Source organism: Anastrepha ludens, chromosome 2 (assembly GCF_028408465.1).
Source record: "Anastrepha ludens isolate Willacy chromosome 2, idAnaLude1.1, whole genome shotgun sequence".
NCBI lineage: Eukaryota > Metazoa > Arthropoda > Insecta > Diptera > Tephritidae > Anastrepha > Anastrepha ludens.
The window spans coordinates 131025336-131097424 of NC_071498.1; the positions used below are offsets into that span (position 1 = coordinate 131025336).

The 72089-nt window shown below is 37.7% G+C and overlaps 1 protein-coding gene across 1 annotated transcript; it reads right to left on the reverse strand.

The window, feature by feature from the left end:
- Positions 1-32523: 32523 nt before the first annotated feature.
- LOC128854940 (pickpocket protein 19) lies at positions 32524-40096 on the reverse strand. Its single transcript, XM_054089456.1, has 7 exons — positions 39900-40096; positions 39270-39795; positions 39093-39215; positions 33241-33390; positions 32988-33123; positions 32793-32846; positions 32524-32690 (listed from the first exon to the last, which is right to left on the reverse strand). Exons 1-7 carry the CDS (start codon positions 40094-40096, stop codon positions 32524-32526), a joined length of 1353 nt encoding a protein of 450 aa, XP_053945431.1.
- Positions 40097-72089: the final 31993 nt, after the last annotated feature.

A 72089-nucleotide genomic window follows, 5' to 3' on the forward strand; every position in this document is an offset into this window, starting at 1 on the left:
TCGAACTCGTGGAAGCTGAGCCAGATTTGACAGTCGATATGATAGCTCAGAGGTTAAATTAATCGCATAGAACAGTTCACAGGCACCTGGTTCAATTGGGAAAGGCTTCAAGGCTGGGAAAATGGGTTTCGCTTAGACTTTCCGTTGCCAACCTTCATCAGAGATTGAATGTGTGCTCTCAGCTGCTGCAATGGCTTGAAAATGAAAAGTTTTTTAACCGTATCGTTACTGACGATGAATGAAAATGGGTCCTTTTCAATAATCCTGTCCGCAAACGCCAATGGTTAGATAAAGATGAAACACCAGAACCGACCCCTAGAGATGACCTGCCCCCCAAGAAGATTCTCCTGTCTATTTGGTGGGATATGGCCGGTATTGTTTATTATGGACTTCTGGAACCAAACCAGACGATAACTGCTGATTATTATTCTCATCAGCTATCAAACCTGAATGAGGCACTTAACAAAAATCGACCGTCTTTAGTGAATAGACGCAAAGTTTTGTTTCACCACGGCAACGTAAGACCTCATACCGCAAGGTGCGCAACGAGCTCGGATGGGAGCTAATGCCGCATCCACCATACTCTCCGGATATTGCACCTTGTGATTATCACCTTTTCAATGGGCTTCAATCCCATATGCGTAACAAGAACTACTCCTCAAAAGAAGCTATAAAAAGGGATATCGAAGCGTATTTTGGCTCCAAGGACAAACAATTTTTTGAGTAGGGAATTAAAAATTTGCCTAGACGTTGGGAAGACATTGTAAATAATGAAGGAAAATATATTATTGATTAATAAATACTTTAAACATCTTTTTTATTAATTTTAAAACCACCTTTAAAAAACGCACGAACTTATGGACTGACCTGATACATAACAACAACAACATTTGCAAAATATTTTACTAAAATTTCATGGACTATAAAACTGCATACCCAGCATTTTTCCAAAAACTAAAAAAATGAGCACCACCTGTTGATTTTTTTTTTAATTTTGTAAAAACTTTTAAATTTTAAGTAGATAGTTTTTGTTGTCGCATAAGCTAAGTTTTTGTTAAAAAATAATTATTATTAGTCGACCATGACTCGATAAAACCCGATTCGAACTATTTTTATTTATTTAAGTCATGATCTTCAAGAGCAGTTAGCAATAATTTATTGTAGAATACATAATACGGCTATGATAGATGAAAAGTTTATAGCAAATTTACTGCTTCCCATTTTTAAAAAAGGGGACAACAAAGAAGTAAGAAAGCACCGCGGATCCTCTGAATTGTGTAGCTAAAATCTTAATGGGTATTTTAAACACAAGGCTGGCTGACTGCGTAGAAGAAACTGGAATTCTAAAAGAACTCCAATCAGGATTTAGAAAGAATTACTCGACGTTTGACAATATTTACAATCTGACGTCAATAGTTCACTTAAGGGGTCCCGGTGGTCTAGAGCTCGAAAATGTAGGGCATTTTTAGGAATTTTTTTAAGATAAAAAAATGGAAAAACTATATTTATATTGTATTTTTAAGCTTTTTATTTAACTTCTTTTACATACAAAAATAAATTTTTTTTTTTAATTTTAGAATTTTAAAAATGCCGCTGAAGTTGGCTGGCCCGAAAAATTTGAACAGTGTTGTCCATTTTGACTCTTCCATTTATCTGAACACAAAAATCACTAAAATTCTTAATCAGTACATTCAAGTTGTGAACAAACAAATTAAAATTTCTGACGATTCGGTTGAATAGGTTTTTTTTTTTTGACAACACTAGATCGAAAAAAGTAGTTTCGAGGTAAATGAGTTCAAAGTTTGAAAGTAGATATTTTTCATTGATGCCGCCGCGTGACGAATCTGACTCTACCTGCTAAAACGGCTGTAGAATCGAAAGTACTGGGAACATCCTTCCAAAAATTTTACAGTATATTCTTAAAAGCCTATACTTTTGAAATATTGAGAAAACAAGAAATCGATATTTTGAAAATTCTAGACCACCGGGACCCCTAAAAGTTGAATGAGAGAAAAATTGTTTGCGTTTTTTGCTGACCTTAAAGCCGCTTTTGACAAGGTATACAGGAAGCTACTAATTAACAAATTACCCGAAATGAGAATTTCAATAAAATTTGTTAACTTTATTGAGAAAATATATCAGAAATCTATCTCAACCATTTGGTCGGGCAATAATACATCTGAGCATTGTGAAACAACTTCTGGGGTTAAACAAGGTTGTCTATTGTCTCCATTGATTTTAGCCTTATACTTCAATGACCTGCATGAAGAATTAGGGTGTTTTTTATTAATTGATAATTACCATATACGACTTTTGCTATATGCGGATAATATAGTACTGCTTTCGGACGATATACAAAAAATTATACAAAATTTAGAAAGATATTGCGAAAAATGGAGGTGAATCGTGCAATCGGCAATAGTGGTTTTCAGGGATGGGAAGTTAGGAAAATAAAAAAAATGGCTGCACCTAGGAAAATAAATAATAATCGTAAATAAGTATTGCTACCTAGGGATGTTATTTGCACCAAAAATGTCCTTTAAAAACATTACGAAAATAAAAAGAACGCGCAATAGCAAGTACAAATAGGTTTTTTGGGAAAAATAAAATACTTGTATGTACTAAGCGCTAAGTCGAAGATACTCCAGGCTGACTATCGAGTCATTCAAAGTTATGCATCTGTATTTTATAAAGAAGATTTTCTAATTACCGGACTGCGCACCTTCTTACGCTATCTATCTTGACACAGGATTAGAACAAGGACACATTAAACTCACTACACTTCAAGTATATACATAAGACAATATTCAAATACAAGAATGACAGACAGCCTCATATTCTGTCAAAAGCGGTTTTAAAATGAAAAATTTTCTGGGTTAGAGAACTCAACAAAGTAGGAAATGTTTATGACCTAAGATGGGATAACATGGAAAATGCCACAAGAAATTGGAATGACAAATGCGAAATAATGCTGAATAGCATTAAAACACCCAACATATGTAGAAAAAAGTCCAATGAACAGTACTGATAGGATATATAAGCTTTTACATCATAATTTAGGACATAATTACCTTAGGGACGATTTGAATAGATACAGAATTTCGTTGATTTTTAAAGCGAGGAGTGGGTGCACTATGCTTAACGGGCTGTATAAGAAAAACTGCTCCATGTAACTGTAACTTAAATGAAATTGAAACAATTCAGCATTTTCTAGGAAGATGCCCCATATTAAAATAATATCGATACGCAGATTTTGGGAAACATTCTCTAGTACAATTTGAAATTGTACAAATTCTGAACGGTATCGATTATCCAAATTATAGAAATCTTACGAGCTTTGTTATTGGTGCTTTACGATGTAGGTAATTTAGCGAGTAGAGAGCGGTCCTGCACCTCAATTCTCAACGCATTTATCGCGAAACGGCTTTTTTCGTCCTGGTGTTGTAAAAAAAACTATTCAATCGAATCGTCTGAAAGTTTAATATGTTGTTCACAACATCAGTGGCTATTGCCTGTACTAGAATCATATTATTATTTCAATTATTTCGTTTTTTTTATTAAAAAACTGAACCGATTTTTAGAGTGTCAAATTCAAAACCGCGCCATTTTGTCAATTTTTTTTTGTATTCTAGTACAGGACATAGCTACAGTCATACTGATTAATAATTTTATTGGCCACGAAAATAAATTACTTCCCCAGAATCTTTTTTTCTAAAATTTCTAAACAAAAAATGTTTCCCTAAATTATATATTCGGTGTCAAAATGTACGCACGTCTTTCAGAACTTTGTGCACTTATGGCTCATTTATATTATAGCGCAATTTTGCTATCTAGATTTCCGCATCAGATATGCCACGATCTGCCGCTTTTCGTTCACGTCAAGTATAAAGCTTGCAAGCATGCCTGCAAAAAGCTGTCAGTGAAAGTTCAACGAGATTTTGTTTGATGTAAATTCTCACATTTCGTATTTCCTCTTTCCATTTACGTGACTGCTTGCTGACTGTTTATGTGTGGGAGTCGCACTGCTGGATGCAGGTGGGGGTCGGCAACATATGTTGCATGTTTTGAACTGCATGTTGGGAACACACATTAAAATGCTGATGGAGCGCAAAACTTTTCGGAAAATGCAAAATTTCAAAGGAAGTAGATTTGCATTATGCAAAAGTTACGTTTGGGTATATGCACACATTTGAATAGACATATTCCTTACGCACAAGGCGAGAATCAATGCTAAGAGAGCGTAAGAAAGTATATGCTTGTGTATATACATATGTACACATACTGTAATTTTCAAATATGTGGAAAATGCATTTAATCCTTCTTATTCTTACATATATTAGAGGTGTCCTTATTTTCACGAGATCTAGAATCATATACCATATTTCAAATATATATGAAAGTATGTATCCTTGAATTGCGCTGTCAGTAGATGTACCTGTGGGTCGGATACAGAGAGCTTCAATCCTCATTTTATCCTAGTAATAATCCATTGTAAGCGGTTATCGCGCCAATTAAGAAGAAGAAGAATAATCCATTGTCATGAAGTAGATTTTTTCAGTTTGGAAACCGCATAACATCGCATGAACCCAAAAAGGACCCGTGTCGATTGGTGCAAAAAAATGTTGAAGAAATCCGGGCACGGAGGCACATCATAACAAGTGGCAAATCTTAGATATATACTTATGGGCCTGAAGTAAAACAGCAATCGACAGTATGGGTGTTCCAAGACCAGCTTAAGCCAACAAAATTTGTTAGCGGGAAAATCACCTCAAAGCAAATGGTCGCTTGATTTTTCGGAAAATATGGTCATCATCATCATAAATTCCTAGAGTTCCAGTGTGGAACTCGGGGCCACATCGAATTTCTTCCATTCGAGTCTGTTTTGCGCCTATTTCTTTTCTTCCTTCCAGCTAAGCTGCATGGCACGGGTTTCTGACTCCAGCAGTCGTCTCCAGTCGTCGCTGTTCTTTACGTCTGTGGCTTCCTTAGGGTTCCATTTAAGGGCGGCCATTGTTAAGTCACCATTTTCTCTGTGTAGAACATGGCCAATTCAGCCCTATTTCCTCTTTCGGATCTTTAATAGTATAAGTCAGCATTGTGTCAGCTGACGTCGCATTTCACGTTTCAAAACCATAAAGTAAAGTAAAGTAAAATTTTACGTTGGAGTTAAAAATTCGCAGTTTTGTGCGCCGTGAAATGTGTGATTCGTTCCAAACTGCTTGCAGAGAGCCAACAGCTTTCGTATCATCCCTCGAATCTTCTAAAGACCAATATAACGCGGCCTAAATAGCGGAAAGATGGTACATCTTCGAGATCGATTCCATTGAATTGAGAAATTTTGCGTATTTCCTGGATATTGATCTTCAGGCTGGCTTTCTCAGCTGCTTCTTGCACTGCTTGAATCTTCGCTGCCATGTCAAAATAGTTGTGGGACAGAAGACAGACGTCACCTGCATAGTCAAGGCGCCCTTGCAGTCCCCAGGTAATACCGCCTCCAGAAGACGAAACACTTTTCATGACAACGTCCAAACCGATGTTAAAGAGAAATGGTGAGAACATATCCTTGTCGTTCACCTGCTAATATTTTCATTTTGCCACCCAGAAGTTCCTCATACATTATCCGATAGTTTGTGTCCGTCTAAAGTGCCTCGATGAGTTTAATCGATTTCGATGGAACCGCTTTGCACTCGAGGGCGTTACTTGAACGCTTTTTGAAAGTCTATAAAGACGAGATGGAGCGGGGTCCTCCACTCAACTAAATGTTCAACGATAACTCGGAGACTGTTGATGTGGTCGCTGCATGAACGGTTCACTCTGAAGCCCGCCTGTTCCTGTCTGAGTTCTGGTTGCAGCATCGCTGAAAGTCTTTTCAAATCTGCAACTGTACTACCAGAGAAACTTTTTTTTTTTTTTTTTGTTTTTTTGGATAGGAGGTTAAAATCAAAATGTCAGAAACATCATCAAATGCGCCGTCACACCAGTGGTATGTGGGGCATGCTCCCACAATACAGACGAGCCGAATGCTTCACCAAAATAATGCGAGCTCTCACGAATCGAATCACAGAAGAGAGTTTTTAAGCATTCAAAAGAGAGAATTAATGGGTCATCCGCCATCCTGAACATTAAAAATAAATTGTAGGGTAAACGTTTTTAAACTCCTGTAGGTGTGAGAGCCTGAGTGACAAAAGTGCGGGAGTGTACTAACTTTTATGGATAATATTTTGTATAACAATTAAGCCATTTTTGTTAACCCAACCACAATTCCGGGCGTTTTTTCGTATTGCTTCACGCAAACGGCGCATAACTTCAAGATAATACTCCTTATCTACCGTACGACTTTGTGGTAAGAACTCCTGATGCACTACGCCATGAAAATCGAAGGAAACAGTAAGCAAAACCTTGACATTTAATCGAACTTGGCGTGCTTTTTGTGGCCTTAGCTCTCCTAGACTCTTCCATTGGGACGGTTGGGCTTTGGTTTTCGATATCATAGCCATATACCCATTATTCGTCACCAGTTATGACCCTTTTAAGCAAATCTGGATCATCGTTGACGTCATTCAACAATTCCTGCCGTGAGCCAACCGATATGCCGACATCCTCAGCAACTTCTCTAATTGTGATTCGACGAGTCTTCATAACAATTTTCATCGGTTGTTGATGTGCTTGGGCGTCTAGAGCGAGCGCCGTCCTTAACATCTTCTCGAACTTCTTGTAATAATTTTTTTAACTCAGAGTACTCTCAGCATATGCCAGTGTCAACATTTCAAGTGTGCGCATTTAATGCCATTTTTTACACAAAATTTGATGCAACTTCTTTGATCCAATTTTTTTGATAGCAGTGAATCGCCGAACACGCAAAACACCTGTCTTATTTCTGCCTCTCACAAACAAACTAAACATATCTCCGAGGCGAGTGCACCAACATAAAAAAAAAAAATAATAATCAAAAGTCGAATGTATACGTAGCCCGCGAAATTTTAAAATTCACCTTATTTTTTTAACACACCTCGTATGCTAATCGACTGCACTGTCAGTCTGAATACACAATCCAACTCAAAATGCTTCGAACAAAATAGGAGAGTAGAAGCTATCAAGTATTCAGGAAAAATAAGTATGTATAAGGAGAATAGAATAATGTTGCCACTTTGCCTACAATAAAAAATTCAATACAATAGGACTATCTAGGCCCATGATTCAATAATAAAAGGTTTGCTCAGTAAGCAGCTTTCTCATTTCCTCTTGGCAAATCGGCTCCCTTAGCAAGACACTGGGTTGCTAACTCTAGAAATTTTTATCAAAAGTGGAAGTAAAGTAAAATTTGTAGTAAAAAAATTGTGCTTTGAAAAGGGTTTTTAAACACAAGAACTTGCTAGGTATGTCCATAACCAAAACGATATGGAAAACATCCTGACATACAGCTTAAATCAGATATGATAGCGCATCTTTTTGGGGGGTAATGAACGTGAAAGATGGACATTTTGACAATTTGAGCCAGATGCCTTTCAAATATAGGTTGGGAAAGTACCTACTAGGTTACTTTAAAAATACATAAGCTACCAACAAGAGCTCATTTAGCAATATGTAATTAATCACAGATTACGGATGGTAGATGATTTTTATGAGGAGCTTTTTTATGGCAGAAATACACTCGGAGGTTTGCCATTGTCCGCCGAAGAGCGACCACTATTACAAACAACATTTCCTATCGTTTGGTGTTTCATGCCCGGGGCTTTGAATCCTTGCGCTTCCAAATGGTAGTCACGCAGCAAGCTATTCGGCAGTTGCCGTCGATATAATAATAATTAGTTTAAATAAGTACAGGTAGTTTATTAAGTATTTATGAATGTAAGAATATTCTTGACTGGGTGGTCAAAACTCCAAACTTACGTGGGCAAGGCATGGTAAAGTAAAGCGCCGTGAGTATGTTCAAAGTTTGTTTTTAGTCAACCAAATTCATAATGGACTCGCTTCTTCTATGATAGAATTAAAGGTCATAATACTTAGGTAATCACGAAGTATCAGTTTTTGAATTTAAAAATTAATTCACAAAATATAATTTTGGCATTAAGCTAAACCATTTTTTTTTAATACCATACTTGCCAATTTCCGTTTATACTTTATATTTTTTTTATATATTAACTTAACTAAAAAAGGACTATTTTACTACCATTTTAAGCAAAAAGTTAATTAATATTTCCATTTTCTTTCTCCTTTTTAAATGCGACCTTTTGTAAGGGAGTGTCAGAATTCTAAACAGAGCTGAGCAAACCTTTAATAATTGAATCATGATCTAGGCCTAGTTTATGCAGGTTCTGCTGTGATAAAGAGGAGTGCATGGAACACTTAATCACCAATTGCTATCACAGAGACGCAGGATACACAGAGTCCTGGGCCCATACTCACTCGAGGGTGAATACTTACAAATGCTCCCTCCTGGGTAAAAGGATGATGGAATATTTGGTATTGGCTTGAGCAAAAGGTTTCGAACGGACATGCACGAAAAAATGTGCACGAAGTATGTGCGAAATACACAAAAACTGGCTCTAAATAGAAAGGCATAATAAAATCTGTACGAACGTAGAATGAGAAGAAAACCCAAAATAAAGAGAAGATAAAAAATAAACGAAAAAATTAGGGCCTCAAATTTAAATAGCAGCATAAAGCATAAACTCACACTCTCTCACACATGCCATGGCGTGATGATAGAGAGGATGGTCGCCGCAGGTATGTAAATACGTAGACACGATGCTTTGCATAAAATGTACTTTTTCTACTAAAAACAACAACAACAAAGCATACTTATAAATGGGTTGCTATTGACCTTTTTTGTGGTGTGTAACTGGTATTGAAAAACAAACGAGAGGAGTCTATAGATTATTGTTATTTAGATGGGAAGATGTCGTCCGGTTGAGGTATAATTAAACGTTCAATAACGATTATTGTGAACTTCGGTAAGCTATTACTATTTTTAGTTACAGTTTGTGATTTGCTGTAAGGTTCTACATTCAAGATCTATCTATCTATCGAAAAATCCCAGTTTGACCCATTTAGAGTGCTCCAATCGAGTCCAAATGTATGACCGACCCCCACTAACTTTGGACGGCCGATCCACCCATGCCAGTGGTACACCCCCTGGAACTCCCCTGGGGGGTTCCCCATACAATCATTTCAAAATATCACCATTTTTGGCCTTTACATGAGAAAAGAAACTAACAAGTTCGACCCAAATTGGGGGACATCAGAATTCCCCTAGGTTCCTTCGGCAAAGTTTCTTATTTTGATCCCTAGAATATGATTTTCCAAGAGCAATGGGCGATTTTTTTGCCTCCCCACAAAAGACACTAAAACTTCGACTCAAATTGAAGGGCATCAGAATTCGTTTTAGAGGTATGGTTCCTTCGGCAAAGTTTCTAATATGTACATATATAATTGGCGCGTACACTATCTTTGGGTGTTTGGCCGAGCTCCTCGTCCTATTTGTGGTGTTCCACAAATGGAGGGACCTACAGTTTTAAGCCGCTTCCGAATGGCAGATATTTTTATGAGGAGCTTTTTCATGACAGAAATACACTCGGAGGTTAGCCACTGCCTGCCGAGGGGCGACCGCTATTAGAAAAATGTTTTTCTTTTTCTTCTAATTTTGGTGTTTCACCGAGATTCGAACCTAAGTTCTCTCTGTGAATTCCGTATGGTAGTCACGCACCAACCCATTCGGCTACGGCAGCCGTACTTAGAAGCCAGAAATACTTCAGCAAAAGCTAGTATTAATTGCACATGGAACGATTTTTTAGCGAAACCATTGACTTGATTAAAATCAAGCGGCATGCAGAGCGATACAAACCTACGCAGCGCAAGTTTGGGGGTATGCCTTATTCGTTGAAGTAAATAAACGTCAACCTTACTTCATTAAAAAAATCCTCAAACTACCTTAGTTCACTCCGAATTATACAATAACACTAGAAACTAATTTAGAAGATAGCCAAATTTATTCTTTAGAGCTACACATGAAGTATATCTGGAAAACCATTTACAAATACAATTGCAACAGACTCCCACACAAACTAACACAAAACATCTTAAGTAAAAATGTGTTTTGGCTTAAGTATCTGAACGACATGGAAATGGAGTTCAGTATAAAGTTTGAAGAAAACATCACCGTAATAGACTGGCAAGATCGCTGTGTACAACTTCTTAGCAAAATGAAAATAAAAGATCTCAACATGGCAAGGCAAAAAACACAGTCAAGCGCGATGAGAATTTATAAACATTTAGACTACTCAAAAGGGGAATGATATATTAAAGAAGATATGCGATAAGATAAGATAAGATATATCAAAGAAGATATTTTCAAAACAAGATGTGGTTTACTGAAATGCAACTACGTATGGCAATGCTCAGAAAATATGCACCCTCAACAATTTAAACTACATAGAAAGAAGTTATGCAGCACTTCTTAGGAAGATGTCCGGTACTGAAGGAGATCAGAACAAGATACCTAAACGCAGCGAAGCTAAATGAAGCAGAAGTAATAGATATATTTAATGACAACAATTGGAAAATATTAACTAGCTTTATATACTCAGCTGCAGAGATTTTCTTATTGCAGAGTTTAATTTTGACGTGATAACGTCTTATAATTCGATTTAACAGGCTGCATGCACGAAAAAATGTGTCGTTACCTTGCTCATTAGTGTTACCTTGCTTATTGTCGTTACCTTGAATGAACTGCAAGCGAAAGCGCGGAACGAACGACAAAGCAAACAAAGCAAACGAAAGGCAACGTTCGACATCTTGCTCTCTCCTACTTAAGTGAGCGTATATATGTATGTATATGCGCAAATGTACATATATAAATTCCCGTATTTGTATTTGCATATGCCTTCTTATTGATTATTATTAATTTGATTTACTTGAAGTATTTAAAATAAAACCAAGTTTGTTAATAATACCTGTTGTTTTAATGTTATTATTATTAATTTTTTTATTACATATGAAGGAAAAAATGTATGGTAATATTTACCATATACCTTATAAGATATGTTGTATACTAATATATGTATATAAACATGCATATACACATACAATTTCGCGCAATTTTCAAAAAGAATAAATCTATATGTAAAGATGCATACAAATCATATGGACATATCAAATATACGAATCTATTCGGTACGCAAGCAAATGTAAGCTGATGTGCTTGAACTGCAAGCGAGAGCGCGGAACAAACGACAAAGAGCACAATCGGTCCCCGCGTTCGGCAACGTTCGACATTTGGCTCTGTCCTACTTGAGTGAGCACATATATGTATGTATATGTATGTACATATATGCGCATTTGTATATAAATTCACATACTTGTATTTGCATATGCCTTCTTCCTGTGTGCATGGTAATGAACCAATTCTCTGTTGAGAATAAACGATGATAGGAAAAATAGGAAATGAAAGGGAGTGTTTCAAGTGTAATGTGTCTTGAGAAAGTCAAATCGATGATGATGCCTCTAAGTGTTGTTGACTTATTAACGTCTGATGCACAATCGAAATTGAAGATATCTTTCATGAATTTGATAAATGTTTCGTCATTTTTCAAGTTTGTGTAAATGTAACTTGACCTATTCCATTGCAATTCCATTTACCTCCTCCTCTATATCCATACCAAATATCTATCAAACAAATAAAATTAAAATTTTGTTTTGAAAATTGCAACCATTCCATCAATATTTTCTTATGACGTTGTCACGTTAAACTATCGTCAGTAAACCGACTTTACAGACAACCTCTTTTTGATTAAGTTTTGAGCTGTGACATGCAACATTTATTATTTCTTTCTTTATGTATTTACATATTTAAATGAATTATTGTATAAATTGAAATGTAAGATGCAATATTTATAAGTAAATAAATGACTACTACTTACTTACATTCAAGACGCACCCAACAATTTAGAGTGGTAATTTCTATTCCTATTTCTGTGTTGAGGAGTAACCAGACATGACACAGTGAAACGAAGGTGAGGTTAGAGTTCAGCTGTTCAAAATAGGAAAATGCGAACACTCCACATGCATAGATGGGGATGCCTCCGATGATGACGCTGAATACACATTCCTCCAATGCATGCGTTGGCAACAATAACGTCGAACGCTGGAGGATACGCTCGATCACATGATAATTGAAAATATAATCGACAAGATGCTAAGTAGCTAGGAAACGTGGGAGATCATCAGTCGTTTCGCTGAAAGAGTTCCCCGAATAAAAAAGCGGCACCTGCGCAGCCTCATTGGTATAGACCTTTGTAGTGAGGAAGGTGGAACGCTACTCTGAAGGAATGCGAAAGTGGTTCCAGAGTGGGCGGCGGTTACAAACGAGGGGGAGTGTTTTAGTCTCCGCACATGCCCTTGCTGCGACGATAGCTTTGATGTTGCATTCGGCATTTGCCTCCCCTTACCCGCAAACAAAAAAAAAGCAACGGCTGAAGAAATAATAAGACATACATATTAGGTTGGGGAATAAGTTCGAAGCGTTTTTACCGAAGACTTTTATTAAACAAAAACAATAATTATATCAGTAAGTTATTGAATTATACTTGCATATTCGTCGATGCTGTTAACAACCTCTCCCCACCTCTCCCCTCATCTTGACCATTTTAGTTGATGCCGTTCCGTCAAAAATCGCCTGGTCTGGTGTCAAAGAAGTTGTAGAGCCAGTTTTTAAGGACCTCTTTGTTATCGACGGTAACGTCCTTCATATGGTTTGGCAGGGAGCGGAAAAGATGGTAATCGATCGGTGCAAGGTCCGAAGAGTACGGCCGATGCTGAAGGACCTCCCATTCGGGCTCTTGGAGTGTAGCTTTGCCGACTTGTGCAACAAGTGGCCGGAGTTGTCGTGAACGAGTATGTTTTGACCGTGTCGATAAGATCTTTTCTGCCGAATAGCCTCATTCACGCGGTGTAGCTGGGCAATGTAGAGCACCTTGTAGACCCTGACATTCTTTTCGATCATTTCCCGGTGCACCATGGCCTCCTAGTCCTACCAAACACATTTCGTGATCTTCTTTGGTCGACTTGGCCGGCTTAACTATCGGCTTTGACGTATCTTCTGGAGTGCCCTCTCCTTTGTTTGCTTCATATTGATGTATAGGCACCATTTCTCATCTTCCGTGACGATTCGGTACAAAAAGCGCTGTTTATGATTGCATGTTGCTCGATGGCGGGCGCAATGCTAAGAAGCAATTTGAAGGCTACTTTCTTTGCTTTTTACGTTGAGCTCGTCAGACCCCCAGGCCCCCAATTTGTCGGTAAATCCCATTGAATGAAGGTGATTGGGAACCGTTTTATGATCGCAGTTAATTTTTCCGTCGATTCACGAGTGGTTTGGCGATCGTTCTCCTTCAAAAGTGATTTGAGACGTTTTTCATATAATTCAGAGGCCTTCCGCTGCGAAACGTGTCATCGACGTCAAAGTCGTAATTTTTGAACTCTACAAACCTTTCCGTACTCGTCTATGAGACTTTCTTCATACACATTGCAAATGTTCCGGGCTGCTTCGGCAGATTTTTGACCTCGATGAAAAGCAAAGTAGACTAGGTGTCGAAAATGTAGATTTTTTCCTCCTGGGTATTAGATTTCTAAGCCTTAAAACTAATAAAAAATTAAATGGCTGTGTTCTATTGAATTAATACTTACTCTTTGCCAAATAGAAAACAAATCGTTGTAAATTAAGGGAAAACATTAAAACACCATGAACTTTTTCCTTAACCCAAAATATCTATATTTCCCGTGGTTCCTAGGAGAAACGAAAAGGGCCACTAATAAGATAGTGCTAGCCAAAAAATGCAAATTGTGATGTTTGCCTTTGTGTTCTTACACCAACGTCAAGGATGTGTATGCACGATGATTCCGCTTCTTAGACGCTGTTTATTACATTTAGCATATGTTTGCACAAATAGCTCAAAGGGGACCCTAATTTATTCTCAATAATAAATATATACTCTCGGGCCTTCCTCAAACACATTTTCCCGACAATATTTCGAGCTTTGAAGATAAGCTATACTAAATTTAAATAAAATTTAATATACCTATTTTACATTAATGACTTAGATGGAGATTAAACCTATAATAAATATAAGAAATAATTTGCAAATAAAGTTTGGGGAAAGCGCTGAAACAGTTTTTATAGCCAATGAGCTATGGAGAAGAGACAAACTGCCGAGCAATTCTTTACTAACCCGTAATTTCCCAACTTTCGAGAGAGAGAGAGAGAGAGAGAGAGAGAGAGGTCATATTCATTGCTTCGTCTCTTCAAAACATATTTAATAAGCACGATGCCACAAATTGATGCAAGAGTAGCTATCTTTTCAGACAGTTAAGCAGTTATCACGGCCTTAGATTACAATTCCGTTTCAGCCAAACTAGTTTTACAGTGTAAATATGAATCAGAATTGCTTTGTCGTTGGCTTCAAATTACTCTAATATGAGTTCCCGGTTATAGAAATATAAAGGGTAATGAGAGAGCAGATTAGCTAACACGAAAAGGCTCGGTACTAGACATAACAAATGCCGTGCCAGACGCTACCCCATTCACCAGAATAAAAGCAATGGATATGCTGCATACTTCTCTGCTTTAGCCGAAAGAAGGTGGAAGCAATTAGTATATGCATCGCAACAAGAAAAACATGGCCGTCGAACCACATACAGAGGACGAATTACCTGTTACGATGCTCTCGCCCAAACATTACAGGTATTACTGCATCCCTTAAATGTCACTAAAAGGTAGGGGATCATGTAGCCAGACTTAGGCTTCCTTTTAATCCCATCTGCAGAACCGGTCAGGCGGAGAGGGTGAAAGAAAGCATTTTCGACTATTTATGCGAATGTCTAGGGCTCTCAGACATAGAGATAAAAAATTTGCTGCTATACTGGGAAGACACGAAATGGATATGACTCAAACAAAAAAAAAAAGAGACAAACGAGAACAGTGGAAGTAAAACGACGTTAGTCGCTAATTAGGATTATTTCAGTGGAAATACTCAACCGCCACTTCAACAACAACAATATGACGCATTTACTAGTAGTAAACAGTATTTTATTTTGCTGACATTGCATAGGCTTTTGACTATATCAAGAAAAAACAAGTGACGAATTGAAATAAATTGAAATTGAAATTAAATTATAGTTTTTTTGCGCCTTTTGAATTATGGAATTATTGAGTTATTATTTGATTTTAATTTGTTTTATGGCTAATATTTATTTTAGAAAAATGAACGGTTTTTTGTTTCCCTTTATGTGCGCATACTTTCATATGTAGTTATGCACCTCAATATTTATACCTATTTTTAAGTTTTTCTCGCAATAAAAAAATATTGAAAGAAAATCTTTATATATTAATTATTTTAAATATGTACTTATTCTTATAAGAGTATTTTATACAAAACACCTCCCGAAAGAAATGCTACGCTGGCCTGTCTACAAGCTTAAGTATCGAAACATAAATTGGAAAAGTTACGCGAAAGATTGGAATATTGAAAAATTGAGGAAAACTGTAAATATGTCGTTCTTAGGGATCTTGGTATGAACTAAAAATCTATAACTGACGATTCGCATGATTCACATTTTTTATATACATTTCAATTAAAACAAATGATATATCAGGTCAGTCCATAAGTTCGTGCGTTTTTGAAAGGTGGTTTTAAAATTAATAAAAAAATATATTTAAAGTATTTATTAATCAATAATATATTTTCCTTCATTATTTACAATATCGTCCCAACGTTTAAGCAAATTTTTCCCGGCTCAAAAAATTGTTTGTCCTTGGAGCCAAAATACGCTTCGATATCCCTTTTTATAGCTTCTTTTGAGGAGTAGTTCTTCTTACTCATATCGGATTGAAGTTCACGGAAAAGGTGATAATCACAAGGTGCAATATCCGGAGAGTATGGAGGATGCGACATTAGCTCCCATCCGAGCTCGTTCAGCTTGTCTAATGCTTGCCTTGCGGTATGAGGTCTTGCGTTGTCGGGGTGAAACAAAACTTTGCGTCTATTCACTAAAGACAGACGATTTTTGTAAAGTGCCTCATTCAGGTTTGATAGCTGATGAGAATAATAATCAGCAGTTATCGTCTGGTTCGGTTCCAGAAGTTCATAATAAACAATACCGGTCACATCCCACCAAATAGACAGGAGAATCTTCTTGGGGTGAAGACCATCTCTAGGGGTCGGTTCTGGTGTTTCGTCTTTATCTAATATAACTATTGGCGTTTGCGGACAGGATTATTGTAAAGGACCCATTTTTCATCACCAGTAACGATACGGTTCAAAAAACTTTCATTTTCGAACCGTTGCAGCAGCTGAGAACACACATTCACTCTCTGCTGAATGTTGGCGGCGGAAAGTCTATGCGGAACCCATTTTCCCAGCTTTGAAACCTTTCCCAATTGAGCCACGTGCCTGTGAACATAGGTGGGCACACTGCATTATAAATTTACTGCATTACAAATAGCAGTAAGCAGTAAAATTTTACTGATTACTGAAAAAAATTTGCATTACCAATACACTTTTACTGATTACTGAAAAAAATTGCAGTAAAAATATTTTTTTACTGATTACTGAAAAAAAATTGCAGTAAAAATATTTTTTTACTGATTACTGAAAAAAATTACAGTAACAATTTTTTTTTACTGATTACTGAAAAAAATTGCAGTAAAAATATTTTTTTACTGATTACTGAAAAAAAATTGCAGTAAAAATATTTTTTTACTGATTACTGAAAAAAATTACAGTAACAATTTTTTTTTACTCATTACTGAAAAAAATTGCAGTAAAAATATTTTTTTACTGATTACTGAAAAAAATTACAGTAAAAATATTTTTTTACTCATTACTGAAACAAATTGCAGTAAAAATATTTTTTTACTGATTACTGAAAAAAATTACAGTAAAAATATTTTTTTACTGATTACTGAAAAAATTGCAGTAAAATTACTGATAATATAATTTGATTTGCATTATCAGTATAATATTTACTGTTTATGGGAAGTCAAAATGTAATACACTCTCATCACGAAATTCAATCATTTATGTAAAATATATATATCAGATACATGTATTTATTCCCAGTCAATATATTGAATTAATGATTTACAATGATTTAGGATCTATAAATGAACATGACAGTGATGAGGAAACTTACACTGACTCCGATTCAGATGACTCGACAATTGTTTCAGGTCCTCAATTTCGATCTGTAACTCCACGTCTGTCGAAACATTTTCCTTGTGCGAGTCACACTCTAAATCTTTTGGCTTCAACCGATTTCAACAAAATTATGAATTCCCAGTCAAGTCAGGATATAAAAGATATTCACAAAAGATCTTTCCAAAGGCAAAAAATCCTTCAATTTAATTGAAATTTTTTATATTTACATATTTTCTTACTGCACAGATGCACACAACTTTGGAATAAATGCAATAGAACGAAATCTGCAGAAATAGTTAATGGAGTGATGAATGCGAATTTAATAACTCCATGCATAACAAGGTGGAACTCGCTTTATGATTCCGTAAATAAGTTATTGGAGCACAAAACCAATTTAGCGGAATTATGTTTCCGTTTAAAAATTCCTACCATTCTCAGTGGTGAGCTTGAGTACTTAGAGGAATACGTAAAGCTTATGAGACCTATTGCAGAAGCAATCGAATTCCTTCAGGGTGAAAAGACCATGTATTTTGGTTATTTCATACCCACTATAGTGTCCTTAAGAATAAAAATGCGTCGTTTGGAGCCTAAAAGTTTTAAGTATTTAACCGAAAGTAGCAAAAAAATGCATGAAGCTTTGCTTAAAAGATTTGAAAAGTACTTCCTGATTCAGCCTGACGCTTGGGATGCTGTTATTGCCGCTATTTCTGTCCCTGATATTAAGTTGCGATTTGTGAAAGCTCTTTTAGAAACAGCTAAAACGCAAACAGAAGAGGAAGTTAAAAAAATGTTCAACATGTATGTGGTCAAGTATGGAAAAGTAGCCTGTGCTAAAACTCGTATTCTACCTCAACCCCCTCAAAAAACATTTTTTGACTTCGGGGATGAAAGTAATGGTAAACTTTTTACACTTGGTTTTCAATTAAATATTTGTTTTATGCATATATTTACTTAAATAGATACAAGCATACAATGTGGTTCCACTGACTCGGAAAATTATCTTCAAGAAACGCTCTTATACCTGGCCGAACGAGAAGAAACAACAAGTTGCCTAAATAAATATCAGGCTATTAAAAACGTATTTTTAAAATATAATACCCTGTTACCGTCATCTGCACCTGTAGAACGGTTGTTTTCATTCGCTGGAATTGTAAATCAGTCTAGAAAGCAAAAACTCAGCGATTCAAATTTTGAAATGCTTGTGTTAAGAAAGGCTAATAGCTAATATCAAATCAACAGTATTTTTACTGCAATTTTTTTCAGTAATCAGTAAAAAAATATTTTTACTGCAATTTTTTTTCAGTAATCAGTAAAAAAATATTTTTACTGCAATTTTTTTTCAGTAATCAGTAAAAAAATATTTTTACTGCAATTTTTTTCAGTAATCAGTAAAAGTGTACTGGTAATGCAAATTTTTTTCAGTAATCAGTAAAAGTTTACTGGTAATGAAAATTAAATTGCAATATCAGTAAAATATTATATTTACTGCATTCTTACTGTTACTGCAAAGTGCCCACCTATGCCTGTGAACTGTTTCATGCGATTAATTTAACCTCTGAGCTATCATATCGACTGTCAAATTTGGCTCAGCTTCTACGAGTTCGAGCAAGGCGTCGGAGTTAAAGGCTTCAGGTCGACCAGCGCGCGGGGCATCCTCCACGTCGAAGTTACCATTTCGGAATTTTGAAAACCACTTTTGCGCAGACCTTACACTCGCGGTATCCTCTCCGTGGACAGTGTTTATTTCTGCTGCAGCAGTTGTTGCATTTTTACCACTTTTATAAAAAAAAAAAATAAAAAATATGCCCCTTATACGCGTTCGAAGATTCCATTTTATTTTTTAACAACACGTGCTTCTATCCGCGATTAAAATCACACAATATATCAAAGAAAATATAAATAGTTCCGTTATATTCCGCGAATAGTTTTTTGCATGCAAAATTCGTACAAAAGTGAAATTATGTAAAAATACGCACGAACTTATGGACTGACCTGATAGAAAATATGTAAACAAATATAAGAAAATTCGGAAAATTAGGAAAATTTGAAAAATCATAATTTTTGTATGATGACAGGTATGCCTTATTTGGCTGATAAGAGCAGAGAATGTTAATGTTCCAAAATTCTCTGTTAATGGTAATGTTCCATTAACATTCTTTGGCTAACATTACATTAACAAGTTCCATTAACTTCTCTGATAAGAGCGTTGATGTTAATGGACCATTAATATTCTCTGATAACAGCAACCGTGATATTATAGAGTTCTGTAAATTTTACAGAGTTCTGTAAAAGTTTTGTTAGATATTGGCGAGATAAAATATATCGAGAATAGTAATAAATGGGACTTTTGGAGGGAATGAAAATTTGATTTCATGATGGTTTAACGCTATGTTACACCCTAAATGAATATAAATGAAAATGAAATGTATAACTTTTAAGCCTTATCTTTAATTCTGTCTTTTATCTTTTATTCTGTAATCAAAGATTTAATAAAATGACAATAAAAATGAAACGATCACATTTGTTTATTTTAAAGCCATTGGAGAAGATCTTTGGTAAGCAAACGACATATCTTTCTGCAGAAATAATGCGCCAAACAGAGCGCGTGATAGTTTTATCATTCATTAAACCGAATTGGTAGCGACAGGCTAACCTCCCACCCTGCCAGAAAGGAAAATACATTAACGAAACCAACGCAAGGCTGAGTCTTGTCGAGGCCAACAAGGAACAAGGAAAAAAAAATTACAAAATTTATAACTAAAATAATTAGCAAAACTTGACTTAAATCAACTAACTTTGATGGATCGTGCCACAAAGAGCAGTTCGTAGAATTTTTCACACATGGTTTTAATGGGCATATAAAAAGTGACAGAAATTTACATTTTACACTTTATTGACAACATTGATAAAATAATTTAAATTTCCTCTTAAAATTAAATTTCCATTTTTAACGCGCCACGAAACAGGTCCGGTAATGGCTAGTAAATAAATACCTCAAGGAGTACCATGCGCATAAATCGCCAAAGGTTTGTGTTGTTCAAATCTTTTGTAAATTTTTTTATTACAGTTTGTTATAAATTAACAATATGTAATTTTTGTACAATTAGGGTCTATTATGTTTTTTTTACCAATGCAAGAAGAATCTGTTTTTTGTAATTACACTGTAAATCTTATAGTTAGATCAGTTGGTGTGAGTCGCTTTAATCTTCGTTTGATATTTTCTGCCGCTACTATTTTACGCATTTGTTCGTTTTGGTGGACAGTCGCTGTATATGCTTAGTGCTACATTTTGTGATTGTTTCTTGGATAGTGCCTACGTTTAAGTCACGATGTATCGCTTCATTGGAAATAAACCAACCAGCATTTGTTATATTTCGTAATATTTTGGATTGTGTTCGCTGTATGAGCGGAATATTTGTGTTTTTAGCCGTTCCTCTTATTTCTATTCCGTATTTCCAGATAGGAGTAATAATTGTTTTGTATATAGTCACCTTATTATAAAGTGCTAGTTCTGATGCTCATCCGATTAGCCAACTTAATTGCCGGTACTTATTTTTGATTTGATTTCTTTTGTTAATGATATGCTGTTTCCATGTTAGTTTTTCGTCAATAGTTATTCCAAGATATTTTGCTGCTGGGCAGATTTTTATTTTGTTGTTTTTTAAGGTACGATTATATTTTGATGTCTTTTTGTTTGTATATATAACTTGTATAGTTTTGTCCTTATTAACTTCTATACCCCATTCGTCAAAACAATTTACTGTATTGTTTATTAATTTTTGAAGTGTAAAGTTCGCCAGTTTTTCGTCATTGTTTGATGCCATTAATACAGTATCATCCGCGAACGTTGCTATCATTGTATTATCTGTTGTCGGAGTTGGCACATCTGCGGTGTATATTACCGTATATATATTGCGGTACTCCAGCTGTCATTGGGAGAATATCGGAATATTCGTCTTCATGTCTTATATAAAATTTTGGATCAGTTATGTAGCTCTTCAAAAGTTCAAAGTAGTTTTGCGGAAAGATTCGTTTGAGCTTATGCAAAAGTCCTTTTTGCCAAACTTTATCAAAGGCTTTTGCAATGTCCAGGTATACAGCTACACAACATTTTTTGTCATTCATATCGTTAAGTATTTTGTTAGCAACCCTGTGGATTTGTTGGACTGTTGAGTGTTGCCTTCTAAATCCGAATTGATGGCTTGGTATCACCTTTTTTGCTGTCAAAATTGTTTCTAGTCGGTCGAACAATATTTTTTCAAACACTTTTGAAAGAATTGGCAATAGGCTGATGGGTCGATATGAGGCAGTTTTGGTGGTATCTTTTCCTGGTTTGGGTATGGCGGTAATTTGATCAATTTTCCATAGTCGTGAGAAGTATTTAGTCTCTAACATGCAATTAAATATATTTCTTATGAATTGCAATGCTATTTCACGTAACTCTTTTAAATTTTTTCCATTTATTAGATCATATCCTGGAGCTTTTTTATCGTTTAGCTGTCTTATTTGATTTTCAATTTCGCTTATGGTGATGTGGTGGAGCATTTCTGAGCTGAATATGCTCCTAATTTATGACCAGCACCGTTTTCCTACCACTATCTCGTGTGATGATGATGTTTTTTTTTTCAGATCCATTTAGTGAGGTCCAAGTATAGCAGCAAATCCTTTATCTCGATGTCTGAGATCTCTTTAATTTGCTGTAGGAAAGGCAAATGGTGGTCTTTCTTGTTTTGATTTTCGGAACGTTTATTATGTTATCAAATTTAATGGTAATGTTTTGATTATCTATTTCGCTTGTAAATGTGTCTAAGAAGTGTCTGGCTAGGGTTGTCGACTTTTTCTTTGATTGTTTTTGCCCATGTGCCGGCTTATGTTTTGATGGGAAGTTTATGTATTACAGCGCCATTAATGTGTTTTGTTGCTTTCCATAAGGAGTTATTTGTGGATGCTGCTGTTCCCAGGTTTGCCATATAATTTCGAGGTTTACTCTCCTTGTGTTTTGTAAGCAATGCTTTTAGCTCATTTGTCGCTTTATTAAGCTTAGTTTTATCTGCTGGATGTCCGGTGGTTTGCCATGTTTAGTTGAGATATTTTCTTTATTTGTCATTTTCGGTGTTGGTGTAGAGGAAGCAAATGCTTATAGTAGCGGAGTCAATTTCATCTGTAGCGGAGTCAATTTCATCTTGAGTTTTCAGTGATATATTTATTTTGAGTTTTTGCTCTAATATTTGGCAAGCATTAGTCCAATTCGTTCTAGAACTATAGGCCCTCAATAGGTCCAAGTAAGGTCATAATTAATGGTGAATGGTCTGAGGATAGCTCTAAGCATGATTTTATTATCAGACTTTCATATGACATATTTTTAATTATGTAGAAGTAAATGAAAAAAACATTTTTCCATCACTTGAAAAGGAAAATATTGAAAATGCCAAATTCGTTGACAGGAGTGTAGCTCCATTTCACTGCACACAACCGTATGCGTATGCAGAAGCATTGGCTTGGAAACAAAGGACACTCGAAACAGGTGAGAATATGGGGAATAAGAGAAGAAAATATTATAAATAATCGATTTTCAACGCATTTCAAGTGAATTGAACTGAAGAATATGAAAAAAACTATTTTTAGATAAAAAACGGTATTTGTACATGGGAAGGTAGAAATACATGTACACACATACATATATTTATATGTACATATGTATCTACATGGCAATCACAGCACTGTGCGTAAGGGATTGGGCATATTTTTATCATACATTTTGTGTGGAAAATGTAAACCTACTAACAAATATAGACAGTGTGAGGTAAGAGGGAACGAAGAAAACTCGATAAAAAAATAATGAGTTGAATATTTATCTAATTTTCAAGGATTATTTACTCTTTTAGGAGCGCAAGAAAAAATGAATAGGAATTGGGTTTAATTCCACAAATTGTGGGAAATGAAAATATTTTTAATCGCTAAAATTTCCTCGAAAAAATAATTGATATTTTGAATTCTTATTTCAATATTAATTTCCTTTTAAATAAATGCATTTCCGCGCATCAATTTTTTACCCACCATCGATCTCATACAAAACGTTGTAACTTTAAGGTTAAACGAAAATATTTTCTCATTTTCCATTGTTGCATGCATTTGATTTTGTTGCAACACCCGTTAAGTCTTACCCAGCACAATAATTGCGCTTACGACTCTTATGTGTGCTTGAATTGTGGTGTCCCACTGCAAATTCTTTTGCTTTTTAATGCGCATTTGTATCTGCCGGGGCAGTTACCGCAAGCAGTGGCCAAGGACTGCACTTCGTTTGGAATGAAAAATTTTGAATAGTTAAGTATGTGTTTGTGTGTATATCTTCTTACGCAATATTTGCATTACTTCGGGCACTCGACTTGTTTTGCAGCCAGCGGTTTTGTATCTAATAAATAATACAGACGCATATTTAGTTTGTAGATTACAGTTGCTTTTGATAAATGTTGCATTTCATACGACTCACAAGATTATTTTAGATTATTCAAATTTGAAATAGGAAATTTGCATGCAATTCGGGTGAATAAATACTTGAAATACCAAATTGAACCAGACAAAATCCCTGTAGGGAATTATGTATGTATATGAAATTTGATTAAAATTTGAGATGTTCTTCTTTTAACTTGCATTATTGTTGTAGAATGAACTCTAGGTAGGTAGGTGAAATGGTTGAAGTGCCGGTCTGGCACTCCTCAAGTAGCACTAAAGCGCCGTTTTGATACCATTATGAGACCTCCAACAGGCAGATATCTACAGCCAGCCTCAGCTGTTGATATAATGGAGAAGATTGATGGGATTTTGGTTGGCGCACTGCCCCATGCGTTCGAAGAAAGGATCGCTCAGTGACCTTAAGGGGGGAAGCTGGTCTAGAATTTTGAAAAAATCGAAAAATTTTTTTTTGTCTTAAAAGGTGCTTTAGGGTCTTAGAAATAATATACCAAATGAGGGATGCCAGCAAAAATGTCTAAATGCCCAAATTTTTCATTCGACGGCAGTGCCTCGCAGGTATGCCCCGAACGCTACTTACAACTTTAAACGCGTTTTTCTCGAAATCACTTTTTTTAAACTGGCCGAAGACATAACTCGAACAAATCTTTACCGATTCTTACGAAATTTTGACAATAGATTCGAAATACCTTTCTCCGGAGACGTACGTAGGATTTTTTATTTATATTACATAGTTTTTTTTTTAATCAGCAATTTTATGTCGTTCTTTATAGTGAAAATTGTAACTTTTTGTTCAAACGTGCACCATTTCGCGAAAAAACAAAATATCGAAAAAATCCTACGTACGTCTCTTTCTGTTGTTATATAGAAACTAAAAAAATTTTATTTTTTGATCCAGGACAACAATTAAGGAGTTTACGTCTTCGGCAATGGACGCACTAGAAAAAAAGGCGCCTTAGGAGAACTGCTGGACAGCGGCCATTTTGAAATTAATTCAGACGAAAAATTTTGTATTTGTACCATGAAAGCTATATTATTAAACCTATTTCACAGATTTTCGATTGATTCCTTTGTTGAGTCAAAATAAATTCATAAAATATGCCCATTTTTTGCGCTCTAGACCAGCTTCCCTCTTTAATCGTCTAGCTGCCAAACCCGGACATTTACAGAAAAAATGATCTACAGTCTCCTTCTCTGAAAGGTCCCCACAGCTTCTGCAATGGGGTTTAAATGATAACACTAGCACTACCGATCGTCCAGTGACCGGTAAACCCAGTTACGAGTTTGGAAATTCAATGGTGAGGAGTCCAAAAGACTTTCTGAGTCCTCCATATATTGTACTGCGGCCAAAGAGTTTTCGAAATAACACATGAAGAAATGAAGCTCCATCTTTTCTGCGCTTTCCTGAGAAATAATTTGCGCAGTTCCTCTTTAACAGCTATCAGGGGGATGCCAATAGCCGGGTAGATGTTTCTGAGGTCAATTCAGTCCCATTCCTGGCAAGCTCATCAGCAATTTCGTTTCTCTCTATGTTCCTATGCTATAGAACCCAGATTAGAGAAGTGTTACCTGCACGCCCAAGAGGTTTGATCTCCTCCTTAGAGGAGTTGACTAGTTTCGTTCTACCGTCAGATCCTTGATCGCGGCTTGACTATCGGAGAAAATGTTATTATCTAACTCGCTCCCACGTTCCCTAAGCATTTTGCATGCCTGCTGGATCGCAAAATCTTGTGCTTGAAAAGCACAGGCAGTATTCGACAATTTTAAAGAAATAGATAAATTGGCTGCTAACCCCTCCCGATTCTATCTTGGAGCCGTCAATGAAGACAGAGGTACCAGCTTGGTGCAATCCGTCCTACGTGGAAGGATTGCTCTGACACGACCCTCAAACTCTGTTTGCGGATAGAGAAATCTGTTCGAAGTTCGGAGAAATACGGTGTTAACCGCCCAAAAATGCTACCATGTCTCTTGAGAGATTGCCTCCAGAGGCCAACCTCCTTAACCTGATTGCAATTTGAGCTGCGATGGAAATAACGTAAGCTTCGGTGGGAAGTAAGTGCAAAACGACATCCATCCTCCAGTGATGCCAATGCATGCAGTCATTTGCACCCTCCCCAGTTTAGTGTTCATAACGTAAATTGAATTAAAATTATTTTTCTGTATTTATTTGTTGAAAAAAAACTGTTAATCTTTTATGATATTTTCAAAAACGGTTTTTCAGGTTTTGAAATATTATAAAGGGGTTTTCAATAAGGGCGGGTAGACGTTGAAATGGAATAAAACAAGCTGTGTGTGAGTTATTGGCAAAATTATAATTTTGAAGGCGCCTATATGCCATTAAGTGTGGAATATGACACCATTCAAATGCCCGCCTCGGCTTCTTACGGTGGAACGGATCCGAGTGGTCAAATTTTCAATGACTCTTCCGCATAGATCCGGCTGAATTTGAGTGATGGCCTCTGTTATGTTCACCTTTAGAGCATCGGTCGATTGTGGTTTATTTGCATAGACCTGAGACTTCAAGAAACCCCACAGGAAAAAGTCTAGCGGGGTCAAATCGCATGACCTTGGTGGCCAATTCACATCACCCCTGCGAGAGATAACCTTACCCTCAAATTGTTCATGCAGAATGTCGATCGTGGCGTTTGCTGTGTGGCACGTAGCGCCGTCCTGCTGAAACCACATGTCGTCTAGGTCCATATGGTTCAATATGGGCCATAAGAAATTGGTTATCATCGTTGTGTAGCGCTCGTTGTTGACGGTGACCGCCTCACCAACGTCGTTTTCAAAAAAGAACGGACCAATGACGCCGCCGGCCCAAAATCCACACCAAACGGTAACTTTTTGAGGATGCATTATCACCTGGTGAACCTCGTGTGGATTGGTGTCGTCGCATATACGGCAATTTTGTTTGTTAACACAGCCATTCATCCAAAAATGCGCCTCCTCGCCCAAAACTGGAGTTCTCTTCCAAACGATTCGAAGCCCAGTCAGCGAACAAACGACGTTGTCTATGGTCATCAACTTTGAGCTCCTGGGTCAGTTGGATCTTGTACGGGTATAGGCCCAAGTCCCGACGCAAAATTCACCAAGTTGAAGTCTGCGAAAGGCCAAGTTCTTGTGCACGGCGAGGAATAGACTGCTTCGGATTCTGCTGCACACTTTCACGGACCGCGGCAATGTTCTCTCTCCGCTGATCTTGCGTTCCTTGAAGGTACGGGTGTTGGCTGATTCTTTACTGACCCGATCGTCTCAAATTTGGCCACCAAACGTTGAAGAGTCGACTTTGAAGGGCCACCACGTCTACCGAAAAATGGGCGCAATGCGCAAAACGTTTGCGTTTATGAACACTCATTTTGATAATAAAGTTTTATCATTTGAACGTGCTGTTTAATCGTGTAACTTACCATGATGATTTGGCATAAACAACTGAATAATAAACAAAAGATTTGACAGATGTCACCAAAACAAAATGGCTGCCACAGGGCGCCAAAATCGACACTCGCCAATTGAAAACCCCTTTATTTGCAGGGGAACTAACATATACTTCAGATTCCTCAAAGTCGTCTAAATAAACCTCATCGTTGGTGGAGTTTGTTTATCGCGACGTGAGCATCTAAGTACTATCAACAAATACCTGTAAATGTTAAATTATTTCCAAAATGGTATTAAATTTACTAAAAATCGTTATCTTACTCGTCTTCATCACGAGCTTTTTGCTCCAAATAGCAAAATAATTATTTACGGCATATAATATTACATTTTCCTTAAATTTACTCTAGCCTCAAAACAAATGCCTACAGTGGAAGCTGAACACTTTTATCATATCAGAAACGATAATCGCACAATGGTCATTTGTGAAAAGACATAGTGAAAAGTGTCTGAGAAAATGACATTTCACGTTTACACACAACGAGAATCGACCCCCAGTTAATGAAATGAATGAATTTTATTGAAAACTAGATCTTGATTTTATTATACCAAGATCTCATTTTGCAGCTAGGTTTACTTCCTATTACACATAAGAGAAACTTTTTCTGCTTCGGTATTAAGAACTTTCTAACGAGGAAAGCAATTACTCAGGTTTTTTCAGTAATGAATACAATTTTTCTGGTCTCAGTTTATTGCTTGAAACGTAATAACTGTTTTGATTTTTATTTTTATTTTTTTATTACTTATATGTACATACACAAAATCACCTAGGAAAATGGTAAGTATTAAAACAATTAAAAAATTCAAAAGTTTCCCCTTAAGCGGACGTTTCTCTTGGGCGAGCAAAGATTGCCTGATAGTGAGTGTCCGCCCAAGCGAGGAGAGGACTCACAGTAACAGCTTATAAATACAAGCATAATTTCTTTATAAATGTGCAAACACGGACAGCTTCTTTCGAGCAATGATAAGTTTTCTGTTTATTGCATACATACATACACACGTGCTATATATTATATAGAGATTGTTAAAAGATTGCGATAACCGTGAGAATATTGAGAACGGCTATGTAGAGGAAATTCGCACGTGAATAAAAATAAAAATGAAATACGCTGCAACAATAAAATGAATTAGTAAATATATATGTATGTATTATTGCGTCAGCAAATCCGCTGATTCTTTCATGTGCACTGAGAGCAGATGCCGCAACCTCTCTATTTTTCCATCGTGCGTGCTATATACATACCTACATATGTATACTGTATACGTATTGAAAAAGTTTGCTATATTATTTTTAAAATTTTCAACTGATTTCATGATTCAATTATTATATTATTATTATTGAATCATGCACTCGTATATGTACACCCATACATATCTAAATATTCTATTTTTCTAATTAATGCGTAGCAAGAAATTCTATGACAATTCAAATTTGATTGCCTCAATTAATGTATAGAGTCTCGTTTGCTTTGTTCTTTTCCAAAAATTTCCTCCGCTGCTGCGACATACTATCCGAAAGTAAATCGGAAATGTAGCCACGTTGTCGCAAATGTATATAGAGACCAATGGTGAAGTAGTAGATCAGCTCAACGACACTTATCAATGAAGCGCCTAAAAACAGACCTATGATGCCTCCAAAGTGAGCTGGAGCAAAAAATAAATAAAATGGAGTACATTAAGTGGGAAAAAGCTGCATGGAGAATTTAAATCCGCAATGAATGGAAAAAAGTTTGAAAGTGTGAATAAATTAAATTAAAAGGCAGTAGAAGAAGATGAATAAACGATGAAAGTGGGTAAATGAAACTGTCGAAGAGCGAAAAACTCAGTAAACTAAAAAGCAATTAAGAAGTGTCACAAAAATAAAAACAAAAATTGGAACGCATGGTACATGGGCGCACATACACATGAACATATATAAGTTTTTAGATCAAGACAGAGTGACTAACACAACTGAGATGTAACATTTTGTTGTGGTCGGTAAATTGGGTTGGCTGATTGCTGTCATTCTTCACTCACCTAGAAGCTCGACGAAAGTGTAACGTAGTTGCGTTCGATATATCATCATGTAATTCGTAGAGTAGTAAACGTCCAAGTTTATTTGGCTCATATTGAGGCTGCCATTGGGGGTAGTGCAAGTTGCGATGAGGAAAGAAGTCAAGATATAAAAATGGTTGAAACATTTTTTGTAGAATAGAAGTTTTTGATTAAAGCTGCTAAGTAATGGTAATCACAGCTTTTTCTATCCAAGACTATGGAATGACCCGATACCAAAAATGTTGTGGTCTATTGAAGAGAAAGGTTTTTCTAATAACGGCCGCCCCTCGGCATGCAAATGGCAAATCTCAAATTGCCACAAATAGGAGGAGGAGCTCGGCCAAAAACCCAAAAAGGGAATACGCTCCAATTATGTATACGTATATATAATATATGTATATAAAATCAAAGAGGGCCACGCGCCAACTTCATGCTATTCTTGTAAATTTCTTAAACTTGTCGACTCATGCGGATGATTATTTCCACCAAAAATACACGAATTTTGTGGGCAAAAAGTAAGGTGAATTTATTTGTCAAACTTCGCGGGATTAAAATTTCGCTCTAGTTATTTTTTGCATGAGTTGGCAGCACTGTTAATAACATCTGGGCCAACTTTCCTGTGAATGTCATTATCAGTAATATAATTACGCTTGTGCTTACCAAACGACCAAGAGTGCATTTTTCGATTTTTACAATGTCTGATTTGATTGAGCAGAGAAGTGCCATCAAATTTTGTTTGCGGAATGAAATTTCGACTGCAGAAACGTTTAGCATGTTGCAGAAGGCATTTGGTGATTCGACCATGTCGCAGAAAAATGTTTATAAGTGGTACAAAGACTTCAAAGAGGGTCGAGAACGTGTTGATGACTTGGAGCGCTACGGACGACCATCGACGTCAACAGATGACCAACACGTCAATAAAGTGAAGGAGTTAGTGCTCAAAAATCGTCGGTTGACTGTTAAAGACCTTACTGATATGATCGGAATATCAGAAGGATCTGTGAAAACCATTTTGAAAGACCATTTGGGCCTACGAAAAGTCAAATCTCGTTTGGTACCGAAAACTCTCAACTTCTTGGAAAAAAGTCGTCGCGTTGATGTGTGTGAAACAATGCTTTCAGACTATCAGGACAAGTTCAAATGCATCATTACGGGAGATGAGACTTGGATTTATGCTTACGACCCTGAAACAACCGACCAATCAAGCGAATATCGTGCTTAAGGCGAGACCAGACCGAAAAGAGCACGTCAAAGTCGTTCAAAAATAAAGGTCATGATGACAGATTTTTTCGATTTTCGTGGAGTGGTGCACTATGACTTCCTTCCATCTGGCCAAACTGTTAATAAGAAATATTATTTGAGCGTTATGCGTCGTTTACGTGAAGCAATTCGTCGAAAACGACCATAATTATGGGCCAACAACTCACACTGCACTCGTTCTTCGTCACCATTTCGCCAAAAATTCCACGCATATCGTTCCGCAACCACCGTATTCGCCTGATTTGGCTCCGTGTGACTTCTGGCTATTCCCAAAACTCAAGAGACCACTTCGGGGAACGCGTTTCGAGTCGATTGAGGAGATAAAAGTTGAATCGAAGAAGGTGCTGATGGCTATACCGGAAATGGACTATTTGGCATGTTTCGGGGATTGGAATAATCGTTGGCATAAGTGTATTTCATCGAGAGGGGATTATTTTGAAGGGGATGAAATTGATTTACAAGAATAAATAAAGATTTTTCATTTTACAGCCAAATTTACCTTACTTTTTGCCCACAGTATATGTATTGTTCTTAATTGTTCTTAAAGATCGACGATTTTCATATTAAGTTTCAATAATTTTAATGCGTGATTCTATTATGTGAAGTTGTACATTCTGTCAAAAAGGTACCGGGTTCAATTGTTCAATAAAGCTCAAAATATTAATTGTTTAATCATCAAAATGATTTTGTCGCCTTCAAAATAGGCTACATTCGACGCAACACACATTTGCCAACGATTAGTCCAGTCATCAAAGCACCTTTTAAACGCATTTGAAGAGATCTTCTTCAGCTTCTTCAGCGAATTCTCCTTAATGACCTCTATCGACTCAAAGCGGCGTCCGCGAAGTGGCAATTTAAGTTTTTTGGAAAGAAAAAAGCTACAGGGGCTAAATCCGGTGAATACGGTGGTTGTTCGATGATATCTGTCGAGTTTTTGTTCAAAAAAGTGTTCACAATATGAGCCTTGTGAGACGGTGCGTTATCATGGTGCAAGATACATGAGTTTTCTTTCTATAAATTGGGCCGTTTCCAACACACATTCTCTCTCAAACGTCGCATAATTTCCAAATAATATTCTTAATTTACCGTAGAGCTATTTGGAACGAATACCGGTGCCCAACATCACGATTATCAGAAAAAACGAGTAACATGACTTGCACTTTTGACCGACTTTGACAACGTGGTTTTTTGGGTTTCTGCTCATGTGGATGGGGCCATTCAGCCGCCGTTCACTGGTTTGTACGTCAAACTCATATAGCTACGTCTCGTCACCTGTTATGATGCCCTGTATAGACTTTGGGTCCAAGTTCACTTGCTCGAGAATGTCTTAAGCCATCTTCTTCCGATGAATTTTTTGAAAGAAATTCAACTCTCTTGGAACGAGTCGAGCAGACACGCGTCTTGGCGTCTCATGCCCAATTGATGGTGTAAAATGTTGTGAATTGATTCGTGAGACATGCTAAGGTCACGAGCTATCTCCCTTAAACTTAAATGATTGGTTTCCTCTCCATTTCCTTGACTTTTAGTGTTGGTCGACGTTTTCACCCGTCGAAGACGTTGATGAGCCACCAGATCGGAGCAAATCTTCGACGACTTCTCGGCCTTCTGCAAAAGCTTTATACCACTCGTAGATCCGTGTTTTTGATATGGTACAGTCGTAACATTTGCAACGATTCGGCACACGAAATCTCGTTCAAAACATAAAATTTCTTCGATATTTTTATCCATAGGCGAAATTGCACAGCACACCTGCGGTTGGCTGATATAATTAAATGCCGAAAACAAGCTAATTGACAGATCAAGCTCAAACTCTACGACGCTATAGAGGACAGTTGTACCCACATTCCAGTAACAAATTTTTAATCGTGCACTTTATAAATAAACAATTCTCGATATGGTTTTGACAGAATGCACATCTGTCTGCTTGGCAAATATCAAAGATGACATAATAGAAGATAAACAAATTACTGTCTAGGAACTATTCACTGCTGACATCTAGGCGTCGCTTTTGAAATACACTTTAGAGTAATAAAAGAGCACTACAATCGGCACCCAATAGATTTGAAAAGCGTCACATACTTGCCCAAGTTTGTATGTATGTAACTAAGTGTGTATGTTTTTATTTCAATAATTTTTACCTTAGAGTGTGCGCATCGTTTTTCCCATTCTTCGGATAATTATTGTAATTGGTAAGAAATATTAGCTGCTGGCAGCTATTCAAACAGTTACAAGCCATACTACTATTGGATGAGTTCTCAATATATTCGCTTTCCGCCTGCAAATTGTCAGATTTGAACAGATCTGAAAAATAAAAGTCAATATAAAAGTGTTTAGTGAAGCGCAAATCGAGTGAGATGACGATTTTATCATTTTTTCAGGCTGTGTAAGTTGAGCTAAGGTTACCTCTGTACTCGTAGAGGCATTTAAAGTCCTTTGCTTTGCATATCGTTATGTTCTCTGGAAAGTGGAAACGGAAAAAACACAGTTAAGAAAAAATTTAGCATTTCCAAGTAGTCTGCCATGTATTTGCACTTGAACAGATGTCCGAATTTTAGGCCACGATGTGTGTGTGCATAACTAAGTTTTCTGTGAACCTACCACTTGGATCCTGTGGAAAGAACAAATTCAAGTTGCATTTGCATTGCTTGAAAACGTACTCCTGATGACAGCGTGTCAAGCAATTGCCACGTCGATACTTCAATTCTGGCAGGCCCTTATAGAGTGCACTTTCATCCTGTAATTGTGTATGCAAATGTATATGTAAATTACTCAAGAGAAGGTATTTACGCTTATAAAAATTTGCATGGATGCAGTGAATTTGAAAAGTTTTATTAATTGAATGCCAACTTACTTTAAAAAGGCATTTTCGGACCTCTGGCGAAACTGTTCTTGCCCTTTTGTCTGCTGAGGTGAATTGCGTGCGCACTGGCACTTTTGTGTATGTGTCGTCGCTAATAAAACGTGGCTCACTATGCCATTGATCGGGGTGTTTTACCATTACCTGAAAAGTTGGTAGAATGGTGACAGAGTGAGTTTTTTGGCTTTTTTTTCGTTATTTTTGTGTCGTCTTTTAAGTTCGCTATTCGTAATGACTCTATTTTTCGAAGGCATATGCTAACTAAGCTTCAGTATGCATAACCCAGGCGAATGACCACACGGAATCCGTACTCAATTTTATAAAGAGATACAAGGTTATCTTCCCGTCTAGGGAAGAGTGGAACACTAAGCCAACATGGATAAATGGTGACTCACAAAAATGGTACACAGATGATTCCAAAACGCTCCAAGGAGTAGGAGCAGGAATAGTGGGGCCTAAAGCACACAAACCCCTGAAACTAAGTACAGATGCCACAATTTTGCATGTGTACCTCTTCGCCATTATGGAAACAGTGGAAATCATATCCAAAGGAGGGTTCGAGAAAGTAAAAATTGAAATACTTTCGGACAGCCAATCGGTTCTCAAAGCCTTCAATACCTTCACATTCAAGTCAAAAGTCTTAATAGAGTGTAACAATGCACTCAACAAACTGGCCACTCATAATTAGGTTTCACCGATTAGGGTACCAGAACATGAGCGACACGAAGGAAACGAGAAGGCAGACTTTTATGCCAGAAAAGATACGGAACGGTTATATATTGGAACAACCCCATTTTTCGGCTTTAAGCAAAAAAAATATTCAACAGGAAAACAAAAAATGGCTCCAATCAAAATCAGGCAACACTGGAGCGGCACAAGCGGCCTTATCACTCCAAAAAGTTTTTGAACTTCAATACCAACAGAACAAATTCTGCTCTAATCCTAGATACATTTACAGGTCACTTTGCCTGTAATAAAAACTTTAACACAATGGGGCTATCTAGTAAAAGACCTTGCAGCTACTGCTGTGATGAAGAGGAGTCTATGGAACCCTTCAATCACCAACTGTGAGGGACTAGGCTACAGTAGATACAGAATCCTGGGCTCGTTCCTACTATTTAGAGGAGGAAGACCTCCTATTACTCCCTCCAAAGGAGCTGGTTCGATTCCTCGGTATACTAAATAATTATAATTAAATAATTCGGGGCGCGCAATAGATCAATCGTGTCGCAGTGCATAAAGGCTTTAGTCTAACCCGTACAACCATTACCATTACCATTAGTTTTTTGGGTGACGCTATTTTAGTGACTTTAAAGACCCATAAACTAGAAAAATCTTATATAATTCGAAGTTGAAATATGCTTCCGCCATTTGGAATGCGATGTGTTTCTCACATTCTCTTAGAACTGAAAGAGTTCAAAACAAGTTTGTACGGTTTGCTTTTCAACCACTTCTATTTCATAGGCCCTTGCCATCCTACAGTACTAGGTACAGCCCATGTTTTACCAGCTCATCAGCTTTCTAATTTTCCTTCTATGTTCCTATCCTCAGGTACCCAGAACTTGGAGCGTCGCTTCATCGGATGTTGTCATCGTCCAAGTTTCTGCGCCATACGTTAGGACGGGCATGATGAGAGTCTTGTAGAGTGTTAGTTTTGTTCGCCGAGAGAGGACTTTACTACTCAGTTGCCTACTTAGTCCAAAGTAGCACTTGTTAGCTAGAGAGATTCTACGTTGGATTTCAAGGCTGACATTGTTATCGGTGTTAATGCTGGTTCCTAAATAGACGAAGTCTTTTACAACCTCGAAATTATAACTGTCTACAGTGACGTGAGTGCCGATACGCGAGTGCGCCGACTATTTGTTTGAAGACAGGAGGTACTTCGTTTTGTCCTCGTTCACCAGCAGACCCATTCGCTTTGCCTCTTTATACAGTTTGGAGAAGGCAGAACTAACAGCGCGGTTGTTAAGGCCGATGATGTCAATATCATCGGCATACGCCAACAATTGTATGCTCTTATAAAAAAATTGTGCCTGAGCGATTAAGTTCTGCGGCTCGTACGATGCTCTCCAACATCAGGTTAAAGAAGTCACAAGATGGTTCCATGTGTAGAAGTCCAGGCAAGTGGGGAAAGTTACTGATCGCCATTCACTTGGGAATGGCCAGGACGATTCTTCTGCATATGGTTCAAGCAGCTCACAACGGCCGGGATTAGCCCACGTATCCTCTGGGTAGCTTCCGAACACCCGTTCGGGACTGAGCTAACATGGGAAGGCGAAACATACCAGGATAGCTGGTTGCGCGCTGGGTTTGGGACCCGCCACTTAAAAATTATGTTTTGAAGCATACATCGATTCCAGTTACTCACGCAGTCATTGACTTTGAAAGTTACAAGCGAATGATATATTGTTAAAACCGCCTTCTGGCTACCATGGTGGAGGTTAACGGCCGCCAAGGTTAATTGTTTCAAGGATTTTTCAATGCCCTCTCCAAAGGGAGGTTGCTAAAGACTTAATGTGTATATCTAAGATTCTTTTTAGCGTTTTGAGGAGGAAGGAGGTAAGAGTAACCGTTCGAAAATCCTTCGCTACCCCATGTTTCTTCTAACCCACCTTGGGTGTGAATACTACCTTAACTCATCTCCATCACTCTGGAATATGAGTTAGACGAAGGCATGTTTTGAATATGCTTAGGAGCCAGTTTTGATGTACTGTCGATAAATTGTACGACCGATAAGAAGCGTGACAAGGGGTAAATTGAAATTTTCGTAAGTGTTTACTACTCATTTATAAGCTACTGGGGCTATTCATAAATGTTTTGTTGCTATCAGTTTGCGTAGCAATTCCAGCCTAGAACTGGTGATGAGAAACAAGGCAATTGTTTCGGAGTTTAAGAGCTCTAAGCACTCGAAATTATGTCAGCACATTTTGAAGACTTAGGATTCCTGTGGCCAGATTTAGTAAAGCTATTAGTCTGTAAGCTGTTTGGCGATAAACGATGAATTTATGCTCAGTTGTGCGGATATGAAAAAGCTGAGAAGAAAATTTTAAAGATTTTACCCCATCAATCCTCTTCTCTTTCAAAGTGCGATAACGAATCGTTCAGATTTTCATGAATCGCGTCTTCTTTCCCAACCAATGGAGTATATTAATACTTTTATTACAATGAATTGTTTTGAATTTTATGCCCAAATGAGATGGTCATATTTTCTCTAAGGAACCTCTTCTTTTTCTTGGTTGGTGCAGTATCTGCCTAAACGATTTATCCATCTCGTTCTTTCTTGTGTGCCAACTCTTAATTCACATGGTCTTTTTCAACATCGAGGAGGCATTATTTTTTTCTCATCACCCCCATGCACCGCATCGAATTCTTTCTGGGCTTGAGCGCGTGTAATTCTTTGTTTGTTTGTCTTAGTGGGGCATCATGTCGTTTTATCGTCGTTACCGCCGCGAAAAATCTATATTTCCATAGACTATTGCTCTCGAACGGCGGCCGCCGTAGCCGAATGGGTTGGTGCGTGATTACCATTCGGAATTCACAGAGAGGTCGTTGGTTCGAATCTCGGTGAAAGCAAAATTAATAAAAACATTTTTCTAATAGCGGTCGCCCCTCGGCAGGCAATGGCAAACCTCCGAGTGTATTTCTGCCATGAAAAAGCTCCTCATAAAAATATCTGCCGTTCGGAACCGGCTTGAAACTGTAGGTCCCTCCATTTGTGGAACAACATCAAGACGCACACCACAAATAGAAGGAGGAGCTCGGCCAAACACCTAACAGAAGTGTACGCGCCAATTATTTATTTTTTTTTTTTATTGCTCTCGAACACTCCATAAGGCACGTTATCGGATATTGCCATCGTCTGAGTCCAACATTAGGATAGGCATGATGGAGTGTGCTCGTCCGGAGGGGCCTTCACTCGGCTTAGTCCAAAAGTTAAAAATAGCATGAAAGATTATCCGTTACATTCCAGTGGCCTACATTATTAATGATTTATTTGAGAATTTGATCCAAGACTTTCTCTACTGCAAACCTATAACTGCCAACAGAGACAGGAAGTCGAGGAGCGCAAGCGTTGACTATTTGTTTGATAATGGGCGATACTTCGTCTTGCCCTCGTTGCATTTTGGTTCTTCATTCAGTTCAAAAAGCTTGTCCGCAGCTCTTTAGCATACGATTGAAGAAGCCGCACTTTGGAGTATTGGGGAGATTTCCGACTGAATTGGTGGTAATTCTTAAGGTAACTTGTATTAACAAGTTTTATCTTATTTATACATATATAACTAGCGCTCGCACCATCTATTGGATGTTTAGAGGCCTTCTCCGATTTGTTGTTCGCGTCTTGATGTTAGCCCTCAAATGTAGGGACCTACAGTTACAGGTAAATGGCAAAATCTTAGATCCGATGGAGAATTTCGGAAATCCAGTATACATTTGGAAAAAAACAGAGGAAGGAATCAACTGGAGGAGTCCCACAGAGCTCAGTGCTGGGCCCACTTCTCTGGAACATAATGTACGATTGAGTCTCGTGTCTCAAACTACCTCCTATCATGGGGTTTTCTGATGACATTGCAATCGTGGTCGCTGCTAAATTCCTTAACCAGGCTGAAGCTATCTGCAATCAAGCGGTCGAAATCACAAAAGATTTTGTTTTTTTTTTTGTTTTGGTGGGTGAGGTAGGGTTCAAAATTCCTTGGCACTTACAGCGACCGTCGTCTACTGCATCGTGTGGTGTGGCCACTAAAACGATCCCTCCTCTCCTTCTAGGGAGACACCCTTCCCGGAACTGCTTTCTATATTATTTCGGGAGGGCCAGAACGACACCCATAAAGAACCAATTATATTCACCCACGTCTGGGTCCACCATATATGTAGCCAGTTTTCATGCTATAGGCTCGTCTTCTTGTGTATTTCTTTACCGCGTTCCAGTTGTCCCCGCGTTTTTGCATTTTGCTGATTATGTTGCTCGGTGCGATGACGCCGATCTGCTCCCTCAGAGCATTTCTCTCCGCCAGCCATCTGTCACAACTAAAAAACGTGTGTTCAGCGTCATCGCTCGGTGCTTCGCACTATATGCACTTGGAATCGGTTACCTTGCCCATGCGGTATAGGTAACTCCGGAAGTATCCGTGGCCCGAGAGGAACTGGGTTAAGAAGTAGCTCACTTCTCCGAAGCTCCTTTGGACCCATTTGTCAATTGATGGAATAAGTTTCGCCGTCCATCTGCCACTCGGTTCTTAGCGATATGGCTGTAACTGCATTAATCCAGATTATGATGAATACGAGAGATCCTAAGCAGGCTTCTTGGAAGCTCCATGGCCGTGTGGTATCATCTATCTTGTTATATGCTTTACCGGCCAGGGTCGATGCAACAAACTGCAGCTCCTACATGAAAAGCATTAAAAAAGCGAAGCGGCAGAAAGAATGGAAGAACTCTATGAACGGACGATGGACGTATCGATTGATTCCAAATTTCTTCTTCGAAAACATGGGCAAATATACTTCTATTTGACCCAAGTATTCACCGAACAGAGATAGTTTAAAGCTTATCTGCATATACTTAGGCATGAAGACGATCGGTACTGTGCTTTTTGTGACAACCCAGTTGAAGATGCAGATCATGCCTTCTTTGTCTGCACTCGAAAGGGAAGAATTGAGTATTAGGAACGGGAAGCTAATAATGGTTAGTAACCTGGTAGATATTATGCTTGACGCAAAAGAAAATTGGTCCGCTTTCAGTAATATGGCAAGAAGAGTAATTAACAAACTGCGACGCGCTGAAAATCAGCGCAAATCTTCATTAAGAAGAAACAGGCCGCCTGGACCAAAGAAAAATACCACTGACTTACATATATTCCGCTTCTGCTGGAAACATTTGGATTTTGCTTGCTTTTGTCGAGATTTACGCGGACATCCAGACCAGATCCCTCGCCTGATTTCGAATTATGATATGGGTAATAACGGTCCGTGCGCTAGAAGTTCGTACATATGAAAAATGCTCATTAATTTCAATAGCAAACAATTACCCGCCTTTCCCTCCCCTTCTCATTGATTAACGAATTGAAGACAAAACAAAAGCCGTATTCCGTGCGTTCCAAGGAAAACAGATGACAGCAATCATATTCCTGTCGGCGCCAAAAGCATGGCTGCTCAAACAACTCATCGCATGTGAAGCTAACAAATTGCATTACTTCCTTTATATCCACATTGTCCAGCAGCGACCGGTTCATTTGAAGCGTGGTAAGCGGCTTCAATTCAACGAAGTTGTCAAAGCGAAAATCACTCAAAACGGCAAAGAACTGGCGAAATGTTTGCACAGTTTCAGTGGAAGTATTCGCGGGTAGAAACAATTGATGAGCCTCCAACAGTTTTAGCCAATTGATGCGGTTTCGTGGACATATGCCAATCGCAGGAAATTCAATAGTGAAAATGGGGGCTAATGAATCCTCGACAATTGTCTGTAGACGTTGCGAAGAGTACAAGTCAGCCAAATCAGTGTAAACGTAAATACAGCTGATGGTTGTAGTAATGAGCAGCAATGACCAGATAGCCCTGCGGATGTGGAACATTCGGAAAAATAAGTACAGTACATACAAACATATAAACTTTATGCAGTCAATAATACATAGATATGCGTATGCAGTTGTGCAACTAACCGTTCAAAGTGCTGTCGTTTGGGGTCATTCAGGTAACCGACGCCATGAACAGAAGCGATGTCACAGTAACCTTTGCAATATGGCAAGATTATTTGGCGTAATGCTGGTCTTTTTAAGGGAGTCTTTGACCAACTGCTTTTGAAGATGCTCTCTTTAGGCCGTGGATATACGATTTCGTGGAGATACGGAGCAGCCATAGCAACAATCAAATAATCGAACTATGCACGCAAAGTAATTTAGGAAATCTGATGGGTGCATGAATGGATTTTGCGGTTTAAATAGTCCAGCAGAGTGAAAGAAACATTCGTGAATAAGTTAAGCGATGTGCAACTTAGTACATACAAACATTACTTAGTATAAACATTAGTATATACAATTATTACAAGGCAACAAAGGCAATCGAAAATCGTGCCCAATAAATGCGACCTAAAAACATTTGCTTGAAATCTGACCCAACATATACCTGAGTGTTTATATTTATATTCCGTTATTTGCTTTTGGTTGTATTACATTGTATGTTGTTACATTTTGTCTTTTCTTTATTTTAGTCATAAAATTACGCAATTGATTCTGACCAAAGGCAAAAGAAACAAATCCCTGAATTGCTCGAAAATTAAATAAAACACAGGTAAACTAAATATCATACAAGGTCTGATAGGTACTCCGACTGAAGCTCAATTCATGGCATACCTTTTCTGGCATATTCAATTGTTGGTCGCCACAAATTACGACTAGCAATGTCTATTTGTTTTAAAGTCATTCTTCGGCCCAAGGAGAAGCCCATGGTGTGGACGTTATGTAGTTCGAAACGTTGTTTTTTAGCCGTTCTTGGTTCACTCGAGCTTTGTGAGACGGTGTCGAGTCCTGTTGAAACGTCGTCCTTGGTCTGCCACCGAAATATTTGTTTGCCCACTGCTTCAGAGCAACCTTCGGAATACTTTTCCGATTTTATTTTGCATTTGCCTTGGCGCCAGACTCGATGAAAACTATTGGAGAGCGCCCATCTGCGCTTACAGCTGCCCAAACCATTACTTGTGGCGGGTGCTGCCTCTTGGTGGCCACAATCGATGACTCAAATTCTTGTATGAACGATCGGTCAAATAAACCATATCGTTTTGGGAGTTTACGAATTGCTCAATTTAAAAAATTTTCTCGTCAAAAATCACAATGTTTGGAGATTGACCTCTTTCGGCTAAACGAAGCAATTCGTTTGCTCTCTCAAGTCTGATTTGTTGCTGCTTTGATGTGAGATCATGCGCTTTTTGGATCTTGTAAGGCTTGACTTTAAAATCGTCGGTCAGATATTTTCAGTTCTTTCGCCATTTGATTGGCACTTCGTCTGGAATTTCGCTCAAGTCGCTTATTCACTTTTTGAACCATTTCACGTGACGTTGCAGTCTTTTGATAACCACCTCCATGACGTCTCGCGATGCTATCAGTATCATTGCGACGAGTGATGGTGCGATAAACAAAGACTTTATCTGCTTTAAGGTGATCGAGTTCTTGAACCATCGCTGGTTGTGATTTTACAGCCAAATATAATGAAATCACATTATTACGTTTGAAATCCATTACTGATTTTCTTTTTTCGCGTTTGCTCTCGGCAAAATGCTTTCAATACTCTGGACTGTCATTTAGCCAACTAACAGACAGCTGATGCTCGTGGATCAGCTGCGCGAACGGTCTGAAGGTGGTTACATTTTGAGTGCCAGACCCTGTGTAAGAGAGAACTTGCGCTTCAGAAATGAATTGCCACGATACTTTGCCGAATGTTGCTGAATGTACTCGACTTTGTATGTACTTTTCGTACTCTTTTTATCTTTTCTTTAATGCCCTCTACAATTTCAACATTTTTACCAATACTGTAATTTTAATTTTATTGTTAAATTTTGTAATCTAAGATCTAAGATCTAATCTTTAGGTCAAAAATAATCTTAAATAAAATAAATAAATAAAATATTGGAAAACTTGCGTGCATGTGTACGTAAACTCAAAATGTTATTGAAAGAATTAAATTCTTTGAAAAATTGTAAAGTAAAATGTAAATATAGTTAGGTTTTTTTAGTTCAAATTCAGTTTTAAAGTTTGTAGTAGCTGTGTTTATCGGGCAACTTTCGTATGGCAAAAGAAAAAGAAAAACAAAAACACAATTTTTTTTCCAATGGTCGCTTTAACCGATAGCGCCTCATAACCAAGCAGAAATTAAAATTTCCCTACTAAATGACCCTTTAGTTGTCTTATTTTTTATTTTTCTTTTGTTTGCGCTCTTTTTACCTAATGAATGTGTCTTATTATTTGCATCTGCTTATGCTAACAAATGGTGGGGTGAAGGTTTTGACTGCTAAGTTAATTTGTGTATGTACAAAAGCATGGGTAAATTTTTGAAAGGCACGCCTATAAGCCAGGCATACCCTGCACATTAGCAAAGACTATTCAGTCAGATATGAAATAATTAATCTTGGGTTTAGATGCTCTTGAGTTTTGTATTTATGTATGACTAGAAAAAGCGTTAATGCATTCACTGCATTAGAGAGCTATAGCATAGAAACATATCGGCTCGTGTGGGCAATTTATTTGTTTCTCTTTTACTTTTAATAATTTTTTTAATGAAAATTTAATTCATTTTGCGTTAAACACTTATATATCCTAGATAAAACCTTTTTGCAAGTAAAAAAAACCAAAAACATGTCATCAAAATTTGACACTTTTTAAACAGAATCTTTAAAAAAAATTTGAGTATGAAGATTTTTTTTATTCTGTTTTAATAAAGTACGAGGGCGGGTCAATAAGTCCGTGACTTTTTGTATTTCTGACCTCTTTACTGAAAAAGAAATACTGCTCCTGTCAACAGGCATCTGTCAGTTGACTCCTGTCAAAATTTGAACGAGCTGCGTCAATTAGTTTGTGTTTTACAGCTACTTTTATCAGACTACCCAGTAATTCACAGTCGACCACAAACGCAATCGTGTAAAAACTTCACAGGAAGGTTTGGCGTTGTTTAATCGCAATATGGAGGAGTTTTTGCGCCGTTGTGTAACCGCGGATGAAACATGGATCCATCACCATACACCACAGACCAAACAACAGTAGAAACAATGGGTTTCTAAGGGTGAATCGGCTTAATAAGCACACGAAATTCAGTTTTTTCCATTTCCTCCTCAAATTACTAACTGGGCATAAATGCTTAGGGAAAACGAGAAAGGCGAAAGGCAGATGGTTTAGTTTAACCAAGTACAGAGTTAGCAAGATCATATGTAAACACGCATATGACCACAGGTATACTAAATCGGTTATAGGTATGGTTCGAAAGAAGAAACTGTATAACTCTAGTTGGTGTATTAACAGGGCACTGCGAAGTTGGAGGACACGCTTACAAGCTAAATTTAACTCTTAACGATGCTTGCAGGAATTGTGATGAGCTTTGTACAAGAAAAACCCTGGAGCATATTCTATGCATCTGTCCGGATCTCTGGACAACTCGACTATGCTACCTGGGTGCACTCAGTTTTAAAATACTAGACTCTATCAATGAACTGGAGCTTGTGCTTCTCCTAAAGTTCGCGCAGCTTAAGTGATGCATAATTTCGTTAAACACAAAAAAAACCCCGACTCTGAGCTGGTATCACTGTGGACAAAATGAGCTCTGCGTGGCTCAGACCAGCCAGCTAATCTAAAGTATAAATTTCGAGTAGCTCCAAAATTGGATTGATTTTTAATAATTTTTTTTGCAGGTAAATGCACAATTTTCTCAATTTTATATGGAAGAAAATACCCAACACCCTCAGCAAAAAAAAAGTTTGTCAAAGTCAACACGATTTTTGAGCCACTTGAAATTGAGTCACACATGAATAGACTTCAATAGCATATCAACAGTGAAGCTTCGATACTGTCTGACCTTAGCAATTGGAGGACGAGGCTTAACGAAAGACGCCCCATAATCTCCTGGAGTAAGCAATATCTCTGCAATTCTGCAGAACATCCATAATATATTAGGCAAAACTCAACACATATTGCTCCTTAGTTAAAACTTGATGAACTAGTTGCAATGTTAATATAAAAAAATATAACTTGAAACTTGACTCGACCTTTTCTTTAGTTCTGATTGAGAATTGTGAAATTTTAATATAATAAAATTTTGTTAGTATTTTGTCCCATTGAATTAGCACATAGTATAAAACTGGGCTTATTTTTGTACTTATTTTATTTATTGCAAGAAGTCAAGAAAACATGATTTCACACTGACTACCACTTAAGACAAAATGAAATTATCGTATTTTTTCCGAAAATAAGACATCATCCGAAAATAGTTCCTAGTTAAAATAATTTGACAAAAAGAATTCGTTAAAAAATGCTGTTGGTTTCTTAAGTATTAGTAATAATGTGTTTGAGGGACAGTGCAGGTTTACCACGTTCATTCATTTCAGTCTTGGAAGTTTGAATATTTCCTCATAGATCATTTCATTTAAAAATAGAGTAAATCCTTTTTAACCCCAGTTAAAATGAGTTCAAAATGAAAGAGCTATTCCGTCGAGTACAAAAACGAAATTGGGGCAGACTCTAGGGATGTACATCTTGTAGCATTCTGTAAAGGGAAGATGCTGGATATCCGTATGGTTCGTAAATGACATGCAGACTAAGATTACCTGTGTTAACTGGTGGACCAAAGAAGTGAGAAAAACGCAGAGTTGGATCAGGTCGGCAGCCGTTATTTTCTGAGTAGGAAGATTGCATCTGGGAATGGATTGCAGGCACGAAAGCAATGATTTGGTTGTGCGCAGTGCATATATTCAAAAATTAGCCCTTGAAACAGCAATTGAAATGGTTGGACAACTCCTTAAGGGGGAGCCTGGTTTATAAGGTTAAAAAAATAATTTTTTTTTTCGTTTTAAGCGATTCCTAATATATTTCAGAATATCCATTCAAAGCCAAAGGTAGGCGAGCGTTAGGTAGTTACGCTGTGACCCGACAGCTATAGTACAAACTTTATCTTCTTTTCTCGACTTTTCATTTTTATGATTTCTTTGAATTGGCGTACATGAATGAAAAAAAAACTAATGAACCTTTTGAAATGAATCATAGCTTGTTCCCTTCAGTATTAAATTCTCTTCTATTTGAACTAACAAAATAGATAAAAAAAATTTTTTCAAGATTTTTATACCAAGTTGAAGTGAATTTTTTTTTTATAGAAAGCCATTTTTTTCTTTAAAACCTCCAAAAAGTTGAAATTTTGGAATTTCTCTCAGTTTTCTTAGTTCATCTAGAATAAAAAATCATGATAATTAGAATATCCATTTGAATTTTTTGCTTTATATAATAATTACGAGCTGTATCTTGTACGCCAGTTGGAAACTCCAGCGTTGCAGCGCTCTACTAATTTCTATGTTAAACATTTTTTTAACTTATTTCAACCAGTACAAAAATTTGTTATACTTTTTAAATGTTCATTAAAAGATAGAAACAACTTTGCAGTGCTAAATTAATTTTTTCCTTAAAAAAAAAAATCGCAAAGAGATGCAATTTTTAGACCTTATAAACCAGGCTCCCCCCTTAAACGATAGGAACTGTCTCGAAGGTGATCGACAACATTGTTTAAGCTGGGAGACAATGAAGTTGTTAAGCGTGCACAAGCGTTTAAGCTTTTCGTTGATGGTATCGATTTTTCGAAATACCAATTCTCCAACATCATTGCTTTGGGTGAGACCGCGGTATTCCTAGGCCAAAGAGCTCACTACAAGGCTTCTTCGTCAATTTACGGTTTACGTTCTACAGGTTACGATAATGCCCGTGTTACCTGTATTTTGGCGATTCTTCTAGATAGCAGGAAAGTATCGCCATTTTTAATCATTAAAGGTAAAAAATACCAGATTCAACATGTTTCAGGAATTTATGTCATGGTGCACTCAAGCAGTTATAAGGAAGTGGGTAGATTTTATGCTGCCACCACTGTAGAGAGGTCAGAATAGAGGTTTACTAGTTTGGGATTCAGCCAGTACTCACCGCGCTAAAGACATGAAAAACTTTCTTGCTGAGAGGAAGATTGATCAAACAATGATTCCGGCAGGAATGATTGGTTACCTCCAGACACTTGACATCGCAATAAACAAGCCATTCAAGGATAATTTGCGAATGGAAATCATTGAATATATTGAAAATAGAATGGTGAGAAATTATCGAGATAATTTTGTAAAACCAGGCTTACAAGAAACTGTGAATTGGGTAAAAAATTCAGGGGACAAGAAAAGTAGTATTTTGAAGCAAAAATGGGTAAGGCTGTGTACTTTTCCTAGGGATGAACTTTTACGAAAAAGTGAATAAAAAATACACTAACTGAATTTTAAAAAAGGAGTGAGTGGAAGTGAATGTGAGAATACATAATAATTGTGTTAATGCCCTTTGAACCAAATTACATAAATGCAAGTGTAGCTGCAGTTGTTAGCAGAACAAGTGGTTGAAACTCCGCCTTAACCTGTTATTGTTGCAAACACGAATAACCAGGCCCCTTTCTAAGGGGTATACAAATTTCAGAACATAACTTTTTTTGCTTTTTAAAATTTTATTTAATTTTGAGAGAAAATAATGCTTGTAATTTCAATATATTTTGGGCCGATTTTATTTATGGCGGCTGCCGTAGCCGAATGGTTGGTGCGTGACTACCATCCGGAAGTATGTACGTAGATTCGAATCTCCGTGCATAGAACATAAAAATGGTGGACAACATTTTGCTAATAGCTGTCGCCCCTCGGCAGTCAATGGCAAGCCTTCGAGTGAAAAAGCTTCTAAGAAAAACAATCTGGAGTTCGCAGTCGGCTGTAGATCTTTCCATTTGTGAAATATTATCAACACGCACGTCACAAATAGAATGAGGAGCTCGGCTAAAAATCTGACAGAAGTGTTCGCGACTATTATTTATGTATTTATATTTTTTTATTTGATTTTTAATCGTATTTCCTTACCTCGTATGCATTTATAATTAACATTGTTATGAATATTAATACCATAAATCCATCTTAAAAATATGTTAGTAGTTCTCCACATTTTCGCTAGAAACAAGGCTTTAATCACAAATGTGTTTCGATTGTGTTTGCCTCTATACGTAAAGTAACTCTACAGGCAAAACTTTAACGTTGCTAATTTAATAAAATTTATATGCAGGATCCTTGATTTCTTAATCCCTGGCTCGAGTTTTCCATCAATGGTCCCGAGCACGGGATGTGCCCCGCGTATAAAAAACGCTTTGCGGCGTTCATAAATAAATAGGTACAAAACGGATCAGAAGATCTTTGATTTGTTTATGACAAAGAAGAAATTATCGCTACGTGAAGCTGAAGTAGTTTTATGTGAAAGGCGTGTTAATGTATTCAAATTCACGATTCGAGGACGTTCACGTACAGAAGTTCCAAAACCGCTGCTCTCATTATCACACATTAAAAAAATACTTGTATGGGCAAAAAAATTCTCAGAACGGAATTGGGCAAACGCATTACTTGTGGATGAACCATCCTTTTAGACGAATAGTTGCATACGTCGGTCCTGGTGTACTACTGATAATCGTCAACTTGAACGAACTCTTAAGTATCCAGTTAAGGTGCATGTTTGGGGTCGAAGGTGTGTAGAGTGGAACATAAAAATGAGATGGGAATGTTGGATTGACCTTCACAGTCCCCTGATGCCAACCCTACTGAAAATGTTTCAGCGATTGCTAAGAAAACACCCAGAGGAAAACAAATACGGACGGTCAGCTATCAAGACAAATCCAGTTTGATTTGGAACCGATTACCTCCACAACTTGGGCAACAATTAACACAAAATGTGACTCGAAGATGTGAAGCTATTTTAGCTAATGATGACTATAGATTTTATCGAATGCGTATAATAAATATCATAAGCCCATGTAATGCAGTTTTTTAGAATCGAAGTGTTGAAATAGTTTCTAAGTTGTGGCAGTAACGCTTCTACTACACATACCTTGTATACAAATTTTGTGCAATATTCAATATAGCTTTCGTTGCAGTAGATTTTTTAGACCATTTTCTAAACAGTCGCCGTTTTTTTCTAATCAGTGCAAAATTAGTATTCTGAGGTAGTCTATAGAAATTATCTTAACCTTAACGCTTAACCTTAGGCAGCTCTCAGATTAAGAGAAATCGGTATACTCAGAACAAACCAGAGAGGACACTCTTCAATTTTAAAAACACTTTTTTGCATTCTTGTTACAACGGATTTCTGTAAGACCAAGGATATCAACTTAGATCGAATGTTTTAAACTTCTAAATGACGTATCAAAATATTACAAAATACATCTTATTTGGATGCCAGGCCACAGGAATATAGCAGGGAACTGCAAGGCAGATGAACTTGCTCGAACCGGTGCAACGCTCGATCTCCAAGTGGATAAGACGCTGATACCCATGCATATAGCCACTTGTAAGCAACGATAGATAGGGAAACCATCAGTAAAGTAAATACAAGTCGGCAAAACCTCTCAACATGTGAACTAAGCAGACAGACATGGTCGAAATGGAACAGCGGTCGATCAAAAAGCTTGTTACGATTTAACAGAGAAGCCATAAGAAAAATGATAGGGGTATTAACTGGTCATTGTCTCACAGGCAGGCACGTTAGAAGGTTAGGTCTTCCGTACTTCGCTTTCTGTAGAAGCTGTCTTAATACAGAAGAAGAGAAAACAGTCACACACCTTTTATGTGAGTATGAAAGCTAAGCTACAAGGAGGCTCCGCACTCTTGATATGGTATTTTTAGCTGAAGTAGCGGACATAGCGCATCTAAAACTACCGAAACTTTGCTCGGTTATTAAAGTTACCGGATGGTTTCAAGAAGAACCCTTCTTCTTCTTCTTAATTGGCGCGATAACCGTTTACGCGATTTTGGCCGAGCTTAACAAAGCGCGCCAGTCGTTTCTCTCTCGTGCTAACCGGCGCCAATTGGACACACCAAGTGAAGCCAAGTCCTTCTCCACCTGATCTTTCCAACGCAGAGGAGGCCTTCCTCTTCCTCTGCTACCACCAGCTGGTACCGCATCGAATACTTTCAAAGCCGGAGCATTTGAATCCATTCGGACGACATGACCCAGCCAACGAAGCCGCTGGATCTTTATTCGCTGCGCTATGTCTATGTCGTCGTAAAGCTCATACAGCTCATCGTTCCATCGCCTGCGATATTCGCCGTTGCCAACGTGCAAAGGTCCAAAAACCTTACGCAGAATCTTTCTCTCGAACACTCCAAGCGTCGCTTCATCGGATGTTGTCATCGTCCAAGCTTCTGCGCCATAAGTTAGGACGGGCATGATGAGAGTCTTGTAGAGTGTTAGTTTTGTTCGACGAGAGAGGACTTTACTGCTCAGTTGCCTACTTAGTCCAAAGTAGCACTTGTTGGCAAGAGAGATTCTACGTTGGATTTCAAGGCTGACATTGTTATCGGTGTTAATGCTGGTTCCTAAATAAACGAAGTCTTTTACAACCTCGAAATTATAACTGTCTACAGTGACGTGGGTGCCGATACGCGAGTGCGCCGACTGTTTGTTTGAAGACAGGAGGTACTTCGTTTTGTCCTCGTTCACCACCAAACCCATTCGCTTTGCCTCTTTATCCAGTTTGGAGAAGGCAGAACTAACAGCGCGGTTGTTAAGGCCGATGATATCAATATCATCGGCATACGCCAACAATTGTACGCTCTTATAAAATATTGTGCCTGAGCGATTAAGTTCTGCGGCTCGTACGATGCTCTCCAACATCAGGTTAAAGAAGTCACACGACAGCGAGTCACCCTGTCTGAAACCTCGTTTGGTATCAAACGGCTCGGAGAGGTCCTTCCCAATTCTGACGGCGCTGCTGGTGTTGAGCAACGTCAACTTGCATAGCCGTATTAGTTTTGCGGGGATACCAAATTCAGACATCGCGGCATACAGGTAACTCCTTTCCGTACTGTCGAATGCAGCTTTGAAGTCGACGAAAAGATGGTGTGTGTCGATTCTCCTTTCATGGGTCTTTTCCAAGATTTGGCGTATTGTGAATATTTGGTCGATGGTAGACTTTCCAGGTCTGAAGCCACACTGATAAGGTCCAATCAGCTGGTTGACGGTGGACTTCAGCCTTTCACACAATACGCTCGCTAGAACCTTATAGGCGATATTTAGAAGACTAATCCCGCGGTAATTGGCACAAATTGCAGGATCGCCCTTCTTATGGATTGGGCAGAGCATACTTAAATTCCAATCGGCAGGCATGCTTTCATCCGACCATATTTTGTATAGGAGCTGATGCATGCACCTTACCAGCTCCTCGCCGCCATGTTTGAATAGCTCAGCCGGCAGTCCGTCGGCGCCCGCGGCTTTGTTGTTCTTTAGCCGCGTTATCGCTATTCTCACCTCGTCATGGTCAGGTAACGGAACGACAATTCCGTCGTCAACGATTGGGGTATCTGGATCTTCACATTCTCTATGACATGCGCAGCTGTCACCGTTTAACAGGTTCGAGAAGTGTTCCCTCCATAATTTAAGATTGCTCTGTACGTCAGTCACCAGATCGCCGTCTTTGTTCTTACAGGACAACGCCCCGGTCTTAAAACCTTCTGTAAGCCGCCGAACTTTCTGGTAGAATTTTCGGGCGTTGTTCCTATTAGCCAGCATCTCAAGCTCCTCGCACTCACGTATTTCGGCCTCTCGTTTCTTCTGTCGGATAATACGTCTCTCTTCCTTTTTCAGCTCTCTGTAGCGATCCCACATGGCTCGCGTTGCGCCCGATCGCAGCGTGGCTCTATAGGCGGCATCTTTTCTTTCGGCGGCAGCATGACATTCCTCGTCGTACCAATTGTTTTTTCGGGCTCGCCGGAATCCGATTTCTTCTTCGGCGGCGGTACGTAGGGAACGAGAAATGTTGCTCCATTGCTCGCGCATGCCGGTGTGTTGGGCAGTGCTCTCCGAGAGCAGGAGTGAGAGTCGAGTGGCGAATCTTCTGGCTGTCTGTTGTGATTGCATCTTTTCGATGTCGAACATTCTTTGCGTAGGTAGATGTACGTTTTCTGCTGCACAGAGGCGTGTGCGCAGTTTGGCTGCAACAAGGTAATGATCCGAGTCGATGTTGGCTCCTCGGATCGTACGTACATCTAATACACTAGAAGCGTGTCTTCCATCCATCACAACATGATCGATCTGGTTTCGCGTTTTTCGATCAGGAGACAGCCAGGTAGCTTGGTGTATCTTTTTATGCTGTAATCTGGTGCTGCAGACTACCATGTTTCGGGCCCCGGCGAAGTCGATCAGCCTCTGTCCGTTACCGGATGTTTCGTTGTGCAGGCTGAATTTTCCGACTGTGGGACCAAAAATTCCCTCCTTGCCCACCCTGGCGTTGAAGTCGCCAAGCACGATTTTAATGTCGTGGCGGGGGCAGCGCTCATAGGAACGTTCCAAGCGCTCATAGAAAGAATCCTTGGTCGCATCGTCCTTCTCTTCCGTCGGGGCGTGGGCGCAAATTAGCGAGATGTTAAAAAATCGCGCTTTGATGCGGATTATTGCGAGACGCTCGTCCACCGGAGTGAACGACAGTACTTGGCGACGAAGTCTCTCTCCCACAACAAATCCGACACCGAATTTGCGCTCCTTTACATGGCAGCTGTAGTAGACGTCGCAAGGTCCTATGTTTTTCTTACCTTGCCCCGTCCATCGCATCTCTTGGATGGCAGTGATGTCAGCCTTTACTCTCACGAGGACATCAACCAGCCGGGCAGAGGCACCTTCCCCATTAAGGGACCGGACATTCCAGGTGCATGCCCTCAAATCGTATTCCTTATTTCGTTTGCAGGGGTCGTCATCAGTGTTGGAAGTTCTCATCCGAGGCTTTGTTGCTGTTTTCATTGGGGGGGCTTTTTAAGTGGCGGGTCCCAAACCCAGCGCACAACCAGCTATGCTGGGATGCTTCGCCTTCTCACTTTAGCTCACTCCCGGACGGGTGTTCGGAAGCTAACCAGAGGATACGTGGGCTAATCCCGGACGTTGTGAGCTGCTTGGACCATATATAGAAGAATCGTCCTGGCCACTCCCAAGTGAATGGCGATCAGTAACTTTCCCCACTTGCGTGGACTTCTACACATGGAACCATCCTCCAAGAAGAACCCTTAGGGTAAAGATAAGTTCCAGTGGTATCACAATGGACCGACGAAAAGTCTAAGTGTGTCATTGCGACAGCCACCCCACCTACCTACCTACGCTTAACCTTCTTAAATACGCCATGAGCAATAATGTTGTATGTTAAATACGTGATACAGTAAGTATTAGAATATTCGCTTCGATTTTGCATGTCTGAAGGGTATATGAATATGCGCAATATTCACCGCCATTACTGACCATTCAATTAATGACTCCTCTTGCTGTCTTCAGTAAAATTCTTAAGCGCGAACAGGTTAATTTAACAAAGCCTTTCGAAAATTACATCAGCCCAAGATTAAGCAAATGGAATGGGTGGTCAATTGCGTTAACGAGTAGTCTGACCTTGTGGCGGCCGCAGTGTGATTGCTCCCCGTGCGTTCACGAATGCGTGTTGAGTAGAGTGAAAGAGGGAGGAGAGAAATTCAACTTAAATAATGCTTTGCTTACACATTCATTAGGCGCGCTAAAAGCGCTGAAAAACGTTCTGTACATACGCGTACTAGGGTTATCCTTATATTTGTGTTTGAAACTTAATTTACATTTAAGAACGTAGAAGTCAATAATTTGCGCGCTTGTTTGTACATCCATCGCTTAAATGAAAATGTTATTTAATTAATTATTTTACACCTGTGTTCACAACAGGAAAGAAAAGGTTTTAGACATCGCTTCGTCACTGGCGATGAAAAATGGATCTATTGTGATAAGCGTAAGCGTAAAAACTGTTAGAGCCTGCCAGGTGAACCAGTTCCAACGGCAGCGAAAAAAAATGCATCCTTCAAAGTTTGTGTTGTGCATCTGGTGGGATCAGACGGATGTAATCTAGTATGAACTTCCGACTGCAGCTAACGCGTTTGAATTGAGCTCGCAAAGCTCGAATGCACGAAATTTTTTATATGAAAAAAAAATGCCGAAGAGTGCTAGCAAAAAAAAAAAAATCTCAAAAATCAACACAATTTTTGTGTCACTTCCAACTGGATTGTTCTTCAAATTGTGATTAGGTAGGTGAGTATGGTGGTTGTTAGTTGACACACCTAGGCCTGCTGTAGGCCCATTGTGATACCACCAGGGCTATCCCCTCTACTCACTCTACATTGTTAACAAGGCTTGCTATTTTTATATTACATATACATATAATAATTTAACAACGTCCTCCCGGAGGCAATTACCAGGTCTCTAGGTAAACGGAACCGACCGTATAAGATTTATCCACACAATGCTTAGCGACAGAACCGTCAGGGCAGAGTGGGACGGTATCTCCATCCACCGGCAGGTGAGTAGAGGCACTCCGCAAGGTGGGGTTCTCTCACCATTCCTCTGGGTTGTTGTTTTAAATGACCTGTTGGAGGAGCTAATAAACGCGGCCTGCAAGGTAATTGCCTACGCGGATGACTCTGTACAACTTGATGCAGGAATAACTGAACGCAGTTGTCAGATGGGCAACGGATTGCGGCCTGACGGTAAATCCTCTTAAGACGGAGCTCGTCCTATTTACAAGGAAATATAAAATACCCAAAGCTTAACTTCCCTCACTAGAGGGCGCTCCTCTGATGCTTTCTGGCAAGGTGAAGTACCAAGGTATTTTCCTTGACAGTAAGCTTACATGGAAGCCCAATATTGACGAAAGAGTGAGGAAGGCAACTATCGCCTTGTATGGGTGCAAGGGCGTAATAGCCAAAAGATGGGCCTTTCACCTAGTGTTGTTTTTTTGGCTATATAATACTATTGTAAAGCCTATCTTGTTATATGGAGCCATAGTCTGGTCGAACTCACTAGAGAAGACGTCATTGATGAAGAAGCTGAATAGACTTCAGAGGTCGGCACTCATTGGAATCAGTGGGGCGCCTCAAACGACTCCTACTCTGGCGCTCAACGCAATGTTAAATGTGGTACATGTAGACATCGCAGGCAGAATTGCCGCTACACGTGCCGCAATCAATCTGAGGGGCTGGAGCTATAAGATCAACCTCATTTATGGGCATTCAAGCATCCTTAGAAACTTCGAGTTCATCCCTCTGTCAACAGGTCAGTGTATACCCTCGTTTAGTCCAACCGGAACATTCTCCACTCACATCCCATCAAGGGAAGAGTGAACGGAGGGCTAAACTTGGGGGCAGGGCCTGGTGAACTTGTTCACGGATGGATCGAAGTTGGAAGGAAAGGTTGGCGGAGGAGTCTTTTGCGAGGAGCTCCCCATCAGACTCAAATTCAGATTACCGGACCACTGCAGTGTGTTCCAGGCAGAGGTAGCCGCAATCAAGAAGTCAGCTGATTGGCTGCTCAAATGCGTACTAACAGTCAAGAAAGTAAATATTTACTCTGACAGCCAAGCGGCAATAAGGGCCCTCGGGTCTATGACGGTGCATTCGGAATTGGTCAAGGAATGCTTGACCTTACTTTCGACTGCGTCCGAATTCTTTCCTGGTCACAGCTGGGTTCCTGGCCACAGCGACATTGCGGGAAGCTGTGAGGCGGATGAGCTGGCCAGACAAGGGACATGTGAGGTGATTTCCCCGCGAAGGGAGAGAATTGGAATCCCCCTAACTACCTGCGGTCTGCTCGTGGAAAGATGGGCATTGCGCCAACTCAGCGAGCGCTGGGCAAGTACACAAGCGTGTAAGGTCGCGAAATCCTTCTGGCCACGTGGGGATTGAACTCAAACGTCGGATTCTGTTGAGTAAATTTTAGCACCAATACTGGCAAGATCAAATACTCGTATATTAATGGCAACAAAGTCAAACATTAGCGTAAAACCTATGAGCCTTTGCTTTCAAAGAAATTGGAGAATATGGAGAATAAATGAGAAGATTTTTTTTAAATATTTTTTAAACAGCTTTTTTTAAGTAGATACATTCCAGGATTGTTCAAGAAATAAGGTGAATTTTCAAACTTCGGCGGCTACGTACATTCGACTTTCGATTATTATTTTTTTATGTTGCCACACTCGTCTCGAAGATATGTTTTTAGTTTGTTTGTGAGAGGCATAAATAAGACAAGTGTTTTGCGTGTTCGGCGATTTTCTACTATCGACTCTTGGCGCTCCTGGACTCTTCCATTGAGTAGATTGGGCTTTGGTTTCGATATCATAACCATATACCCATGATTTGTCACAAGTTATGACCCTTTTAAGCAAATCTGGAACATCATTGACGTCATTCAACGATTCCTGAGCGATGACGCAAGGGTTTGGTGCAAATTCGGCAATTTAGCAACGAACTTCGCTGTTCATGCCCAAAATTTCCGAAAAGATTACATGGATATGCCGACATATTCAGCAACTTCTGTAATTGTGATTCGACGATTCTCCATAACAATTTTTTTTCACTTTCCCAACATATTCATCGGCTGTTGATGTGCTGGGGCGTCCAGAGCGAGTGTCGTCATTCACATCTTCTCGACCTTCTGTGAATACCTTGAACCATTTATAAACATTATTTTGGCTCCGAGTTTCTCACCGTATGCCACTGTCAACATTTGAAGTATTTTTGAGCACAAAATTTGATGCAACTTCTTTGATTCATTTTTCTCGATAGTCTGTCTCTCACAAACAAACTAAACATATCTTCGAGATGAGTGCACCAACATAAAACAAAAAATAATAATAATCGAAAGTCTAACGTATCTAGCCCGCGAAATTTGAAAATCCACCTTATTTTTTGAACAAACCTCGTATAATTTATTTGAAAGTCGCAAAATTTCCCAAATACTTGCAGTTTGTTAAATTTAAATAAACCAACATTTTATTCATGAACAAAAAATAGTAAAAATAAAATGTTCTACTTTTAGGAAATACATTTTTGACAACTTATGCGTACGTTAGGTTAGGTACGTGCGTTCATAGACATGTATGATACTCTAATCACCATAAATTCCTAGAGTTCCAAGTTAGAGCATAGGCCACGAATGACTCTAATAAGACATTCAAAATATCATACTAAAGGAAAACATGACACAGCTTAGAAATCTAACAAAACTAACAATAAAATAAAGACCACCCTAATATATACATACAAATATAGCCTAGTTCGTACGTCCATTATCCGTCCACTTACTTTAGCTCATCTGCTTGCACAGGTAGACGGTGAACCGCTTTGTTGATTGAGTAAAATTTTGTTTAATTAGTTGGCATGAGCGATTTTTAGAGCCAGAGTGCATTGGCTGCAAAGAGAAGTGATTTTTTGGCCGCTATCTATCGTATTGAATTTGTATGGTCTGTATCTTACGCTACAAGAGCCGTCCATATGTACCATCACTCACCGAAGGCAATAATGAAAGTTTCAAGTGGTTCAGTGAGAAGGCTTAATGAAATGAAGGGCTGTTGAGTTCTATTAATTGATTGAAATGATTATTTATTGATTAGATGAGATTTCAAATAAGTCACATAAAAAATAGTACTTTAATTAGTTGGTTTAGTTGGTGCTGTTTAACCAGAAGCGGGCACTGTGGATTGTGAAGGTCATACGTATATAACTTCGCAGACGGCTGAGAGACCTTTTACTATCTAAGAGGGTTGTAAAATAGGCCAAAGCTTATTATTATTTGGGTCTAGTATTGAGAGAAGCAATAAAGGACCTCGGATATCTATGTACTTCTAGACTTTTTTTGCGGTTTACCGAATACGTCATAGACTTAGCTTTCACTCAGGCTAATGGGCACTGCAACAATCATGGTAATGAAATAGCTAATGAGCAAATATCGGGTGACTAAGTTCCAGATATATCAGAGGTAGAAGAACTCATTGTGTTTCTGAGTTGTGTTCTGGATGGAATTACGCAGCAATGGTAAAACCTTTCGAGTTGTAGGCGGAGAGATCTACAGTGCTACAGAGTATGCATGGACAAAATTTCCAAACATGCTGAGTAAATTAATGCAAGGCATATTGAACTCGGTAGATCTTTGATCGAAATTCTGCAGTCTAGGCGTCAATGCTGAGAAAATAGAATTAAAGCTATTAAATACGAAAAACAGAATACCAGTCATCAGAACACCGATTCTGAGTTGCAGAACACTGTCGCTAAATGATGAATCTGGACTAACTTTAGACTAACTGTAGGACTAACTTTAGATAGATAACTCAGTTGAAAACTGATCGAAGAGGACAAAGCAAGGAAAGCCACAGTGGCGCTCTATACTCGTACTTGTAAAACAGTAGGCGTGAATGAGGATCTGTCCCTAAATATAATGCACTGGTCAAATACGGCAGTCCTTAGACCGATTCTAACTTACAGAATACAGGCATGGTGGCCTGTATTTGAAAAAAAATATGTTGTTAATGTCGTCGGTCGCGAATTAACGAGGAAACAGCAAAACATATGTTGATATCCAGGAAAAACGATCTGGTATCTGGTTCAATCAAAATCAGGGCATATGAGTTTGAAGCGGTGAAAACTTTCACGTATCCTGGGGCTTAAACTAAGTCACGAAAACGCAATGAGCAATACAATCGACGAGAGAATACAAGCAGCAAATAGAGCATTCTTATTCAATCTCTTTAAATCGAAGCTGCTCAACAGAATTTGCAAAGTTCGTTGTATAAATCTATAGTCCGACCAGTTCTTTGCTATGGATCGGAGGCTTGGACAATAAGTGGAAAAGACAAAAACAAGCTCCAAGTATTCGCGAGAATATTGTTGAGGCAAATCAAAGATAACGACGAGTGGCGTATAAGGTGAAACCATGAACCATGGGCCAACTTAGAAGAAGGGAAAATATTGTGCGGTTCAAACCATGAGAATGGACCCCACAAGAACTTAACGAAAAGTAATTGACGCAAAAATATTTGCAACGAAAGCAAGAGGCAGACCAAAATCAAGACGGATTGACCAACTAGAAGACCATATGAGGAAACTAAAGGTCCCCAATTGGAGGGAAATAACCAAGGAACGGGTCAAATGGATACATTTTGTGACACAGAGCTGTAGCGCCAAATGATGACGATGATGCCTCTCCATCTGCTTTCCATTGCTTGTTATTATGTATGTATGTATGTATGTATGTATGAATGAATGTAACGGAATCTTTGAGCTTAATTTTCACTGGCTTCTAAAAATCTGATCGACTTGGAATTTTGCACACCTATCAAGGACCTAGGCGGCCGCCGTAGCCGAATGGGTTGGTGCGTGATTACCATTCGGAATTCACAGAGAGGTCGTTGTTCCGAATCTCGGTGAAACCAAAATTAATAAAAAAAAAACATTTTTCTAATAGCGGTCGCCCCTCGGCAGGCAATGGCAAACCTCCGATTGTGTTTCTGCTATGATAAAGCTCCTCATAAAAATATCTGCCGTTCGGAGTCGGCTTGAAACTGTAGGCCCCTCCATTTGTGGAACAACATCAAGACGCACACCACATTATCCTTATTAGGATTGCCAGGATTAATATTTTCCTTTTTAGATCTTCTGTAGAAGAGTAAGAAAGACAGAGCTAACGCGCGGTCTGCGCATGCCTGCACTCTCCGAGTTACTCTTACTGATTTCGGGAGTCTACGACTTACTCTTTCGAATTCGAACTTGCTCGGGCACGCAGCACTGCAGTACGAATAGAAGGCTAAAACGTATTCAGGGTAGTTGCATTCTCACTTTGTATAGTCTTTACACATGCGTAGATGCTGCAAGTCACTACTCGCAAATTTATTCTGTTCAATTTTCATATAAGATGAAATAATTTTCATATAAAATGTAATTTTGTTAATTGAAATAAAATAATCAAAACATAAATTTTGAAATTATTTTACGGAACAAAATTTTGGCAAGTAAAGAAGGAATTTATCATGACCATAATTTCATTTGTAAAATTTTATCGATTAAAGTACAATTCACAACAAAAATGAATTGAAAAAACCAAACTGGAACTTTATATCTCGTTTTGATTGTGTCAATATAATCCACGGTCTACTTTTTCTGTGCTGAGAGTATCTATTCTGTGTCAAGGCCAATGCTGGCCTATCTTTGGACATATAGTCGGTAAAGAAGGAATTAAATATAACACAATTACATCGGACTATAAATCACTGATTAAATGAAAACAATAATTTTCATTCAGAAAAACAAGGCTCGACCTTCAATCAATGATCTATATGGGAAAAAGTATGTAATATATTGATTATGTCAGTATATTTTGTTGTTACCTCTCCGTGCTTGATATAGTAAATATTACAATCATTCTATTGGCAACTACCTATGTACAGAGGGTTATGAAAGTGAAGCAAAATGCATCCCACGCTTTTAACTCTTATTTGAATTATTCTATTTGTATCTTACTTTTTGTTATAATTCTGTTCTGAGGTAGTTGACTATGACTGATCGTTCGATTTGCTATTACTTCATTATAGGTCTCTTTGTCATTAAAATTTATTTTCTACTTTTTAGTTCGATTAGCAATAAAAGCGTATTTTTTAGTTTTTTTTAAACTATTTTTTTTTTGGAAAATATTTAAAGTTTCTTCATCGTACATTAGTTTTTTAGATTGTGGAACATATCTCCAAATTTACCACATACCGGATGTATTTTTTACACCATTTTTTTTGCATGATTTTATAAGAAACATTTCTACCGTGTAAAAAAAGAGTTGGCAGTTGAATTTTTTTCTAAATTTGGTTAAAGTTTGAAACTTTGATTTATATTAATGGAATTGTCCTTTCATAAAAGGTTATTAAATATAAATCAGAATCTAAATCAGTAATAATTCAGCAAGAAATACACCCAAGTATATGTATGTATATATAGCTTATGTGAAAATGTTATGTGCAATATATGGGGCGAGTTGTTTTTTCTGAATTATGAAGTGAACATTATACAGGCGCCAAAAATAAATCTTTCAGTTTATATAAAAGTGATTTATTCAATTTATTTTTCATTGCTGATAGCAAAAATATGCACATTAAGCTCATTTGCCTACGCTGCCACTTATGATAGGCAGTTCAATAGGCATTCCGCAAACTCATACTCGTACATTTGCAAATACAGTGCACTCGCGATAACTCGAACTAATTAAAACAGGCGCTGTTCGATTTATCGAATTTGTTCGACTTATCAATTGAGTGTGCTATGTTAAAAAAACAGTCATCGATATCGATTTTTCGATCGATTGTTGAAAATGGAAGCCAGTAGAAAATTTCTGTAGTATAGTTTCGTTATACGAATTACATTTTGGTCCATTGGCTGGATCAATGGTGTCACATTCGGCGGCATAAACATAGTTAAAATTAAACCATCCTCGGACTTTAATTCGATTTCGTTGGGATGTGATGGGGCATTATCAATTAGAAGAAGAGCCTTCTCAGGTAGTCCCCCATCTTTCAAATATTTTCTTACCTAAATATTAAAGTCATTTAACTTGGTTAAAAAAATTGTTTTAATGAATCTGGAATTTACCTGCGGCACGAACGAATTATGAAACCAGTCTTTGAAAATCGCCGAAGTCATCCAGGCTGATTTGGAATTTTTGTACTCCACCGGACAGTTAAAATTTTTGAAAACACGAGGATTTCTTGCTTTGTCAATAACGAGAAGTTTAAGCTTATGGTTGCCGGTAGCGTTAGTGCAAGCCATAAATTGCCTTATCTTTCTTTTTTATAAGACTTATGGTGGACTTGGCTACCCCATATTCCTTCGCTAGAGAAGTAACACTACGTCCACGTTTAATTTTGTTAAGGACTTCAGCCCTCTCTTTTAATGTTAAACACTTCAACCTTTTACGATCCATTACTCACGTGCACTGATATACTACAAATGACAAATTTAAAGCAATTTGGTCAATGCAAGATGTTGTTCCCAGAAAACTAACGGGATATTAACGCCGAAATATTCATATGGACAATACACTAGCATACATATAATTTATATACATATACTATTACATATGTATCTATGTCCAAATTGTACATGTTTGAAAAGAATGTGTGTACAAATAAATTTGTTTTTTTGTTCGAGTTATAGCGCTTTTTTATTGTTCGAGTTACAAAGAAGTCAATAGGGGAAAAAATGTGTTCGAGTTAGCACGTCGTTCGACTTAGCGGCTATTCGAGTTACCGCGAGTGCACTGTACATCACTGCTGGAGCAGTAAATCATGTTAGCGCGCCACTCGCTGACATTCGTAAATTGTTTGCATATCTGCGCCTACACTCAACTGTCGACCGTTGAGCTCTCGCCGTAACACTGTTGAACTCTCTGCTTGTATTATACATACATACCTATATAGTATAGGTGATGCTCCTGAGATCCTAAAAGTCCACAAATGTGTAGCACTACATAATGAACATGCAAATATATACATATATGTAAGTACATATATTCGTATTCACATCTAAGTGTCTTTGCAAATGCATTTACCTGGAAGTAACTTGGCTTATTTTCAAACTAGAGCGGAAAGAGCTAGTTTAGAAACGAGAACAGGCAGTATCAGCAAATAATTTGAGCTACTCAACATAGCACTGGCGATAACAGAGAGAGAGAGAGAGAGAGAGTGAGTACTGCTAAAGCGTTACATTTTTGCTATCTATCATCTTAATAAAAGTAAGGAATATTTACAATAAAATGTTTGTTTATTTTTTAGCATCTAATTTTATTTTACTAATTTCTAGCAGTATGCGATCAATGAGTATAAATTGGCATGATATGTATCATCATATACGTTCGTATTAGCCCGGTTTTTGTTGAACGACTGACAGCCTATTTAGCTGTTCAAGAGCTCTCTGCAAGTAACCCGGTGTATATATATTTAGAATATTTTTATCAGGTTATAATATTTTACCGTAAAAATGGCGGGTCGTCCGCAGGCCCCAGACTTTTAGAGGGCATAATAAAGATAGGGGAAAGTTTTTCTGATATTGAAACACTGAACAAATATTCGCTACCAAAGCGAGTTGCCGATTAACGCAGTACACCCCAAAAATCCGACAAGCAAAAGTTGGTATCTGATCCACAAAGGAAGTTTATTATAAATGGATACCCGTATATGGGAAAGGACAAAACAAGACAAACCTCAAATCCCTTGAGTGAGTTAATTGGTGCGGGACGAAATGTGACGACAGATAACTTGTTTGCGAGCAAATCATAAACATCAAAGTATTAGAAAAACGGACTTAGTTGGCACAATTTGTGAAAATAAAAGAGAATTGCCGAACCTGACTAAGAAAAAAAAAAATATTTTACCGCGATTTGTATTTGAAATTTATAAAACCGATAATTGTACGTTATAAAGGGTGGTTAAATTTTAAGGGCCAATGTTGAATGTAAACCACACCTAAACGTCAAGTTTTTTTCTGCATTTCATTTGACTATATTTTACGAATTGGCGTACACGATAATTCGAAAAGTTATTGACCGATCTCTCTGAAATTTTGCACACATCTTTTTTATGATACTACTTTCTATGTGAATTTACAATTTCTAAGCAAAAATAGTAGGAAAATTCGCCCAAAAATTCATTTTTTTAAACATCTTATTCGGTGAGTTTTTTCCCATTTTTGTTTAATTCATATAGAAGACATGACATTATTAAACAAAAACATTTTTGGTTTTTTGTATTCAGGTCACTGACGCTGATGCTACAATGCCCGCCGATTGAGAAGCTCCGCTGCGACCTTCCTGGAAGAATTGAGTGTACATCCGCCATTATAAATGATTTAAATAAAAAAAAAATTATATTATTTTAATGTACAAATAAACTGTATGCCAATTTCGAAAAAAATTTATTGACTTTTTCATTTTAAATAATTTTAAGGAAAATCAGGGAAAATATGACCGTTTACAGGTATCTGTCCCCTTAAAAGCGATGAATTGGAGTAGGATTGTTGATAAAGCTTTGGTCAACCACAGACTGTAAAGCTAAGAGAGACATAGAGATAGAGAGAGAGATAGAGAGAGAGTAAATACATCAATAACTCGTTACAGATCTGTTATTTCTGTGTTCCACCTCTCGCTTTTTAAGAAGGTTTGCTCCGCATCATCGTGTTCGGTATTTCCATAAATGCAATTTGGTAGTTTCACCTTACCAATTCCCCAAAATGAAATAACACAGATACATAACAACTATTGGCAGTTCTAATATAATATTAACGAAGGCTAGAGCGGCTGTCAAAACAGTTCATCCGTTATGCAATTTCCTACTTGGCCACCGTGTTTCAGTGCCCAACCAATTTCATTAGAAGTAAAATGTATTCTATATTTTCGTATCAAGTGAAAGATTGAAGATCATTACTGGATCTTCTTGACTACTACATAAATAGGTTTCCAGTCATCATTCATAACCAACCACCTGTAAGCTATTTTCTAAAGCAATTGTAGTAGGTTATTAGTAAGGCCGATATGAAATTATATGCTTCTTCTATTATTAAAAGCTCCTTCTACTATATACAACTTAATTATTTTCTGACTAGATACCTATATTCAGCCACCAAGGCTTTGTAGCCTTACGCGAATAGTACAAAACTAGTTCTATTTTAATGCAGCCGACATTTTTTTACTATAGGATATTATTTAAGTAGACATTCGAGCCAATTTAGTAACAATCAACATAATTTATGTACCTGAATTTATACGTACATATATTCTAGCTTTGAAATGTCTATAATGCAGGTACGCGTAGGTATTTTTGTAATTTGAAAATTGCGCGCCATAAAGCACGTCTTCCATTCGGGAGTAAACGAATATTTCAACTTTGATTCAACTTGATTTGCATTCTCTGCAAAAACATTTATCATTTTCAGACACACAATTTTGATACACCTATTTAACACCTTTTAGCAAAAAAAAGAAAAGAAATATATTCAGCGGTACAAACATTTGGTGTAAATTTGCATAGAAAGATAGAAGAATTAAATGCGTAGAAAGTAAGGCTAAAATTATCTGTATGAGAGAAAAAGAAAAAAAAATAATAAAACAATCAAGAAAGACTAGCTGCCGCATTTTCGTCCATGCCAGTTAGAAAGGAGTAGGAATTCAATATCTTTAAGATACTAGATTTTAGATAATAATAAATAAATTAATCGACTGTTAAAGGGTTAGGGGTAGTCAGGATTTTCCAAAAATTGGATTTTTTTCTGAAATTATACAAATATGACAATTACTTTTCGAGTTATTCAACAATTAACAAAGGGCGCTCGGATGCTCCGGAATCGATAGAAAAACTTTAAATGCGTCTTTCTCAAAACTATGTTTTGTTAACTGGTGGTCACTGTAACTTAAAAAAAAAAATATCGAAAATGATCGAAAGATTTTTTTTTTCAAAAATGTAGATTGTTTTTAAATAATTAATTGTCGGCTTTTTTCTTGAAAATCTGAGGTCGCCATATTGTTACTTTTGAAAAGAAAAAGCTTCGATCAGACACAAGACTATCTATTAGTAAAACTAATTTCTCTTTTCCGATTGATTTTATATGAATCTCCAAGGACTTGTAATGATTACCCCAAAGCACTTCTGGAGAAACGGGCTCCACACAAACAGCAATAACTTTTACAATTTTTAATTTTTGTTTTAGAAAGTTTGCTAAAGTCTAGTCGAAACATGATGTATTAATGCTATGTTTTTGTTTTTGTAAAATAAAGCAATTGACTATCAAAAAAAATTATTGAATATTATCATTTTTTCGTGCTACTCCTGACCCCCTAACACCTTATGCGAACTGTACGGCAAATTTCGCCATCGTGTTGGAACCAAATGTCGTCAATATTTCGATGTGTGGCTGATCAATTTTTGGAGACGGCAGTAACGGCAGCTCCTTCTTCAGTTCGAAAGGATTAAGGACGTTGTCACCAGTGAATTTCACGAACAGATTTATTTTGTTGTTTTTTTCAAAGTAAATTTCCACAATTTGAAAGCTTTGTTCTGGCGTCAAATGATTCATCATGATGTCTTGTCAATCCTTATTGAATAGAAATGTTAATACCATTCTCAGCTGTCAAACCATAAATATCGATATTGATAATTCTCATGCAGCTAAAAAACACCCGATATTTCAGAGGTCAATTTAAGTATTGTCTTTAAAATATTATTTGCTTGCACCTTCTTTATTTTTTAAATTCTAGTGAGCTGCATTTTTAATTTTTCCCATTCTTGTTTTGCTATTATTGGAAGAGATGTTTCAAGTCTTTCATGTCGCAGTAAATTCACAGTCATGAAGTGGACCTTCCAATAAATGAAAGAAAAGGCTATAAAAAGTGAATGCGATAATGAAAGTGAAAGGCAAGTGAAAGATGCATTTGCACATAAAGTTATGGAGTAAGCGCTGGAATAACACTTGGTATATTCGTTTAATCTTTATGAACTTATTATTTTAGGCTATGCGTATCTGGCTGATCGTACTCGAATGGGTTGGTGCGTGACTACCATTCAGAACTCAGAGAGAACGTAGGTTCGAATCTCGGAGAAACACCAAAATGAAGAAAAAGTGTTTTGTAATAGCGGTCGCCCCTCGGCAGGCAATGGCAAATCTCCGAGTGTATTTCTGCCATGAAAAAGCTCCTCATACAAAATATTTGCCGTTTGGAGTCGGCTTGAAACTGTAGGTCCCTCCATTTGTGAAACAACATCAACGCACACCCACAAATAGGAGGAGGAGCTCCGCCAAACATCCAAAATTATGTATATATATACAGCACCAATTATATATATATATATACAGTGCCGGTGAAAATAATACCACCGAAACAAGCACCTCACTTTATTCCACAATAAAACTTGACTAAAAGGAATTTGGTTTGCAGTTACTTTTCTCTCGTCTTACTGACAATCTCTCTGATTTGGGAGAGCAAAAAACAAAACTAAAATAATAATGGTTCCTCTCCGAAAAAGCCATATTTTTGTCGAAAAGCATTTTTGCGAAAATAATCATTGGGAAACACACGTTTTTGTTAGAAAAGGTGATTTTTTAAAAGACAAAACTTTTAAAACATCTAATTAATATCTATTTTTCAAATATGGGAAGCGGAAAGCACTGCAATGAAGAAAACAGGACGATTATTAAAAAAATGCTTGAGGAGTGCAAAACCTTCGCCGAAATAAGTCGGTTACTGGGTTGCTCAAACAAAATTATTAGTAATGCCAAGAAATTTGTCCAAAAAGTAGAGTCTCGTGGAGCAAACCCTATTATGTCGTCATTACCCGTCAACCGATTAGTTAGGCAGAGCAAGAAAGAGCCTAAATATTGCTGCATCTGTTGAAATCATTCGCACTTAACGGCTTGTAGTCCGAGAAAAGTTCCGTTTTTGACCATTAAAAACGCAGCTAAACTCATGAAATTTGTAAGCAACACTCCAATTGGCCAGCCAAAAAGTGACATATTGTGGACAGATGAGAGCAAAATCGAGTTGTATGGAGGGACTAGTTGTCGTAGTTACGTTAGGAGACTACCAAATGAAGAATATGGACCGATGTACACGAAAAAACCATTGAACATGGAGGTTCCAGTATTATGCTATGGGCGTGCTTTTCCTATTATGGAATAGGTCCGATTCATTGGATTAGAACGATCATGGATCAGTACATCTACATCGATAGCCCGCAAAATGTAATGCTACCATATGCAGCGGATGAAATGCCATTAAAATGGGTCTTCCAGCAGGACAATGACCCAAAGCACACTAGCGAAAAGGCTGAAAAATGGTTTGGGGACAACATCTTCAACGTCATGGAATGGCCCCCACAGTCTTCAGGTCTCAATCCAATTGAGTATTTGTGGAGTGATGTTAAAAAGGCAGTTCACACTTGCAATCCAACTAGTAATGTGGCCTTTTGGATGGTTGTAAAGGAAAGTTGGGAGAGAATTCCGATTACTATATGCCAGGATTTAGTGAATTCTATGCCAAGGTGCTGTGCGGCCGTAATTGCCAATAAATGATACTCAACAAAGTATTAACGCACTAGTTAAATAGCATAGTTATAGATTAAAAGTAATTTTGTCTTCCATTTTTAAGTTAATTTTTTGTTTTTGCCATTGTAATTGAAATAGTGCTATTTTTGCTACCGCCTTATTTTGACTGAAATACCTTATTAAGTGAATATATTTTCAAATATGCAATAAATATGCGTCTGTACTGCTACTAGTGTTGTTGGAGTTGTGCTAAACATAGTTTGAGTCTTGGCAATTTTTAAAAATAGTTTAAACAGTTGTCAGCTATATTCTTCAGCGGTGAAAAGTATATCGATCCAAGGCAATTGTAACGAGTTCTTCCTAGAGCAGGGCAGTGGCAAAGGGAGTGCTCTAACGTACCCCTTTCTTTTTCGCATAAGTTACACGCGTAGTTCTGCCCCAATCCCATTTTAGCTTCGTGCTATGAAGTGAGACAATGCCCCGTCAGTACGTTACCGATTTCCCTGATATGAATTTTATTTACTTAAATGCAATTTTTTCTCTCTCACTCCTCTCGGGAGCATAGGCCTTGACAAGACTCTTCCATCGTACAAGGTTCTGTGCTTTTGTTTTTGTACCATCCCTTGAGATATCGGCATCTCTTAGTTCGCGCAGCTTCGACCTTCTCCAAGTGTTTTTTGGTCGACCGCGATCTCTGCTCCCTTGCGGGTTCCAGTCCAGTGCCATCCTCGTGATGCTATCTGGTGTGTGACCTATCCATCGCCACTTTCTGCGTTTTATTTGCCTAAGAATGGGTTCATCGTTCGTTAATCACCACAGATGACGACATTTGGAATTCGTACCAGGACATTTAATTGCGTAGCAGCATAAAATTAACAAGATCTTTTTACGCATTCTGTGAGAACCTATAGAATAACCTGTGTAAAATATTTTCTATTAATTTCACAATTTTTCACAAGCGTTTTTTCATTTAAAACAATTAGACTGTTTTAAACTCACAGTTAGAGCCTTTATTTTGGAGTCTTTGAAATTGGTTAGCCCACATCTAATTTGGAAAATGGACAGACGGGCATAAGACTAAAATTAGTAAATTTACATGACTTGATTAATTTTCATAGGAGCAAATATCCTCAAAAATAAAGGGCCTTTAAGGGATTATTTTAGTCTAGACGCCTTAATTTTAGGTATTTTTAAAATTAAGATAAAAAAAATGAAAATCTACTATCTATTTTTTTATGGCTTTTATTAATATTGGAAAAGTATAAAAAAAATGTAAAAAAAAATTAAAAAATCGTGGAATTACGGGCCGGCGGAGTGGGTGCTACATAAAAAACGGTGGTCCATGGTTGACATGATTCCAACCCTTGTAGTCAGCTAAATCAAATAAATTAAAAAAAATCTTTATTAGTTTGGATGTCGCTATCGGATTACGCCAAATCAAAGAAAAAAATCACAAAATGGCGTCAACTTGAAAACAACATTTTTTTACCCTCTTTTTTACCTTTTAAAATTTTTTAAAAAATCCGAGGCAGGCGCGATAGACAGATGTATAATAAAAAATGCTTATCAAACTTTAAAGCGATCGGTCAAGTAGAACTTGAGATATCATGACGACCATCTCAAAAAAAGTAGTTTTGAGAAAATCGCGTTTGAAGTTTGAGCAACAATTCCAATAGAATAACTCAGATCATAATATTTACTACTCACTCTAAATTAATCGGCGATATATTTCCAGTTATATATTATAAAAGTATAAAGTATATATTTAAGTATAGAATAAATAAAGGTTGTATGGGATACAAAAAAATTTCTCGAAAGAACGAGTGCTCAAGTCCTCCGGTAACATCTGCCGTTCATTGTGCGATTCGCTCCACTCGGCCGGCTTAGATGCCACGTCACAAAATCCGCTGTATCTCCGAAAATAATTCGAATTTTGAAAAATCCGTTGAAGCGCATATTTCTGAAGGTCTAAACTTTGAAAATATAAAAAAAAAATCGATTTTTTCAAATTGCTAGACCAGAATACCCCCCTAATAAGTGACGTCTAGATGTCAGTAATGAATAACTCCTAGACATTTGCCAAGTAGACAGACGACCCGTTCAAATTATTGAAACTTATTATGAAAATGGTCGATCTTTATTAACAACATATCGCAAAATTTCTGATTTTTTGGTTGAGAAAATCACCCGAATGAGTTGAAAGTTGAAAGGTTGGTGAAAAAATTTAAAGAAACTGGTTCTGTTGAAGATTGAAACAGGATTGGCAGACCAAAAACTGGACGTTCTGTTTGGAATATTGCTACTGTAGTGCAAAGTGTTGCTGAACAACCTTCGACATCGATAGCTCGACTGGCCTAATTGATTCATGAATCGACTACTACGCAGATTTGCATATGCGTCCTTACAAAATTTAATTAATTTGGTAATGAAGCTCATTTCACTCTGGAGATAGATTTGTCAAAAAGCAAAATTGCGCATCTGGGGAAAAGAAGACCTTCGAGTATTTTCAGAAAAATCATTACATCCACTAAAATGTACTGCGTGGTTTTTCGGCTGGTGGTATAATTTAGCCGTTTCGAAGATGTCAGTGAAAAAGTGGTTACTGTCAATGGATTTCGCTACAGACAACTGATTGAAGATGCCATTTTTCACATATAAATCTTATGAGACGTATTTTGAATAAAATAAGTGAAATCTGAAAGACTCTGAATTTTTACGTGTTCTATTTTAAAACAACATCTAGGCGCGTCGATTGAAATACTCTTTATTAATTACAAGCAAAATTCAAATTACTGCCCCTTTCATAGTGAAAAAGGCAAAAAATTTGTATTTCTCTCCTTTAACCCTTTTAGAAAATCAAAGAGGCACACACTTCCACTAAGACAGTGTCAAATCTTTTGCACTGTTTTCATTATTTCATCTATATAATTCCTTCATGTCACCGACGGTATCATTCCGTCAGCAGTCTTTAAAACTATTGAACAACTTTCCATATCTTAAGTTATTTTTCAGCTTCCATCGGGCATTATTGAAACTTTGAATAGTAACAGCGCCAAGGTATTTCGCAAAGTAAACTTCAAAACTACCCAATTCCACTCTTTTACGTTGACTTTATGACGCGCATTTGCAGCACACACCCCCATAAGGACACACTAGGGGACACGACTACACAAACGCACACATGCACACACTTATCTCGTCACCAAAAGATTTTCAAACAACGCTCTTTAGCGCGAATAAAGTTGGTAAACTTTAACAAAACAAAAAACCATCAGAAAGCACAAAAAATATTAAAAATGAGTAAAAAAACTTTTTTCATTTTTACTCTACTCACTTCAAATCACTTTTATGCGACAGTTAAAACTATGCAAGCGAACTTTAATTTTTTCTTGTTATTGCTGCTACGCTAACTGGTAACTGCCAACTGTCAGCCAGCAGGTGACGTTGTGACACACTGACATTTCAGGCAGTAAACGAGTGGAGGCAACCTAATGAAAAAAGTGTGTGACAGTGCCGCTTAAGTTTGAAATGACACCCGTTTTGTTGCTTTGTAATACCAAATTTCGCATCATAAAAAAGTCGTGCATAAATTTCATTTAACTTTAATGCCGCTTCACTTAAAGATAAACGACCAGGTAGATGCGTAGCTCGCTGTACAGATATTTATGTATGCATGCATTTTGTGGTGTAGTTCAAAAACCGTTTAAACAAGTATGAAGTAGGTGGCATAGCCAGCAGATACGGGTAATGTTGTGGAGTGGGCACAGGGTTTTCATATTCTAAGTTGTGCCATAAATTGCGAGCATCAATAAGTATACAGGGTTGCCGGGAAAGTCGTTCTAGAGGCTTAAGGTATCAGGTATTCTGGTCTAGAAATTTGAAAAAATCAATTTTTTTTGCATCTTTTCAAAGTTTAGATCTTCAAAACTATGCTCTTCAACGGATTTTTCAAAATTGGAATTATTTTCGGAGATACAGCGGATTTTGTGACGTGGCGTCTAAGCCCGCCGAGTGGAGCGAATTACACTGTTACTGGAAGACTTGAGGACTCGTTCTTTGCAGAAACTCTTTTGCATGTAAGTGAGTGAGTAGTAAATATTAGGATCTAAGTTATTTTATTGGAATAGTTGCTCAAACTTCAAACGCATTTTTCTCAAAACTACTATTTCTGAGATGTTCGTCATGACATCTCAAGTTCTACTTGAACGATCGCTTTGAAGTTTGATAAGCATTTTTTATTATACATCTGTCTATCGCGCCTGCCTCGGATTTTGAAAAATTTAGGTTTGAAGTATTTTTAAAAGATTTGAAAAGGTAAAAAATTACCCTCTTTTTTTTGTTTTCAAATTGACATCATTTTGTGGATTTTTTTTTTCTTTGATTTGGCGTAATCCGATAGCGACATCCCGACTAATGAAGAATTTTTTTAATTTGTTTGTTTGGAATCATGTCAAGGGTTGGAATCATGTCAACCATGGAGCATTCCACAATTTTTTTTATTTAAAAAAAAAATTTTTATGATTTTCCAATATTAATCAAAATATGGATAGAAAGAAGATGAAAAAATGGATAGTAAAAATGGTTTTCATTTTTTTTATCTTAGTTTTAAAAATACCTAAAATTAAGGCGTCTAGACCAGAAGACCCCCTTAAGTTCGTTTTTATTTAGGCCATTTCTGAATCATTTGTTTATGTGGCGAGATATCAAAAACTTGATCATTTTCGAGATATTTGGTTTTAGAAATTATAAATATGTCGAGCAGGGCAACAGGGCAGTAAAGTGGGTCAAATCCTATACTTGCGCTTCACCCTCGATCTCACTGAGTCACTGAGGAACTATCGTCGGAAATTTTGCAAATGACGCTCGTGATTGACTGTTAATCCCAAAAGGCTTCATTCAAATTCCAAAAATGAATTGCTATTTGAACTCAATGGTTGAAAGATTGGTGTATAAAATCGAATAAGACAAAATCAGTTCAAGTAACTTTTACATTCAATCGAAACACTTGCCCTCCCGTGAAGCTCAGTAATGTAATACCCAAAAATAATGTTACGAAATATCTTGTTATGCACCTCGACAGCAGGCGTGCATGGAAAGCCACCTTTTCACTTAATGAAAGGCAGGTCGCTGGAAAGTAGGGGATCACGTAGTCAGACCTAACCTCCCTTTCAATCCCAACTGCAGAAACTGTGAAGCGGAAGGTATGAAATAAAGTCTCTTCCAC

What these genes read in the sequence shown, in the direction of transcription:
- LOC128854940 (XM_054089456.1), bottom strand. Translation starts at nt 40,096, where the DNA reads ATGGCTGCTCCGTATCTCCACGAAATCGTATATCCACGGCCTAAAGAG. An exon ending in AAACGACAGCACTTTGAACG is followed by an intron (nt 39,796 to 39,899) that starts GTTAGTTGCACA and finishes CCACATCCGCAG; the next exon opens with GGCTATCTGGTCATTGCTGC. An exon ending in CCAGCAGAAGCGGAATATAT is followed by an intron (nt 33,391 to 39,092) that starts GTAAGTCAGTGG and finishes CCAACTTTTCAG; the next exon opens with GTAATGGTAAAACACCCCGA.